Consider the following 72,089-nt stretch of genomic DNA (forward strand, 5'->3'; position numbering starts at 1 on the left):
GTGAAGAAAGAAGCCAGGCGGCTGCCGCCGAGGTTAAAAAACTACTTGATGTAGGGTTCATTCGGTAGTGTTATTTCCCTGACTGGGTTGCAAACGTTGTACTTGTGAAAAAGCCGAATGGTACCTAGCGCATGTGTGTAGACTACACAGACTTGAATAAGGCGTGCCCCAAAGATAGTTATCCATTTCCCAAGATCGATAATTTAGTCGACTCTACAGCCGGCCACGCCTTAATGAGTTTCATAGACGCCTACTCTGGTTTCCATCAGATTCCTCTATGGAAGAAAGACCAAGAGAAGACGACCTTTGTCACAGATCAGGGCCTATACTGTTACACGGTCATGCCGTTTGGTTTGAAGAACGCCCCGGCTACCTTCCAGAGAATGATAAACACAATCTTCTTTGACCAAATTGGGAGGAACGTCGAGGCGTACATAGACGATATGATTGTGAAGTCTAAACTCAAGACGGACCATCTGGCCGACCTCCGAGAAACATTAACCACACTCAGGCGGCACCAAGTCATGGTGAATCCCAAGAAGTGTGTTTTTGGAGTTGAGTCTGGGAAGTTTCTCGGATTTCTTATTAATCAAAGGGGCATAGAGGCGAACCCCGAGAAAGTGCAGGCGGTCATAGACATGCAGTCGCTCCGCACTCTCTGAGAGGTCTAGAAATTAACAAATTGTCTGGCGGCTCTAGGAAGATTTCTCAGCCGGGCAGGCAACAAATGCCTCTATTTCTTTCTTGCAATTATATAGAAAGCTATGTTTGAGTGGGGGTCGGATGTTGAAGCGGCCTTCCAAAAGCTGAAAGAACATTTGCACTCTTTACCAAGGCTGGTCAGCCCTTTGCCCAAAGAAGTGCTCTATATGTATCTAGAAGTGTCTGACCATGCTCTAAGTGCCGTCCTCCTTGCTGAGAGGGACGGCTGCCAGCTCCCGGTCTATTTTGTCAGTCACGTGTTGAAGAATGTCGAGTTGAGGTACCGCCTAGTGGAAAAATTTGGCCTTGCCCTCTTCATGGAAGTTATAAAATTGAAGCCTTACTTCTTGTAACATTCGGTCGTGGTATACACAGACCAGCCAATCAAGCGGCCACTGATAACCATGCAGCCGTCAGGCCGAATGATCAAATGGGCAATAGAAATTCAGAGCCTTGAAATTACGTTTGAGCCAAGAAAAGCAGTGAAGGGACAAGCATTTGCTGACTTTATAGTAGAGATGACTCGACCCTCTGATTCTCAAATTCCAGACCAAGTCTGGAAGGTTTGTGTGGACGGGAGCTCCACTGCGAATGATTGTGGTGCAGGCATCATATGTTAGTCGCCAGAAGGCGACAGGTACGAGTATGCTCTACGTTTTAATTTCCAAGCCTCAAACAACGAGGCGGAATATGAAGCTTTATTGGCCGGTATCCGCATGTGCAAGGCAGCTGGGCAAGAAAAATAGACGCTTGCTCTGACTCACAGTTGATAGTAAGCCAGTACAACGGTGAATACGAAGCTACCCATCCGGCCATGATTAAATATTTGCAGGCGGTACGTCAGGTGGTCGGGTCACTTGAAGAGTTTCATCTAACTCAAGTACCCAGGTCCGAGAACAACCAGGAGGATGCCCTCTCAAAACTGGCATCTTCAGCCTCTTGTGACACTCCAAGGACCGTCTTCTGCGAAGTTATGGAAAAGAGAAGCATTGAAGAAGAGCCTATTGGAATTCTAGATAGAAGTTGAACCTGGATGGACCCAATCAGGGCATATTTAACAGACGGCACCTTGCCAAGAGATCCATCCCAGGCGGCCGTGTTGAAAAGACGAGCGTTCAACTTCAAAATGCGCAAGGGAGAGCTCTTTAAAAAGGGTTATCTTCAGCCCCTCTTAAAATGTGTTAACCTAGAAAAAGGACGAGAGGTCTTAGAAGATCTACATTCAGGATAATGCGCTTCTCACGTAGGGGGGAGGTCTCTTGCTCAAAGAACCAGGCGGCAAGGTTACTTCTGGCCTACCTTAGAAGCTGATGCCATGGAAATGGTTAAAAAATGTGACAAGTGCCAAAGGTTTTGCAAGATAATCCATCGTCCGGCTACTGACCTCACGGCCATTCATAGCCCACTACAGTGTGCTAAGTGAGGCATGGATATCCTAGGTCCCTATACGCATGCTACAGGCGGCGGGAAGTACATACTCGTTACAGTCGACTACTTCACCAAGTGGGTAGAGGCAGAGGTTGTTAAAGGTATCAAGACGAAGGATGTGATCTCGTTCATCTGGAAAAATGTCATCACTCGGTTTGGGGTGCCGACCATGTCTATGGTTTTTGATAATGGTCCCCAATTTGAGATGCCTGTTCTCAAAAATTGGTTGGGAGACCAAGGCATCTCACACTGCTTTGCATTAGTCGGCCGACCACTTAAAGGAATAGTGTCCTTCCAACAAGTGTATTATTCCGATAGAGGGTTCAGAATTATTACAGAGCTAATTCTTCAGTAAGGTCAAGTGATCGGAATGCCTAGGTGGAGGCCGCTTCCGATCAGTAATATAAAGGTACAATTGATATTACAGCTTAATCTTAACTAAACCCTTCGGGTCGAACCCAATCGAATCTCCGATCCGAGACGTCGAATTAATCCGAAAGGATTTAATGAGTCGACAGAGTTTTACGAATACAGACGTCGGAAATCGAGCCTAGGGTGTCGATACCGAGCGTCGCAAAATCACAAGCAACAAGTATGAGCGTAGCCGTAGCTAGGCTACGCTAGCTCATAACATTCCTAGGTGCATCATGTGTGTGCTTGGCGCACCATGGTGTGCTAGGCACCATCGCAGCCTAGGCGCACCCTGGCAGCCCATCGCAAGCTAGCAGCATGCTAGCATGGGTGCCTAGGTGCGCATGGCAGCTATCGCAAGCCACACAGGCACCAGGCAGCCTATAGCAACTAGCAGCATGCTAGCGTGGTGCCTGGGTGCATGTGGTTCCCTATCGCAGCGCACAGGCCTTGCTAGGCACCATCGCAAGGCCTGGCACCACGCATAAGCACCATCGCAATGCCAGGGGCATGCGTGTATGTGCGTGTGTGCGTGCAATGGCTGGCTAGGTGCTAGGAAGCAAGACCACGCATGCATATGCGTGTGCGTGTGCGCATGCCTCGCACCTAAGCACAAGCAGTGCTAGGCACTGGCTAGTGCGAGTGTGTGCATGTGCGTGTGGGCTAGCAATGTGTGGGCTGGCAATGCGTGAGGTGCAGCGATAGACGCGAGCATGTGCGTGGTGCATGGCGCATGGCAAGTGCGTGATGCGAAGCAGTTGCGACCAGCCAGTGCGTAGCATGCTAGGCCAGCGCTAGTGATGCCCAGCTAGCTCTGGTTGTGCTAGCGATGCGATGCGAGAGGGAGATGAATGGTGCGATAGGCAGTGCTAGGCTGCCAGCAGCAGCAGCGCCTAGCACTGGCCAGCACCAGCGCCTAGCATGGCCTAGCACCAGGCATGTGAGGCAGCTGGGCAGCTCCATGCTAGCTGGCTGGGCTGGCCAGCGCCATGCTAGCTGGCAACAGCCCAGCATGCCCCTTGTATGTGGCGGTTTGAAGGGGTGGGGACCAATTGGTTTAGAGCATGCCTTGGGGATCAAGGCAATGGTCCCCCCCCCCAAGGTTCATGGTCCTCACCTAACCTTCTCTCCATATTTGACACTTGTTGCATTGTGATTAACTTTGCTTAATAATTTATTTTAGAAATAAATTAATTAGCAAAAATCCATTCTCCCACATTAGTGGAGGATGAAAGATCAAGGGATCATTTCCCTATAAATACCAAGCTTGGTATTGGGATTTGACACAACCTTGAGTGGAATTAAAAAGGCAACTATAAGAAAAGGGTAAACCTTTGATTCGTAAAACTCATAGTTATTTTGTCCGGGTCTTGACTAACCTTCAAGACTTAGGACGCTCGGGTCGGGTCGAGGGTACGATCCGTCGGAGATCTCGTCTTTTCGGGATTTTGAAGTAAGAGCTCTTTGGGAGCGAAGCACGCGTCAAAGGTATAATTCTTGTCCTTAATCTTGTTTGATTAAGTTTGTTATGCTTGTTTAATTGTTTTAATTAAGGGGCGGGTCTTGGTGGGTTTCCTTCCGCGTAGTATCGGGTCACGACGAAACCCTACAGCGGTATCGGAGCCACGTTCCTTTTAATTTTTTCAATTATTGTTTTATTAAGGTGTTTTAAAGAATTTATTTTTCTGGTTCATGTTCATCTAATTAGATTAGGTGCTCGTTTTAATTAATTTTAAAAAACTCGATTTTATCATCGATTTGGCTGTCGAACCCAGATTTTGGCTCAAAAATAGTGATTTTTGGGTGGAATCGACATTCTGGAACTGTTTCAGTCCTTTAGGGTTGTCCAGAAGCCAAATTCGAACCAGAGACCCAATTTTTCTGGGGTTTTTCGTTTTTCAACGAAAGTTTTAATTCTTTTTAAGCCTTGATTAATGCAAGCATTACAAGGTTAGATTAAATGCACATTTGCATCACTAATATACTGGTTTTAAAATATCCTTGAGCATAATAATGGAGTGTTTATTAGTGCTTAAGTTGATATACCAAGTTATCACATAAACTTGTTTTTCACAATTTTGCAAATAAATTGCAATAAGGTGTGAAAACTTGTTGTGATTTTGTATTTTAAGTTCCCAAGTAATGTTAAAGTTCTAATCTTTAAGTGTTTAAATGATTGGAACCCTAACCCTAAATTCCATGTTGAACAAAGTTTGGATTTTTCATTTTTTGGTTGATTAAAATCCATTAAGTTCAATTACTTGTGAGTAAAATTTGATTAATCTTCATATTGGAAGATGTAATCTTGGTATTTTACACAAGTATGCAAGTTGGAAAATTTTATCATTGGATGGTTAATTTATTTTTCCAACTCCCTTTTGTCAAATCCATGATTAATTTGCATATTGGCAAGATTAATTTTGGACATATCTCATTTTATTTTAAGCATAAAGTTTGACCTAATTTTGTTCAAAAATTGAAATTTTGGATAAATTTGGGCTTGTGCACCAATTAAAATAAATTGTTTAAGTTAGACTTAACATTTGTTTTATTTTATTTTTCCCTCAAAATTAATTCTAAAATTTGAATTAGAATTGATTATTGTCGCACACAAAATCGGAATTAAATTCCGAGTAAAATGCACGCAAAACGATGCAAAACCGCAAGCGTCACCAAGGCTAGCCGGGCTGCCTAGCAGCCCACATGTAGGCTGCCAAGCAGCCCACATGTAGGCTGCCTGTGGTGCGCATATGGCTGTGCATTGCTTGGTGCGTAGCTGTGTGGCGTGGAGGGGCTGCTGTGTGGTGCATGTGCTGGCGCGCAGGGGCGTTAGGCTGCTGGTACGCTTGTGGGGCTGCTGGGCAGCGAGGCAGCAAGCCCCAGCCAGCCAGCCCCTGATGCTAGTGCCAGCAAGCTGCTAGCATGCGTAGCGTGCGTAGCATGCTGCTGGTGCTAGCAAGCTAAGCAGGCTGTGCTAGGCGCACCTGCTAGCTCCCAGCACCACGCACCATGGCGCAGGGGCCATGGGCTGCCTAGCAGCCATGGTGCGCCAAGCATCATTGGATGATGCCCCTTTTTTTGCTTAAATGTTGAGCTATGATTTTGCGATTTTTTCCGTGTTAAAAATTTTAATTAATTATTTTAACGAGGCTAAAAACCTCGATTTTCGATTTTGCAAAATTTTGACAAATTATGGGTTATGCCGACTTAATTAATCGGATTAATTAAGTACGGATGCAGAATTTAGTGGGAGCTTAATTAAATGCGTTAGCGTTTTGCGTTTAGAAATAATGGATTAAACCACTTTAACTAGTTTTAATTAGGCGCGTTAATTGGATTAACGACCTAAGTTAGTTACTAGTTTTGCGTGTTTAATTATGTATTTCGTAAAATTGCATGGGCCGTTCACAAATAGTGAACGGGTGAATGAAAAATTGCTTTCAAAACAGGTTGTTTGAAAATGGCAACTAGCGGGGCTCGACTAGGATAGAAAATACGGACTGCGTTCCGTTATGTATTTTTATATATCTAAATGCGGTCTGCGAATCGTTAAGTATTTTTGTACTATTTAGATTAATTGTAGTTGTTCTAGCTAGCTTTTTTTATTTCATTTTGGCCAAGAAGTTTTAAGACGGCGTTTCGACGAAGATGAGCCAAAATGAAGACCCATGGAAATTGAAGATTTCAAGGGGTCATGCTAGTTGCCAAATGCATCTATTTTTATGCCTTATATATTGTTATTATATATATGTTCGCTAGATGCATGTCTAGGATTTCTATGATGTTGCGATGATTAGTTAAGTTCACTTAAATCAACCAACATAGAAACCCTAGGTCCCTTAATAATATTGAGCTAAAATTTGCCATTCCAAGAACAACACTTACCGAACTAATGCGCGTACGTGATGGATTACGCCAAAGCGAGGCGTCACTACTTCCCTAGGAACGTAAGGTATACTAGGTATACAAGTTGTCTTGGTTAAGCTCAACGATATCAGTAAGGAGTCCTTAGATGTCGTAGCAAAAGAGATAAAATGTCAAGTATGCATTAGATGCGACATTTTATCAAACCGAGAGTAGCTTGGAGCTATTAGCAATTAGATTGCTTACCTTAAGATATTTAATGGTTAAGACAAGCCAAAGCATGTTTGACCATTTCTTGATCTTTGGGATCTCGGAATCATTTTATTCTCACCCATAAGGGACAATCTTAAAATGCGTGGATAAAATGTTCAATAAGTGTGAATAAATGCATGAACGCTTTTAAATTTCAACTTATTGATGTATGAATGGTTTTTTACTTCAAATTCTTTCAATTGTAGAATCATCTCTGCAAGTAACTCGAACAACAACCATATGTGCCCGGAACTCCCCGAAAAGTTGGCCTTTCCCTTAAACTTGGTCAACTTCAAGGAATGGGAAGAGGAACTCAGGAGAACTCTCCGGAATTGTTCCTTGGAGTATACTCTTGATACTCCCATTCCAAGCTTCTTTGCTAAAGGGATCATTACTGACGAGGCTCATGAAGAATGGTCTTCCAATTGCAAAAGGGTCTCACGACTCATGGCAAATTCCATCCCGGAAGACTGGAAGGAAACTCTTTCCTCCTACCTTCCGGACATGTTCCTCAAAGCACTTGAGGACGTTGTCAATGTAAGAGTCACCAAGAGTGACAATGGCAACTTTGATGGACTCGTGTTTGACTTGACCAGGTCAATTTCAAACATGAGGATTAAGCCACCAAATGTTGGGTGTCTTGCTAAGGAAAGGCGACGCCTTTGGACCAAGGTCTACAATGCTAAATTGAGACCCGGGATGCCCCTCCGACCTCATGTGCTTGGTATGACTAGACTCTTCAAGCACATGCAGCTTCTTGGGATTCCATTGGAAGATGAGATGGCGGGGCATATCTTGCTTGCTTCACTCCACTCGGGCTATGATGCACTTAGAGTGCATATCGCTGCGGGAAAGGAGACACACTCCCTCAAGGAGGTGGTGCAACTACTTATCCAAGCCACTACCTATGGAATGACCAAAAGGCCCTTGAGAGCTAAGAAGAAGGAGTTCAAAAAGGTCAAGGCAAAGATGAGATGCTTCCATTGTGGCATGCAAGGCCATTATAAGAGGGAATGCATGCTGATCAAGGAAGAGGGGATCACTCCGACCACCTCAGGTATCTTCCTTAACACTTGTGGATTAAGCTTATCATAAGGTATTTGGATACCAAGTATGACTCACTTAATGTTGCCTTTTCAGGGACCAAGTGAGAAGCTTATCAAGTGTTGGTGCATGGACAAAAGACGACGAAGATGGTTTTTCGGTCGTGCTTGCATGCACTTTTTTGTCTATGACATGTAATTAAAACTATTTCTAGTTTTATCATGCTTTGAACATATTATGATCCAAGGTGTTGGACACCTAGGAATTTCAAATGTAAGACTTTTGAAAATAGTTGTTTCGAGTTTGTCTTACAAATTTATGTTCAATTAAATTGCATGCTTTACATATGACAAAAGTTGATACCAATAAGCTAGGACCATCGAGTCGAATCAAACCTACTTGTGGCATTGTCGTCTTGGCCACATTAACATCAAACGCATCAAGAAACTTCTTCAAGAAGGTGTTCTTGACTCATTTGACTTAGAGTCATTTGAAAATTGCGAAGGATGCTTATTAGGTAAGATGATCAAACAGCCATTCTCCAAGTTGGGAGAAAGGGAAAGTGACTTATTAGGTCTAATACACACGGATGTATGTGGACCTATGAGCACACCCGTAAGGCAAGGTTACCGATATTTCATCACCTTCACCGACGATTATAGTAGACATGGCTATATCTACTTAATGTCGAATAAATCTGAATCCTTTGAAAAGTTCAAAGAATTTCAGAAAGAGGTTAAAAATCAACTTGGCAAGAAAATTAAAGCACTTCGATCGGATCGAGGTGGCGAATATTTGAGCCTTGAATTCGACAATCACTTGAAAGAATGTGGCATTCTTTCAGAGTTAACACCTCCTGGAACTCCTTAATGGAACGGAGTGTCCGAACGGAGGAATCGGACCTTGTTAGACATGGTTCGGTCAATGATGGGTCTTAGTGAACTCCCTATCTCATTTTAGGGACATGCGCTAGAAACAGCAGCACTAACACTGAATAGAGCTCCGTCAAAACCTATTGAAAAGACTCCATATGAATTATGGACTAAGAAACCTCCTAGGTTGTCTTTTCTCAAGATTTAGGGATGCGAAGCATATGTCAAGCGATTAATTTCGGACAAACTTCACCCCAAATCGGATAAGTGTTTCTTTGTGGGATATCCAAAAGAAACCAAAGGGTATTACTTCTACAATAAATCCGAGAACAAAGTGTTTGTTGCTCGTGATGGTGTCTTTTTGGAGAAGGATCACCTTTCCAAAATGACAAGTGGGAGGAAAATCAAACTCGACGAAGTTCGAGAGGACGAGCAACAATGTCAACCTGACAAAACTGACAATCTAGATACTTTGGAAGCATCTGAGAAGATTGCTCAGAGTCAAACAGACAATGTAAATGCTCAACCGATTACCCTACGTAGGTCGCAACGGCAAAGATCTCAACCAGACAGATACCTCGGTATTGTCTTAACTGATGATCAGGACATCCTAGTTATGGATGGTGATGAGCCGGCGACAAACAAGCAAGCTATGACGAGCCCCGACTCTGCAAAATGGCAAGAGGCCATGAAATCCGAGATGGACTCCATGTCTGAAAATCAAGTCTGGGACTTGGTAAATTTGCCCGAGGGTTATACACCCATTGGTTGCAAATGGATCTTCAAAGTGAAGACAGACAAAGATGGAAATGTATCGATATACAAAGCTAGACTGGTGGAAAAAGGTTATAAACAAGTCCACGGGATTGACTATGATGAAACTTTTTCACTAGTTGCAATGCTAAAGTCCGTCCGGATCATCCTAGCGATTGCTGCATATTACGATTACGAAATATGGCAAATGGATGTCAAAACCGCCTTCCTTAATGGGATTTTGGAAGAAACTGTGTATATGACACAGCCAGAGGGTTTTGTCGGTCCAGGCAACGCTGGAAAGGTTTGCAAGCTGAAGAAGTCCATTTATGGACTAAAGCAAGCCAGCAGGAGTTGGAATCTGCGATTTGATGAAGCCATCAGCAAGTTTGGTTTTGTCAAGAATCCAGATGAGTCTTGTGTATGCAAGAAGGTCAGTGGGAGTGATATTGCATTCCTAGTCCTGCATGTCGATGACATACTGCTCATTGGAAACAGCACAAAATTATTGGAGTCCGTAAAGGGCTGGTTGGGAAAGTGCTTTTCAATGAAGGACTTAGGAGAGGCACAGTACATATTGGGCATCAAGATCTACAGGGATAGATCTAAGAGGATGATTGGATTAAGCCAGAGTACTTACATTGATAAGGTACTGGCTCGATTCAACATGGAAAATGCCAAAAGAGGGCATTTACCCATGTCCCATGGTATAACTCCCAGCACGAAACAGTGTCCATAGACACTTGTTGAGCGAGAAAGAATGGATCAGATCCCATATGCTTCGCTAATCGGATCGATCATGTATGCCATGATATGTACAAGGCCAGATGTATCGTATGCCCTGAGTGCAACAAGTCGATACCAATCGAACCTAGGAGAGGCGCATTGGACTGCGGCCAAAAACATCCTTAAGTACCTGAAAAGGAACAAGGATAAATTCCTGGTGTATGGAGGCCACAAAGAACTGGTTGTTGAAGGTTACACCGACGTTAGCTTCCAGACTGACAGAGACGACTTCAAGTCACAGTCGGGGTATATATTCTGCCTGAATGGAGGAGCGTTCAGCTGGAAGAGTGCCAAGCAGAGCACCACTGCAGACTCTACAACTGAAGCCGAGTACTTGGCCGCTTCGGAAGCTGCCAAGGAAGTTGTTTGGATTCGCAAGTTCATTAATGAACTTGGTGTTGTACTCTTAATCAAGGGACCGATAGACCTTTATTGTGATAATAATGGAGCTATCGCTCAGGCTAGGGAGCCGAGAGAACACCATAAGGTCAAACACGTGCAAAGGCGATTTCACATGATAAGGGAATGGAAATCCGAAGGTGAAATCAGAATTTGTAAGATCGGCACGGATGATAATGTAGCCGATCCTTTGACTAAACCTCTACCTCAAGTGAAACACAACAAACACGTTGAGGCAATGGGAATCAAGCATGTTGGAGACTGGCTTTGATATTCCCTATACAAGTGTTTTAATTAAACAGGGTTAATTTAATGTAAGACACTGTACTGAAACCATTTATTAATGGAGTAATTAATTTTTGTGCAAAATTATCATTCACTCCATTACTATTTAATTGTGGTTTAGAATTAAATAATGAGTCCATTCGATTTACACAAATATTCAAAACAGGGTATCAAGACCATGTCTTGGATAAAGAAACACCTGTTAAGTGAACATTGAATATTAAATCGAAAAGTATCCCTAATCGAGGTCATCTAACAGATGGTCGATTGATGACCGCCATAGATTAGTGTGTAGTATGATTTACAGCACCGTTTCTTGTGCTGCGAGGACGTGACAGTCATAAATCATTTGCACAGGTACAGTTTAGAACTGTACTGGATAAAACCTATGAGAGTACTTTAAGAAAATTTAAATTTTTTCATAAGTACATTTCTCATTATGGCTATCGAACTTATTTCCTCAAACCATGAGTACTGTGAAGTTTTCTTGTTTGAGTACTAGGTTCTTTGATGTTTCCAAACGTCTGCCGTAACTAGGGATCATAACGGGAACACTCGGGAGTTTATATCCTGTTAGTAAGAAGAACTTGCAATACAAGACTGGGATTGTCCCCCTAGTAACAATAGGGAAAATGTTTTGTTTTTTAAAAGACCACTCAAAGAGTGAGACTGTAAAATGTATGTCCATGCTCAGATGGATTTTAGAAATCATCTTCTTATTGACAGTCGAACTCGAAGATCGAGAAACACTTCTGAACGTAATAAGGATGACAAAGAATCTTACCTTATAGTTCACGAAGAAACATTAAGTGACAAAGGAAATGAGCTATACACAATAAGCACACTTGTCCTTCCGGACAAGTGGGAGATTGAAAGGAATGGTGTCCTTCCAACAAGTGTATTATTCCGATAGAGGGTTCAGAATTATTACAGAGCTAATTCTTCAGTAAGGTCAAGTGATCGGAATGCCTAGGTGGAGGCCGCTTCCGATCAGTAATATCACGGTACAATTGATATTACAGCTTAATCTTAACTGAACCCTTCGGGTCGAACCCAATTGAATCTCCGATCCGAGACGTCGAATTAATCCGAAAGGATTTAATGAGTCGACAGAGTTTTACGAATACAGACGTCGGAAATCGAGCCTAGGGCGTCGATACCGAGCGTCGCAAAATCACAAGCAACAAGTATGAGCGTAGCCGTAGCTAGGCTAGGCTAGCTCATAACATGCCTAGGTGCACCATGTGTGTGCTGGGGGCACCATGGTGTGCTAGGCACCATCGCAGCCTAGGCGCACCCTGGAAGCCCATCGCAAGCTAGCAGCATGCTAGCATGGGTGCCTAGGTGCGCATGGCAGCCATCGCAAGCCACACAGGCACCAGGCAGCCCATAGCAGCTAGCAGCATGCTAGCGTGGTGCCTGGGTGCATGTGGTGCCCTATCGCAGCGCACAGGCCTTTCTAGGCACCATCGCAAGGCCTAGCACCACGCATAAGCACCATCGCAATGCTAGGGGCATGCGTGTAGCGTGTGTGCGTGCAATGGCTGGCTAGGTGCTAGGCAGTAGGACCACGAATGCATATGCGTGTGCGTGTGCGCATGCCTCGCACCTAAGCAGTGCTAGGCACTGGCTAGTGCGAGTGTGTGCATGTGCGTGTGGGCTAGCAATGTGTGGGCTGGCAATGCGTGAGGTGTAGCGATGGACGCGAGCATGTGCGTGGTGCATGGCGCATGGCTGGTGCGTGATGCGAAGCAGTTGCGACCAGCCAGTGCGTAGCATGCGAGGCCAGCGCCAGTGATGCCCATTTAGCACTGGTTGTGCTAGCGATGCGATGCGAGAGGGAGATGCATGGTGCGATAGGCAGTGCTAGGCTACCAGCAGCAGCAGCGCCTAGCACTGGCCAACACCAGCGCCTAGCATGGCCTAGCACCAGGCATGCGAGGCAGCTGGGCAGCACCATGCTAGCTGGCTGGGCTGGCCAGCGCCATGCTAGCTGGCGTGCTAGCTGGCAACAGCCTAGCATGCCCCTTGTATGTGGCGGTTTGAAGGGGTGGGGACCAATTGGCTTAGAGCATGCCTTGGGGATCAAGGCAATGGTCCCCCCCCCTAAGGTTCATGGTCCTCACCTAATCTTTTCTCCCTATTTGACACTTGTTGCATTGTGATTAGCTTTGCTTAATAATTTATTTTAGAAATAAATTTATTAGAAAAAATCCATTCTCCCACATTGGTGGAGGATGAAAGATCAAGGGATCATTTCCCTATAAATACCAAGCTTGGTATTGGGATTTGACACAACCTTGAGTGGAATTAAAAAGGCAACTCTAAGAAAAGAGTAAACCTTTGATTCGTAAAACTCATAGTTATTTTGTCCAGGTCTTGACTAACCTTCAAGACTTAGGACGCTCGGGTCGGGTTGAGGGTACAATAAGTCGGAGATCTCGTCTTTTAGGAATTTTGAAGTAAGAGCTCTTGGAGCGAAGCACGCATCAAAGGTATAATTCTTGTCCTTAATCTTGTTTGATTAAGTTTGTTATGCTTGTTTAATTGCTTCCGCGTAGTGTCGGGTCACTACGAAACCCTACAACCACAAGCAAACGGCGAAGTAGAAGCTTTCAATAAAATCATCTCAGACGGTATTAAGAAGAAAATTGAGAGAGCAGGCGGCCTATGGGCAGACGAACTACCACATGTTCTCTGGGCCATTTAGGACGACTAAAAAAGGGGTGACTGGAGAGACTCCATTCTTCCTAACTTATGGTGCAGAAGTTGTTCTTCCAATTGAACACTATGAGCCGACTCTTCGTATAATGCTGTATGACGAAGAAGCAAATTGGGAAGCCATGCGCCTAGCATTGGATTCACTCCCAGAACGAAGGGGCAATGCAGCCTTGCGCCATGAAATCTACCGCCTGAGAATGACAAGGGCATATAACAAAAGGGTACACAGGCGTCCACTCAAAGTGGGGGACTTTATACTACGAAAGATGGACGCAGTCAGTAGAGCTAATGAGTTAAGCAAATTAACTCCCAACTGGGAAAGACCCTACCAAATATATGAAGAGGTTCGGGACGGCACCTATCACCTGGAAACACCAGACGGCCAACCCTTACCTCGAACCTGGAATGTAGATAATTTAAAGAAGTATTACTTTTGAATTATGTAATTGCTGAGAGAAGCTAATAAAACTTGCAAAATTTGCTTCATTTATGTTAAATAAACAGAGAGGCATGCCGCCTGTTCCATGGGCAGCCGGCTACTCTCCTTTTTCTTTACTTTGTACTATTTCAGAGGGGCATGCCGCTTGTAACTTTACAGTCGGCTACTCTCCTATACATGTTCACCATGAACTAAACAAGCCCTATGGCTAGATGATCAGCTCAGGCGCTTAGCTAATTGATCCTCTCTTTTAAACTAATACGACCTGTCCCAACATCATAGCAGGCGTCCGGCGACATCCCTTCGGATGAGATTCGTCGCAGAGAGCAGCTCCCTTTTTGGTGGAATAATGCTCTATAAACTAAATACACGGCACCGAGACGACTGTCCCCAAGGACAACCACGTAGCCGTTTTGAGACAAGGATAACTCTAACACTAAACCAAACAAGTGTTAGAAGTTGACATCCGAGTCGGATAACCGCCTGTATCACTTGGGATAAGTACAGAGGATGCCTCTTGAGTTAATAGCCAACAAAAATTGGCGAATCAAGGGGATCAGCCGGCCTCCGCCGCCTGGTACCTCTACTACTTAAGCAAGAGAACTGACGACTAGGTAATCTCAAAGATTACTCACAGTCACTCCCACATACTTAATGTTGATCCAAAAAGCTATGACGAGTCCGCCTGGCTAAAGGCAATCACAGACTCTATTTCTACTTAAACAAACAGGAGGTCCGATTACAAGCGACCTGTTCCTTCTAACTTGAAAAGTTAAACAGACCTAAGTTGGGAAACCGACTGGATATGTGGCCGACTGATCGTCAATCTGGAGCCAAGACAACAAGTCGTCCAAGGGCATAGGCAGTCGGTACTGGATAAACTTTGCTTGCAAAATTCTAAGCAAAATTCTAAATTCTAAACAACATACCAGCTGGAACAGTCGGTATGGCATGCAAGCGGATATTAAGGAGCCTAAATACTTGGCAAAAATAAAACAAAATTCAGTGATCATAGACAAGACGACCAAACAGTGGTCGTCAGCTTCATATATAAACAGCCGGCCATAAAGACCGACAAAATATTCATAAACCCCAGCCCCTTGGCCGAGTAAAGATACAAAGAAGCAAACGACACGCAGGCCGTTAGAAAGTCGAAAAAAATAAAAGCTTTACACATTGGGAGGGGCTTGGGTCTCAACTGCCGACTGATCGAGTTCTACGACGGGTGCTTGATTCTTCAAAGCATCCTCTTTTGTTGACTCGTCTTTAGGGGTAGGAGCTTTAGGTGCATCCTCCTCCATTGGCTGTAGGACCACCACCTCTTCTCCCTCCTCGGAGCTGGAGCTGGCCCCTTCCTCTTTCTTCTTGTCCTCATCAGCCGCCTACTACATGATTCTTCTGTTGTACTCTTCGGTACAAGCATTGAATTTCTTATCCCATGCAGCATAGCTAGCTTTTGGGAAGAGGGACGACTAAGTCATCTTCATGATATTAGCCGAGTCCTCCATCATGGCCTAGGCGAGAGCCAGCTTCTCGGTCTCGGCCTTTGCATTGAGATCTTTGGTGATGGCCGCCTCCTGCTCCTCCAGGCGCCCCTTGACTGCGTCCAAAGACTTCTGCAGACTATCAACCTTATGGGCAATCCTTTTGAGTGGTCACAGCTTGTCTCGAAGAGTCTTGACCGTCTTCCCAACTCCTCGCTCCGTTTTTTGGGCGCCTCCAACTCAGTCCTGATTGTTGAAGTGGCAAGCGCCTGATAATAAAGAATATCAGTTGTTAATATTTCATTTTGGGCAATTTGAAACATTGCCTTATCAATGTCAGAGGCGGTTATAGCTTTAGCAGCCTTTACCTATTTGTTCTTGGCGCTGATCGGCTTACGAAGGCCGTGTACGCGGAGCATGATCTGGAAAAGGAGCACCAGGCGTCAGATTTGCAAAAACAGGCGGCAAGCAAAGTCAATCAACATTTTACAAAAAATGCTAAGTATACCTCGGAGAGGAGACCCATGATGCCATCTAGGTCAAGGGTGCCGACTCCCTTGATCGCATCCCTCTCCTCTAGAGGGATGGCCTTAACCATAGACTTGGCCATTTAAACCAAGTCCGCTTCTTGAGGGTCGCTTGCATTCAGAAAAAAAAGCATCTGAGCATGAAGAGAGTATTGAAGAAAAGGTTAAGGCAAGTCTAGTAGAGTCGGATTATACCTCTTGGAGGCCGACTGTCCCTTGGGACTTGTACTTATTTTCCCCCACTCTTGGGGATTTGCGGATGCTTCTCATCCGCCTGTTTCCTGGAGGAGCCAGGCGTACTCCCAGTGGCCAGTTTACGCGCTTTCGTGGCCGACTGCTGGGAGGAAGAGGGTTTGGACGAGCCCATCTGCAAGACCATAAAAGATTGGTACTGGCAAAGAAAAGCTTTCAAAGAAAAAATCTTGAAGGTTCGAAACTTACTATGGGCGTCTCCTTGGCAGGAGAGTCAACAAAAGTCCACCTCTGGCTCATGATCGAGGCTCGCAGCAAAGCAGCCGCCTTCTTGGAAGCAGAAATTTGGTCCATAGCTTCGGCTGAAAGAAAACACCACAAAGAGTGAGTAAAATGCAAAAATAATTCAAGTAATACATGTAGAGGCACAAGAGGCCGGCTACCTCTGGAGGTCCGACTGCTAAGGCCACAGGCGACCAAAAAGTACTAATCATATAGCCACTGATATCTAGGAACACAGTTCAAAGGCAGCTGCTCCCGTACCCTAGTAGTAGAGTTTTCCCTTATCTCTACTTTGAAGAGTCCTTGGTCAAGGATCTCCTCCTTGGCCCAGCGAGGAACAGGCGGCATACTACGGCTGCCTGCAAGAAGAAGCGGATCCCTGTTCCACCTATTATACTACTTTTTCAAGAGTTTATCAAGGTTGGAGACTAGGAGGAAAGTGTTTCTCCAATCCTTCCACTTGTTCTTTGTGGCTCGATATCTAATACCAGCCGGTACCGCTTGCCTTGGGGGTTCGACTTAAATAATTCATATGGGCGAACGCCTCAAAATTCGGCTCCACCCCAAGCATTTCACATCCGGCTACATAGCTAAGGATGTTAAACCAGGAATTAGGGGCTAACTGCCATAACCCCACCTCGTACCCATCGAGGATTTGTTGAACGGCCGGATGCAAGGGAAATCGAAGGCCGGCCTTAATGGCCGCCTCGTAGCAGCCAAAACAGGCGTCCCCATAACTAAACCCCTCGGGCCAGACGACTGCATCTTCAGCATCCGGCACAAAAAATTGAAAATCTAGACCCATCACATGGTCCGACAAAAAAGTCTTTATTCGTTCTTTCATGGCCTTGATTCGGCCCTTTGGGACGTCACAGTAATAAGGAGTGTTTAACTCCCTTTGGGAGAAAGATGGCTCTGACCAGTCGACCCCTTTTTCGATTGAATGAGAAAGTCTCGCCTCATGAAGGCGAGAGTGCCTTTATTCAGAGCTAAGTGAGAGGCGGCTTGAAGAGCTGGCTTCAGATTCACTATCAGAAGAGTCCGACTCCCCTCTCCTTGAGGGGGCCGACCCCTTTTCTTCAGAAGGGGCCGGCTGTTAACCAGCTAAGTCAACTGTGAAATGGGAAGGGGCTACCTTGGCCCCCTCTTCAGAGCTCTCGGTCGCAGAGCCACCTCGGGTCTCGGCGTTGTCAGGCATCTGGTCCGTTAGCTCACTAACTTGAACCCGGAAAGAAGAGCCATTAGAGTTTTCAATCCTCTTTGTTCTTTTGGTTCTTGCCATACTGTCCAGCATAGATACAAAGACAATTGGATTCCAGGACTTGCGCAAAGTTAGAAGTACCGCAGGGCAGTCGACACCCCTAGTCCTAGACTAAGCCGTCCCTGGTGACCGGCTGATTGCTAACCTAGGCCGTGCCGGATGCTTTTAAGGTCTGATTTTCAAAAAGAAAGAAAAAATGTAAAAGCAAAGCAAAAAGGATAAAGGAACAGACGGTTACCTGAAACTTAAGTTATGAAAGGAAGCTTGATCGAACAGGCATCTAATTAAAGCAGGCGGTTGATAAAATCAGTCGTCTAAAAAATCACAGCTCAAGTTCAGGGGTCCGAGAGTTCTCTTGCAAAGTTCGCGAAATGTGAACAAAAGACTTGGTCAACATACCCTTATATAGGGTAAAATAAAAATACGAAGGGTCACCTCCAAATTTAAAAAATGAGCAGGAAAAACGCTCGGCCAATCGCAGGACGAAACCTGTAGCAGGCCGTCGCCTGTTACAAGCCAACACTTGTCACAGGTGACTTGTAACCAGTCACATGCCCCCTGTGAGGGGCAAATAATTACACTATAAGAAAAAGGGTAGATTCCGACGGACATCTTCCGACGGACACAACATTTCATCGGAAATCCTATATATTCCGTCGGATTTATATTCCGTCGGAATATATAGGCATTCCGACGGAGTATTCCGTCGGAAATTTAATGTTTCGACGGAAATAAAATCCGTCGGAAACTTCCTACGGATTATTCCGTCGATACATTAAATTTCTTTCTGGCGGAAATAAAATCCGTCGGAAAATATAATTAAATAATAAAAAAAAAACTAACCCTAAAAAGACCCGGATCCCCCCCCCCTTTTATTTCTCATTTCTCTCTCCTCTCCTCCTCTTCGCCTCTCTTCTCCTTCTCTCTCCTCTCTTCTCCTTCTCCTCTCATTCTCCTTCTTCGATCTCCTTCTTTTTCGATCTCCTCCTTTTCTCCTCTTATATGATAAGCCTCCTTCTCTCCTCTTATTCTCTTCACGGCGACAACAACAACAACCACACCATGGCCACCGCACAGCGACAACAAAAACAACCACACCATGGCCACCGCGCAACGAGAACAACAACACCAGCCCAATACCGCAGCAACGACAACAAAAACACCGCAGCAACGACAATAACAACAACTGTAGATCTAGTTTCTTTTTTATTTTATTTTTTTTAAAAAAAAACAACAATTCTGATTATAATTAAATTTTTAATATAATTGTAATGTTATTTTATTAATTTCAGAAGATAATTGTATATTTATTTATTTTGTTTGATTTCAATTTTTTTTTGTTTATTTTTTTCGATTTTTGGTTGTTTCGAATTTTGGTTGTTTTGAATTTTGGTTGTTTCGATTTTTGATTGTTTTGATTTTTGGTAAGGGAATTGGGGCTGGATCTAGGTTGATTTGGCGTTTTCCGATTTGTTTTTTTTTCGTATTTTCTTGGTGGGTTAGGGTGGGTGGGGTACGTTTGGTTATGGTGGGTGGGGGAAGTTGGTCGGGTCTGGGTTGGGGGGTGGAAGGTCTGGTTTGGGTTGGGGCTGGTGGTGTTGTGGGGCAGAAAAGAGGTTTTCGGTGGGTTGAGATGCAGGTTAGCGTGGGTAAGGGGTGGGGTGGTTAGGGTGGGTCTGGGTTAGGCTGGCGTGGTTAGGGTGGGTTGGGTGGGGTAGTCAGGGGGTGGGATGGTTGTGTGTGTGGAAAAACGATTAGACTTATCAACATGTATCCATGTCAGATAAGATTTTAAACAAATCGGACTAATATAGACATTACCTAAATTTTGATCTCAAGCACATTTGAGTTGGACTAAGAGCATAAATATTAACGAGAATTGTTTTGTCCTCTCAAACATTCTCTCTCCTTACCCTATTTTGACACCTCATACTCTCTTTCATCCACCTCATTTCCCACTATCTCTTTCCTCTCTTCCATCCTCTTCCATATATTTTTCCTAAATTAAGGGTATCCTCTTGATATATTTTATACTATAAATATGGCCCCACCATCAAATTTTATCTTTCTGAAAGATTATTTTTTTATTGATTTCTTTAATGATAAGGTCTAATAACAATAATAACAATAATAATAATAATAATAATTGATTAGGGGGTTTTCCCCGCCCGATCAGTGTACGCCACGTGGACCAATCAGGTCCTGCCAAGTGTCCTCCATTTGGACCTCTCAGGGCCTGCCACGTGGCACACAGCCATTTGTCCACCATGGACCAATCATGCAACGCCAAGTGGCCTGCTGTTTGCCACCTAGGAAAATGGCCACCTAGGCCTTGTTTTTGGGAAAAGCCCAATCAGCTCTAGGTTAACCTAAACCTAGGTTTGGGCACGCTTCCCAAGACTATAAATACCTTCATTAAACCTCATTAAAGGGGGATTCGGCAATTAATTACTCTTATCTAGAGAAGCCTAAACACATTGATCACACCTCACCTATAGGGACCAGATCTCCACCTTTACTTTTCCGCACTTATTTGCTCCTCAAACAAGTACTAACTTGACTGTCGGAGGCGGAGCTCCCACCACAAGGAGTCTCCGTTGTTTTGCAGGTACAGGTGCAAGGATACAAGTCCCGGAATTGTAACTCTCTCGCAGGACATCAGAAAACCCCGAAACATTTTGGCACCGTCTGTGGGGAGAGTACTTTCTAGATGGCATGACAGTCTGTACCGAATCAAAACGAGAAGCGTCCTATGGACGACCCTCAGGTCTATAGTGACCAAGATACTGACAATGAAGTCAAGGTCGAGACTCACACGGCCCCAGATGGGACCTTAAGAGCTCGAAAAACTCGTTCCGCCGAAAGGAAGGAACGACAGGATTGCCTGGCTGGATCTAGTAAACCTGCTGGCCAGCCGCTTGATCATCAATAGGAGGCCGAGGGATCTGCCCCCATCACTAAAAGTGAGCTCTTGACTTTCATGAATAATTTCAAAGGGGAGATCCAGGACCTCATCAATAAGAAGACGTCTGCTCCATCCAAGGAGCAGTCGGCAAGAAGACCCTCCCAGTCTAGGAGGAAGAAGCTTGTAAAAGATCGTGAGGCGACACCTTATCCAAAGTCTGGGGCAAGGCAGCCGCCAGTGATCCACTTAACGAAGTATCACTTTCCCTCACCAGGAAAAGAAAGCACATCTATTATATTCAACCGGACGGGTCAAAGAGAACATACTCTGATGCTCGAACGTTGTTAGAGTAGAAGAAGTGATCGAATGTCAGAGTCGGCCTCAACGTCTGATTTTCAAGACAGTTTACACAATACCTCCTTGAGATATTCGAGCTCAAATTATGAGAGCCAGACAGGCAGTACCTCCCACCGGTCCGGCTCCCAGAAAAACCAGGCGGCACCGCATGTGCCACCCCAGCCATACGTGCCGCAACCTCAATATTTCATACAGCCTACTCTGTTTGGAAAACAGGTGCACTACTAGAAAAAGGTTAAATTCTGACGGAATGCCCATCAATGATTGGTGAGCCGGCGCATCCATTTGCAACGACGGACTTCAATCCCCTCGATAATTTCAACTTTTCGGTGGAATTTGGATGTGTAGGAAAAATCCGTCGAAATCGGAACCTTCCGACAGAAAAAACCCGTAGGTATCATTACGACGGATTTTAATTTTTCTCGGAAATAACCTGTTCCGACAAAATATTCCGCCGGAAAAGTATTTCTGACGGAATATTCCATCGGAACAGGTTTATTCTGACGAAACTAATTCCGTCGGAAGCCTTCAGCAAATTAAAAAAAAAAAACCCTTGTATTTTCTGCCCTTTTTGCGACAGAAACCTAGCAAGAAAATACAAGAGAAAGAAAGGGAGAAAGAGAAAGAGAGAAGGAGAAAAGGAGGAGGGGAATTCGCCTTCGGCTCCACCACCAGCCGCCCCTGGTCGCCGCCGGTGCAGGTAAGGCTTTGGTTTATTTTATAATTTTTTTTTTAAATCTTGCAAACCCTAACAACCACAACCACCACCGTAGGGTTCACCAAAATTCACCACAGCTGCGCCGAATATCACCACAAAAACTAAGTGTTGACCGGAATTAACCCAAACCGCCGCCTTGGTAAGTGGTTAGCCAATTCTTTTTTTTTAATTTACTGCTTTGGTGTTTTTGGGGGTTTTTATATAATTTTTTTTTGTTAATTAAACAGCCACCACCGCGACAGCAGGCCGCCGCCAGTCTGTAACCACCGCGACGCCCAACCACCGCTGGCAGCAGGTTGTGTGTTTGGTTTTTTTTTTTTTTTTTTTTTGGTTTTTTTCATTATATGTTTATAGCATTTAAATATTATTAATATACATAGGCAGCACAAACTTAGTTCCAAATTGTTTAATTTGCATTTTTTTGTAGGATTTGTAAATTTTCTTGGTTGTTTGGCACTAATTAGTGCAGATCTACAGGTTAGAGACTATATAAAACCAAAAATTATAAGTTTATTTTATACTCGACATGTTAGTTGATAAAAGTATTTAGTTATATGTTAGTTTATTATTTTTTTCTGTGTAGTGTATACAATCAGTTCTATTTATATTTTAATATGTTGAAATATTTGAAATGAATGTGTTTATGTTATGATATGTTAGTTTAATTTAGTTTATTTAAGTTTAGTTTTTAATTGTTGTATTATAACATGTTAACATATTTTTGTTTAGTTCATTATGGTAATGTGTGTTAGTTTAGTTTATTTTATTTTAGTTATGTTTATTTCACCATTACTTTAGTTTAATGTAGTGTTTATTAGTTTATTTAGTTTAATGTAGTGTTTTTTAGTGTATGCTTAGTTTAATTATAATAAATCTCTATTTAGTATAATGCATGTGACCTTCACTTTACATATATATAATAAATGAATCATTTGCATAATCATTTTCCTAGATACCAGTTCTAGGCATACACAATAGGAGTATGTCTTGAATAGTCCCCGGTTGGGACTGTCCTTGTACGCTTATTCTCACTTAGGTGGTGAATGTAAGCCTTGTTTTTTATTCTACAAAAAATCATGTCTTTTCATTTCTCTACAGTGTTCTTTGGGTACATATGTAAGTGTGTTTAATTGCCTACATCATGTACTTGGAGAACTGTAGAGAAATGCTGATGGATTTTCCGTAGAATTGAAAACCTGGCTTACATTCACTAGTGGGATTAAACGTACAAGGATGGGTTAGGTTGGAGTGATAAGGACCCTTTGGAAGAATTTTATATCTCATTTGCATTTTCATGAATGATTGATGGATAATGGTTAGGAAGTACGCTTTGTGACTAATATGCGTGAGTTGTGTAGAAGTTGTAATCATGAAACGAACAGAACGTAGCTGGATGTATGAAAGGAAGGTCGGGCCATATGTTAATCCAGAGTTCGAGAAAGGGGTTGATGAATTCATGCAATACGTCAAAGATAATCCCGAAAGTAGTAACCCGAATGAAGTTAGGTGTCCATGTGCTAAATGTAAGAACAAACGGCTTTGGGACCCAGATACGGTTAAACTTCATTTGTTTCGCGCGGGTTTTGTACCTAATTACTATGAGTGGATGTGTCACGGGGAAAGGTTTCCGACAGTTCCTGCAAGAGGGTCCAACGAATATCGTGAAATGGTTTTCGATACGTTTAGTCAAAGTCAGGATCATGTGCATTCCGAAGAGGCTATTGTTTCATTAGAAGAGGAGCCTAATGCCCAAGCTAAGCATTTTCTCGATTTGTTGAAGGCTTCTGAAAGGCCATTATACGAAGGTAGTTCGTTGTCTGTGTTGGAGATTGCCGGTAGAATCACAAGTCTAAAGTGCGAGTATAATCTTCCGCACAGATGTGTCGATGGGTTTGTTTCACTTCTCAGTGAAGCAATTCCTAAAAACAATCAAATGGTAGACACATTCTATGAGGTGAAAAATATTGTGTAGGGCTTGGAAATGCCTCATGAAAGGATTCACGCTTGTCCTAAAGGATGTATGTTGTTTTGGAAGGATGATGCCCAGCTGTCTACATGTTGGGCGTGTGGCAGCGATCGCTACAAGCAGACTTCCAAGGGTAGCCTAGTGCCTTTAAATGTTTTATTTTATTTCCCTATCACACCCAGGCTGCAAAGGCTGTTTACAACCAAGACTATTTCGGAGGAAATGACATGGCATTCGAAAAATCCTCGAGTGGAAGGCACTATGGCACACCCTAGTGATAGTGAAGCTTGGAAACACCTGGACAACTGCTTTCCAGAGTTTGCCTCCGAGCCTCGTAATGTTCAGCTTAGTTTGTGTACAGATGGTTTCGCTCCTTATGGCAAGTTTGGGGGACAATATTCTTGTTGGCTGTCATTTTGACCCCTTACAACCTTCCCCCCTCAATGTGTATGAAAAGACAATTTATGTTCCTTTCGTTGCTCATTCCTAGTCCTAAAAATCCTAAGGGCAACTTGGATGTGTACATGCAACCGTTGATTGAGGAGTTGAAACATTTGTGGGAAGTTGGTGCACATACGTACGATATTTCCATGAAACAGAATTTCAATCTTCGAGCAGCCATCCTATGGACCGTTAGTGACTTCCCGGCTTACGGTATGTTGTCCGGTTGGGCCACATCTGGTAAGAAAGCTTGTCCATATTGCATGGACAAAAGCAAAGCATTTTGGCTAGAAAATGGTTGTAAGGTGTCTTGGTTTGAATGCCACCTCCAGTTCCTTTCGACGAATCACCCTTTTCGGAATAGTAGAACTGCGTTTTGCAGAAACAAAGTCGAAAAGGGTGCCCCTCCACACATTATGTCAGGAGAGGAGCTGTGGGAATGTGTGAAAGACCTTCAAAAGGCTACAGATGGGCCCGAGTCACTTCAACGCCTCAAAAAAGAAAAGAAGGGGTGGTTCAAGCAAAGCATACCGTGGGAGCTTCCATATTGGAAGCATCTGCTTGTTCGTCACAACCTAGATGTCATGCACATTGAAAAGAACTTCTTTGATCAGTTATTTCACACTGTAATTGATTAGGGGAATTTTCCCACCCAATCACAGCTTGCCACGTGGCATAGTCAAGCGATGACAAGTGCCCTCCATTTGGGCGACCTAGGGCATGCCACGTGGCCTACTCCTGCTGGTCCACCATGGACCCTTCATGCCACGCCATGTAGCCCTTCTCGTTTGCCTAACCAAATGGCATCTTGGGCCCACATCCCAAGAAAGCCCAGTCAGCCCAAGGGTTAGCCAAAAACCCTAGGATCTGGCACGCTTCCCAATGCTATAAATACTTACGTTCAATGCTCATTAATGACAGAGACTGTTCACCAGAAACACACGAATTGCCTAAATCCCAAGATAATCACACACCACTCGGTACCGCCTGCTAGACCCGTCCTAGCATCCGGCACCTATTTACATTCCGCATTACAACTCCTTCAGTGACTAACTTGACCGTTGGAGGCGGAGCTCCCTACCCAAGGAGTCTTCGTTATCTTCCAGGTACAGGCGCGTGGTTCCAGCCTTGAAGTTGTAACTCTCCCAAGGGACACCAGAAAACCCCGGAACATTTTGGCGCAGTCTGTGGGGAGAGTACCTTTGAGATGGTATCACAATCTGTACCGACTAATAGTGACAAGCGTCCTGAGGGCGACTGCCTAGAGGACGACCCTCATGTTTACTCTGATGAAGACACTGAGCCTGAAGTTGAGACTCACATGGCCCCAGACGGGTCTTTGAGGGCTCGACGCACTACCCCTCGTGAAAGGCAGGAACGGCAAGACCAGGCTGGTCCAGGCAAAACAGTCGGACCTTCGGCCGACTCTCATCAAGCGGTCGTCTGGACTGCTCCTGTCTCAAGGAATGATCTTATGACCATCATGAGAAGTTTCAAGGGTAAGATTCAAGATCTCATCAACAAAAAAACGGCTGTCTCCCAAAAAGGGCAGTCTAGCAAAAAGCCTTCTTATTCAGGAAAGAAGAAGTCATTGAAGGACCGTGAGGCAACCCCCCACCCTCGCTAAGAGGAGAGGCGGATACCTCTAGTCAATTTGTCCAAGTACCGTATTTCTGCCTCATTAGGAAGGAAACCAATCCGCCTGGTTCAACCAGACGGCTCAAAGAAATCCTACTCAGACGCCTAGCTGCTGATTCAGCAGAAAAGGAGCCAACAACAGTCTGAGTCGGCCTCCACTTCTGATTTTCCTGACAGTGTCCAAAATAAATCCTTGACGTGTTCAAAATCAAACTATAAGATCCGAACGGGCAGCACTCCCTTCGGTTCTAGCTCTCGTCAACAACAGTCGGTACCATATGTTCCTCAGCCGCCCTATGTGCCACAAGCTCACAACTCTTTACCGCCTCCTCCTTTCGGAGGTCAGACAGCAAAGCATGTCCAGCCTTTGGACTGGCAAGTACAATTGCTTCAACTCGGAGAATAGCCAACCGCCTTCTCCAAGGATATCTTACAAGCCGCCCAGCCGGCTAAAGTAAAAAATGTGTTAGTGAGCGCCTATGACGGCACCACTAACCCAGAGGATCATCTGATGGAATTCACCAATTTAATGTACCTTCAAGGATTGGACGATGCCACATGATGCAGATGTTTCCCGACCACTCTTAAAGGAGTTGCCCAACAGTGGTTCGGCAACCTGTCGGCCGGTTGTGTCAACAACTTCAGGACACTGGCCTATTTGTTTGCCTCCAACTTTTCCATGAACATACCTGCCAGGAAGACGACTCTTGATCTGGGAGCCGTATAGCAGGGAGAAAAGGAAGGATTGCGCTCCTATATAAAAAGATTCAATTTGATGAGGATACAGATACCCAACCTGTCGGATGAGGTAGCCTACACTGATTTCTTCAAAGGATTGAAGGACGAGTCGAACTTTAAATTCGACTTAGTCAGAAAGAGAGTGGCTACCCTCCAAGAGGCGATGGTGGAGGCTGAGACCTACATACAGGCGGTAGACCTCTGTCACATGGGAAAGCAAGGGGACCAGAAAAGGTCCGAGAAAAAGGAGAGTCGTACACAGAATGCGGCCCCCAAGGAAGAGAAGAAGAGGAAAGATGTATGGATGGCCGACACCACTAGTCAGTCGTCAAGCAAAAAGAGAAAGGAATTGAATCCATACTCCCCCAAGTATGAGTTAAATAAATATAATCATGCCATCTTCACAGAGATTAAGGGCCGATTCTCCCTCGAGAAGCCGACACCTATGAGGGGCGACCGTAGCAAGCGCAACCAAGGCAAACACTGCCACTTTCATGAAGACGTTGGGCATGAGACCAACGAATGTATCAGTCTTAAGCGTCTGCTAGATCAGTTGGCTGAAAAAGGTGATCTGGACTCTTATGTCAAAAAACGTAAAGGAAAACAGCCCCCCAAACAGAAACAGTCGGCCAGGCAAAAGAGGCAGAAATTGGCCGACAGCTCTGACACTAATGAAGCTGCCATCTATATAATAGCAGGCGGCTATGCAGGAGGAGGCCTGACTGTTCGGGGAAACAAGGATAAAATCAGACAACTGGATGTTAACTCTGTTAATCAGGGTGAGACCTCTGGTAACTCGTTTCCTGAGGTTATTATTTCTGAGAAAGACTCGGGTGGTGTCCGACGACCACATGACGATCCAATTGTCATCGAGTGTAAAGTGGCCAATCAAAGAGTCGGCAGGATACTTATTGATACAGGGAGTTTGTCGGACCTCATCAGCCATAAGTGCTTGACCAAACTCAAGTACAGGCTTGAGAGTATACATCCTATCTCCCATCCTCTCGTAGGATTTGGAGGGGGAGTCGTCCATCCGATTGGTCAAGTTGACTTGCCCGTCCGTCTGGGTGAGAAAGGCGAGGGCCGCCACATGGTCATTCGTTTCCTGGTTGTGGAAGAGCTTACTGCCTATAACATGATCCTTGGGCGCCCCACCCTTAATGACTCTAAAGCAGTTATCATTCCATCCCTTATGTTACTCAAGTTTGAGAAGGATGACAAAATAGTCGGTTCCATAAGGGGGGACCAGAGAATGGCCAGGGAATATTACCTCACTGACATCAAAACAATGGTAACTTCAGACGGCCCAACTGGCAAAGCCATAGAAGAAGCGTCTGCCCAAGAGGCAGGAGGCAGGAAGAGAAAAGCTTCCGAAACGGAGGTCAAGAAAAAGCATAAAAAATAGCAATCACTGGTTGAGGAGCGGCCGGATGAATTCCGCCCTCAGCCAGCTGGGGAGCACGTAGATGTCGCCCTTGATGACAGTCGTCCTGACCAAACTGTTAAGGTGGGGACGACTGCTCTGACTGAGCTTGGTGATGATCTTCGCCAACTATTGAAAGGTTTCCAGGACATTTTCGCATTTGAAGTACATGAGATGCCAGGAATTAGTCTAGACCTGGCGGTACACAAACTAGCTGTCGACCCTAAAAAGAAGCTGGTACGACAGAAGAAAAGGCATCATGGTGAAGAAAGAAACAAGGCGGCCGCCGCCGAAGTAAAAAAGTTACTTGATGCAGGATACATTCGGCAGTGTTTCTACCCAGAATGGGTTGCAAATGTGGTACTAGTCAAAAAGCCGAATGGTACATGGCGCATGTGTGTGGACTACACGATTTGAACAAGGCATGTCTGAAAGACAGCTATCCTCTGCCTAAGATCGACAGCCTGGTCGACGCAACAGCCGGCCATGCCTTGATGAGCTTCATGGACGCCTACTCAGACTTTCACCAGATCCCTCTCTGGAAAAAAGACCAAGAGAAAACTGCCTTTGTCACAGAGCAGGGACTCTATTGTTACACGGTCATGCGGTTTGGTCTGAAGAACGCCCCGACGACCTTTCAACGAATGATAAACACTGTGTTTTTTTAACAGATTGGAAGGAATGTGGAGGCGTATATTGATGATATGATTGTAAAGTCAAAACTCCAAACAGACCATCTGGTTGACCTCCGAGAAACATTCGCCACACTCAGGCGGCACAGAGTCATGCTTAATCCAAAAAAGTGTGTCTTTGGAGTTGAGTCTGGGAAATTTCTCGGATTCCTGATAAATCAAAGGGGAATAGAGGCAAATCACGACAAGGTGCAAGCGGTCATAGACATGCAGTCGCCTCGCACCGTCCGAGAGGTACAAAGGCTAACAGGCTGCCTCGCAGCTCTCGGAAGGTTTCTCAGTCGGGCAGGCGACAAGTGCCTCTACTTTTTCCAAGCAATTAGAAAGAAAGCAAAGTTTAAATGGGGACCGGATGCTGAGTCATCCTTCTAAAAGCTGAAAGAACATCTGCATTCCCTGCCGAGACTCGTCAGTCCTTTGCCAAAAAAAGTGCTTTACATGTATCTCGCAGTGTCAGATCATGCTTTAAGTGCCGTCCTCTTAGCTGAAACAGACGGCTGCCAACTCCCAGTCTACTTTGTCAGCCATGTTTTGAAGAATGCAGAATTGAGATACCCACTGGTGGAGAAATTTGGACTCGCCCTGTACATGGCAGTGAAGGAATTGAAGCCTTATTTCCTGCCACATCCGGTGGTCGTTTACATAGACCAGCCAATCAAATGGCCCCTGACGACCATGGAGTCGTCAGGACCAATGATAAAGTGGGAAATTGAGATCTAAAGCCTTGAGGTCACGTTCGAGCTCAGAAAAGCTGTGAAGGGGCAAGCCTTTACAGACTTTATAGTTGAGATAACCCGGCCACCAGAATATGAAGAAATTGATCAACTCTGGAAAGTCTATGTTGATGGGAGTTCCACAGCAAATGGTTGTGGGGCAGGTATTGTATGTCAGTCGCCAGAGGGTAAAAGGTATGAATATGCGCTTCGTTTCAAGTTTCAGGCGTCTAACAACGAAGGTGAGTATGAAGCCCTTCTGGCTAGTATCCGCATGTGCAAAGCAGCCGGGGCAAGAAAGATAGCCGCTTGTTCTGATTCACAACTCATAGTCAGCCAGTACAATGGGGATTATGAAGCTACTCATCCGGCTATGGTCAAGTACCTAGAGGTAGTGAAACAGGCGGCAAGCTCACTTGAAAATTTCCAATTGACCCAGGTTCCAAGGTCGGAGAATAACCAGGCGGACGCCTTGTCCAAACTGGCATCCTCGGCCTCATGCGACACCCCAAGAACTGTATTCTGGGAGGTAATGGAAAAACGGAGTATTGAGGAAGACAACATTGTAATCCTCGATAGAAGTTCAACCTGGATGGATGCCGTTCGAGCCTACTTAACAGACGGCATATTACCGGCTGATCACTATCGGGCGGTCCTAGTAAAGAAGCGGGCAGCTAGTTTTGAAATGCACAAAGGAGAACTTTTCAAGAAGGGCAATTTGCAACCTTAACTAAAATGTGTTACCCCTGAAAAAGGACGAGAGGTCCTAGAAGACCTGCACTTTGGATACTTCGCCTCTCATGTAGGCGGTAGGTCACTTGCTCAAAGAACAAGGCGGCAAGGGTACTTCTGGCCGACTCTGGAGGCAGACGCCATGGATCTGGTTAAAAAGTGTGACAAGTGCCAGAGGTTTGGCAAGTTGATTCATCGTCCAGCTACAGATCTAACGGCTATCCACAGCCCAATTCCATTTGCTAAGTGGGGCATGGATATTCTAGGACCCTATACGCCTGCATCAGGCAGCAGGAGATACATCCTAGTAGCAGTCGACTACTTCACCAAATGGGTGGACGCCAAGGCAGTCAGGGGCATCAAGACTAAGGATGTAATCTCCTTCACTTGGAGGAATGTGATCACTCGTTTTGGGGTTCCTATGTCTATGGTTTTTGACAACGGTCCCCAGTTTAAGACGTCTGTTCTCAAAACTTGGTTGAGAGATCAAGGTATTGCCTACTGCTTTAAATCAGTCGGACGGCCGCAAGCAAACGGCCAGGTTGAAGCATTTAACAAAATCATCTCAGACGGTATAAAGAAGAAGATTGAAAAAGCAGGCAGCCTATGCGTAGACGAACTACCACATGTTCTCTGGGCCATAAGGACAACTGAAAAAGGAGCGACTGGAGAGACACCTTTCCTCCTAACATATGGGGCAGAAGCTGTCCTACCCATTGAGCACTATGAGCCGACTCTCCGAGTTATGCTGTATGATGAAGATGCAAATTGGGAAGCAATGCGCCTGGCATTGGATTCCCTCCTAGAACGTAGGGGCAATGCTGCCCTACGCCATGAAATATAACGCCTGAGAATGACTCGAATCTACAACAGAAGAGTACACAAGCGCCTACTCAAAGTAGGGGACTTTGTACTAAGGAAGATGGAATCAATCGGCAGGGCCAACAAGTTGGGAAAGCTAACTCCTAACTGGGAAGGACCCTACCAAATCTATGAGGAGGTCAAGGACGGAACCTACCGTCTAGAAACTCTAGAGGGCCGACCCCTGCCTAGAACTTGGAATGTAGACAGTCTGAAAAAATATTACTTTTGATGTATTTATTTAAAAGTTTATTAATGAAAGTTCCAAGTTTACCTTCTTTTCATATGTTTCAAAAAGAAGTACACTCTGCCTGTCCCAAGACATACGGATACCCTCCACACATATTTAATAAAGGGCATGCCTGTTTGCCCACCATACGGCTAATCAACCCAGGCACCAAGCCGCTTGATTACGCTTAATTTTTAAATTAATACGACCTGTCCCAATAAATATCAAGCGCACGATGACATGCCATTTGGATGAGATTCGTCGCAGAGAGCAGCTCCCATTTGGGTGGAATAATGCTCTATAAACTACTTACACGGCCCCTATATGGTTGTCCCCAAGGACAACGTATCCGTTTTGAGACAAGGATAACTCAACACTTTCATAAGTGTCAACAGTTGACATCTGCGTCGGATAGCCGCCTGTATCACTTGGGATAAGTACAGGAGGCGCCCTCTGGGTTAATAGTCAACAAAAATTGACGAATCAAGGGGATTAGTCGGCCATTGACGACTGGTACCTCTACTACTCATGATTAGGAGCAGCCACGATTGGTTAACACCATAGTTAAACCATAGTTGTTCTTCCATACTTGGTCCGGAATCCTAAAAGTTTGAGCAGTTCGCCTGGTCTTTGGCAACAAGGCACTCAAACAAACATTCCCACTAAGAAATACTAAATGAATCTGAAAAATCTAGAAGGACCTCTTGGTGTCCGACTGGATGTGACAATGACTAATACACCCATCTGAATTGACAATCGTCCAAACAACAGGTATCCTACTATGTTTCTCGTAAACATATCAAGGAACATAATACAATTAATAAAACAGCGACTAGCCGACTGTTCTCTAAGAACTAGGCGACCCCTGTGACTTGAAATTCACTCTAAGTTGGTTAATTCAGTCAGTACCTTAACACTGTGACTAAGTGCATTTCAGTGAAGACTGGTTATGTTTGCTACTGGGATCCGACTGTCTATGGTCGACTAGTTACTCTCTTTTCAAGAAGTAACCTAGTTGTCTAGGGGCAAGGGAAGTCGGCATCAGGATCCAACAGTTTAGCTAAAAAGTTTAACATGGATACGCCATACAAGCGGCTGTTAAGTCACGACATGCAAAATGTTTGGTAAATTTAACAAAAACAAAAGTCAAAAGACAACAGCATATGTAACAGCAAAAGACGACTCAACAGTCGCCAAATCATATCAAATTAAAGCCAGACAAGCTGGCAAAGTTAAGTTAAAACCAGACAAGCTGGCAAAATATTCAGAAGCCCCGGCCCCTTGGCCGGGTAAAGATGCACAAATACACGGCACGTAGGCCGGATGAAATTCTTCGGCACACAGGCCGAATCAAGTTTAAAGACAGAAAAGCTTAAACAGTTGGAGGGACCTCGCCTTCAGCAGCCGCCTTCTCTTGCTGGGGAGGGGACACTTGATTGCTCTGAACAGTTTCCTGCTACTATTCAGGCGCCTTTTTTGAAGATTCCCCTTCAGCCTCAGCAACCGCCACCTCCTCTTCAGAAGAAGAAGAAGACTCGGACTCCTCCTGGCTGTCTCCTCCTCCCATGACCGCCTCGTCATGCTCTCGAGTGTAGGCGGAAAACTGGCTCCCCCATGTTGAGTAGTCGGTGTTTGGGTAGAGGCGGTCCCAGGTCATTTTCATGATGGTGCTACAGTCTTCCATCATGTCAGCGACTAGGGCTTTCTTCTCCTCTTCAAACCTCCACTTATACTTTTGGGCCAGCTGCCTTTCTTGGTTGGCCAGGCGCTGCTTCAGGTGGGCGTTGCTGGTTTTCAGACCCTCCGCCGCCTTCACAGCCTCGTCATGGGCGTCGGCCTTCCCCTGGTTCTTGGAAACTTTGAGCTTGAGCTCCTTTATCTTTTCTTTGGCCGCCTCCAAGTCGTCCTTGACTTGCTGATTCGCAGCCGCCTGTGCAAGTAATATGTCATTCGTCAAAACTTCATTTTGAAAAATAAAAAACATGGCCTTGTCCATGGTGGAGGCGGCGTGCTCTTTGGCAAATTTTAGCTCTTTTTTCTTCTCTTGGATGGGCCGACGAAGACCATGTACTCGTAACATCAACTGATTAAAGACAAACAGATACAGTCGGTGAGCAAAACAGTCGACTTTCAAAGAAAAAGAAGTTGTAAAAATTGAGGGATACCTCGGCTAGCAGGGCGAGGATGCCCTCCAAATTGAGGGTGCCGAACCCCCTCACCGTCTCCTTGTCTTGGGAAAAGACGGCCTGCAGCATGCTCTTGGACATCGCAGAAATATCTAGCCGGGTAGGAGGACCGCCTGATTAAAAGGTGGGTGATTAGTTAACGACTGATCCAGGAAGACAGGCCTTGAAAGAAGTAAGGAAAGCAAGTTACTGTCAGACGCCTTCTCCTTGTTCTTCTCTGTAGGTCGCCTGTCCTTTTCTTGTTGCAGCTTGGCCTTCTCCTTATTCTTTTCTAAGGGGAGGTTGGCGGCAGGGAACGACCCAGGCTTAGCCGCCACATGTTTCTTGGAGCGGGAGGGAGTGGTGGCGTCCCTAGACGACTACTTCCTGACCTTGTCAGGAGGCGGCTGAGGGGTCGATGGGTCCTGCAAACAAACAACATAGACGATCAAAATGATTCACTGAGAAACAAAAGACAAGGAGATTGGATTCAATCATGAAGTCTTACCCCAGTCAACTGATTGGCTGGCGACTCCTCGGTTTTGCGCTTGCCCAAAACCGCCGAGCGGTATTGTGTTGCCGCCCTTTTTAAAGCAGAAACCTTCTCCATTGCTTCAGCTGCATCAAGAAATCAAGAGTTAGAAAAATCAACAAGTGACAAAGTCAATACGAAAAACAGGCGGACAACTACCTTTAGGCATTTCGGTACTTAGCCCACAGGCGGCCAAGTACGTCTCATCATACAACCAATTGTATTTGGGAACATATTGTTGGGGAACAAAAACCTTCTTTCCAAATTCAGGGTCCGCCTGAATATCAACCTTAAACAAGCCGGCGTCTAAAATCTCGCGCTTGGCCTTAGAAGGAATAGGCGGCAGGTCTTTGCCGGCTAGGAAGGGTGGATCCCTATTCCACCTATTGTATTTGGCATTTTTTGCCTTGTTAAGGCAAGTGATAATGTAGAAGGTGGTCCGCCAGTCCTTCCACTTGTTCTCCTTACCTTGTGCCATGGCATATCCCCTATGGGATTTCAGCTGATACCAGCCGGACCCCATTGCCTTTGGAGTCTGACTAAGATAGTTCATTTGAGCAAACGCCTCGAAACTGACGTCTACTTCATGCATCTTGCACCCGGCCACATAGCCGAGTATGTTAAACCAAGAATTAGGGGCCAGTTGCCACAGCCCAATTTGGTACCCGTCTAAAATGGCCTCGACGGCCGAGTGAAGAGGGAACCGAAGGCCGGCCATAATAGCCGCCTCATAACAACCAAAGCACTGGTCCCCATAGCTGGAACCAGTCAGCCAAACTACAGTGTCCTTTCTATCGGGGACCGACACTAAGTAGTCGTCCCCCATTACATGTTTGGAGATGAACTCTCCAAATCTCTCCATCTTAACCTTCCGCCTCCCTTCAGGCACATGATGGAAATAAGGGGCGTAGAAGTCTCGGTAGGAAGCCATGGGCTCGGCCCAGTCCTCCCCCATTTTCGCACTCAAAGACTCTCTAGCTGTGTGAATTATAGAGTACATCTCTTTAGAGTCCAAAGAGTTCTGGCTCTCATTACTTATGTACGACTTGTCACTAGAGTCGTACGAAACTTTTGGCTCAGAATGTTCAGCAGGAGTCGCCTCCGCCTCAGAGGACGACTCCCTAGAAACATTTATAGAAGGAGCCGCCTCTTCCTCGGAAGACGACTCCCTGGACTCATTTACAGAAGGAGCCGTCTCTCCTTTAGAGGACGACTCCCCATGGTCATTTAAATTTGGGACTCCAGGAGTGCTTGGGGTACCAGATCTATGTTTAGGAAGGTCATAATGTGTATAAGATCCGTCTGAATTAGTTACTTGGGCAGTTCTCTTGACTCTTGCCATGGTGTCCTGCACAGACATAGAAATAGTCGGACGCTGTGCAAAGGATAGGGGTGGTTCTAGAAAGGTGGAGTCGGCACTCCTAGTCCTAGATTCAGCCGTCCCTGGTGACCGACTGATCAACAACCTAGGTCGTGCCGAGTGCCTTTGAGACACCACACTTTGTAAAATAAAAGAGGAAAAAGATTCAAAAAATGGATGTTTACCTGAAGCTGAAAGTTGAAGTAGACCGAAAGTAGGTGTCCGAGAAGAAAGTAAGCGGCGGGGTACGACTGCTCCGTGAAATCGCAAAATAGCTGGGGTCCGAGAAATCTCTTTTCAGAAGCAATGTGAACAGCTGACTTGCTGACCAACCCTATTTATAGGGGAAGATAAGGATAGAGGGGGTATCCAAATTCAAAAAAGAGCGGGAAAATGCTCGGTCAACCCTCCGACGACACCTGTCGACTCTCATCTGGGCGACGCCTTTCACAGGTCACAGGTGCCAAGTCACGTGCCACCTGTGAGGGGCAAATGATTAGGGGAATTTTCCCACCCAATCACAGCTTGCCACGTGGCATAGTCAAGCGATGACAAGTGCCCTCCATTTGGGTGACCTAGGGCATGCCACGTGCCCTACTCCTGCTTGTCCACCATGGACACTTCATACCACGCCATGTGGCCCTTCTGGTTTGCCTAACCAAATGGCATCTTGGGCCCAAATCCCAAGAAAGCCCAGTCAGCCCTATGGTTAGCCAAAAATCCTAGGATCTGGCACGCTTCCCAATGCTATAAATACTGACATTCAATGCTCATTAATGACAGGGATTGTTCACCAGAAACACACGGATTGCCTAAATCCCAAGATAATCACACACCACTCGGTACTGCCTGCTAGACCCGTCCTAGCATCCGGCACCTATTTACATTCCCATTACTTCTCCTTCAGTGACTAACTTGACCGTTGGAGGCGGAGCTCCCTACCCAAGGAGTCTCCGTTATCTTGCAGGTACAGGCGCGTGGTTCCAGCCTTGAAGTTGTAACTCTCCTAAGGGACACTAGTAAACCCCGGAACAGTAATGGCAGTGAAAAAGTAGACGTATGACACGCCATCTGCTCGAAATGACATTTCCAAATATTGTAAACGTCCGCAGCTTCATCTTCATCAAGATAATAGGGGAAAAGAGGTCATGCCAATGGCTCCATTTGCTCTTGACAAGGCCTAGAGAAAATTTTTGTGTGAGTGGGTTAAACAGCTGCGGTTTCCTGATTGTTACGCCTCCAATTTGAGCAGGTGCCTCGATTTACAAGCATGTAAGCTCCACGGAATGAAAAGTCATGATTGTCACGTGTTCATGGAGAGGTTGTTGCCTACTGCTTTGCGAGAATTGCTCCCTATATATGTTTGGAATGCAATAAAAGAGATCAGCCAATTCTTTCGCGATTTGTGTTGCTACACAACAACGGTTAGTGACATGGACCGATTGGAGAATAACATAGCTGAGATACTCTGCAAACTTGAGAAGGTTTTTCCCCCAGCATTCTTCAACTCCATGGAGCATTTACACATTCATTTGCCTTATGAAGTTATGTGGTCCTGTGCAATATAGATGGATGTATCCGTTCGAAAGGTAAATCAAAGACCCATGCACATCCTATTTCTTACATTAAATTCGCTGTAATGTCGTGTTTATATATTTACATAAATATGATTACAGGTTCCTCAACCATTTGAAAAGAAAAATTAGAAACAAGGCTCGAGTTGAAGGATCCATTTGCAATGCTTATCTTACCAAAGAGATAGAAAACTTCTGCAGTAACTACTTCCAGGCGACGGTTGACACTAAACACGAGATCTCGGTCGAAATGTGAATGCCGTTGTGGACTCCACAGTGGACGACGCTGAAATTCCAGAGTTGTTCAAGGAGGATAGCGGTCGTGTGTCAACTGAGGGTAAAACTCGATATTTGGATGAAAAAGAACTGAATTGTGCTCATCTTTTTATGTTACACAACACCGGCATTGTTGGTGAATACGAAAGGTATAACATAGTTTAGTGAGTGAAGTGTAGTTGGATGATAGGATCATCTGAAATGATTTCAATGTTTACTTACATTAATTTTGGCCTTGTAGGAAGTTTGAGGACTATGTCCTTAGTACTCGACCTGATTTGCGTAGAGAAAAAGTAATGGAGAAATGCGAAGCTGAATTTCCTGATTGGTTTCATCGCAAGGTGATGTCCACTGTCTAAACGTAGGATAATTATGATTTACTATTTGTTGTTATTTAATTAACTCATTTAGGGAAGTGTGACTGTTATATTTAAAACGTTTATAGGTTATTGAGGAGGAACAAAACTCGCATGTGCTACGAGCGTTGTGCATGCGCCCTTTCAAGCGTGTTCGAACTTGGAAGCAGATTTTTGTCGGTGGCTTTAATTTCCATACATATGCCCATGGCAAGCACAAATCTACCATGAATTACGGGGTGTGTGTAGCAAGTGCGGATGGTGGAGAGTACTACGGCATTTTAGACGACATTATAGAACTGGTCTACACTGGTCCCAAAAAACAGTACAAGACTATTTTGTTTAAGTGTAGTTGGATGAATTGTGGTATGGGAATGAACATATGAACAGTACAAGCTTGTCGAAGTGAATCATACTAAGAAATATCCCAAGTACGATCCCTTTGTTTTGTCTTACCAAGTGACTCAAGTGTACTACACATCATACCCAAGCCTGAAACGGGATCGAATACAATGGTGGGCTGTGTTTAAAACATAAGCAAGATCAGTGGTTGATGCTCCGGGGTCTATTTGTTGGATTTTGGTCGTATTCGCTCCCAAACCTATGAGACTTGGTTTTTTTTTGTGATTTCAAGGCATACACAATCCCAAATACCTATAATAGACATGTTATGACAAATAAATGGATCATTTAGTTAGAAATGTAGATAATAGGCAAAGGATAGGTCATTTATGGGTCCATTGGTTGGATTTTGGTCGTATTTGCTCCCAAACTTATGAGACTTGGTTTTTTTTGTGATTTCAAGGCATACACAATCCCAAATACCTATAATAGACATGTTATGACAAATAAATGGATCATTTAGTTAGAAATGTAGATAATAGGCAAAGGATAGGTCATTTAGGGGTCTATTGGTTGGATTTTGGTCGTATTCGCTCCCAAACCTATGAGACTTTGTTTTTTTTCTGATTTCAAGGCATACACAATCCCAAATACCTATAATAGACATGTTATGACAAATAAATGGATCATTTAGTTAAAAATGTAGATAATAGGCAAAGGATAGGTCATTTAGGGGTCTATTGGTTGGATTTTGGTCGTATTCGCTCCCAAACCTTTGAGACTTGGTTTTTTTTGTGATTTCAAGGCATATACATCTAAATTTATCTATAATAAACATGGTATGACAAAGAAATGATTCATTTATTAACAAATGTAGAAAATAGGCAAAGGATTTTGATTTTAGCTTACATATTTAATTTGTGCAACTTTTCATATGTCTATCTTGTAGGAGGCCTACCAGAAGAAAGTTGAAGAACCAAGCACCCAAGGGATTCAAAAGAGTCCAAATGAGTTGTACTGGGAAACTGTAGGTGGTCGAAACAAGAAGGGTCGTCTGAAGGGACTTGGCCAAGGTGCGGAGCTGTTTTACGGCAGCCGGAAGAGTTCCAAGTCTTCCCAGCAGTACACGCCTTCCTTTCTTTCCCAGATGCAAGATCAGATGGACCAGAGGGTGGAGCAGAGGTTGGAGGAGGGGGTGCAAGCGATGCGGAGTGAAATGGAAGTCAAGATGGAGACTCAATTGGCCGAAATAGAAAGGAGAAACCAAGAGAGGTATGAAGAGATGATGCGTCGATTCTCCAGCAACGACTCATATTCCAACGTTCCACATCAGCGTCGAGACCCAACGAACGACGACCCAGATAGTGGCGGTGCAGGGATAGGTACTCTAGTAGCATAGAATTTGTGTACATAATTGGAAATGTATTTAGTTTTAAATTATGTTGTATAGTTGCACAAATTAAAATATATACATTAATATTATTGTTAATATATATATGAAAATTTTTTCATATTTAATTCGTCAATTCAAAATTAACACAAATTAGGTGCAGGATATAGGTGACCAAAATCAAATTAATAAATTAAATTATTGCTTATTAAACAGGAACCTTCCGACGAACTTTTTTGTCGGAAATAAATAGCTTCCGACGGAATTATTCGTCGGAACATAAGAGGTTCCGACGGAAATGTCCGTCGGAATTTTTTATGTTCCGACGAATATTTCCGTCGGAAGAAATTCATTTCCGACAAAAAGGTTCCGTCGGAAGACCCACATTTCCGATGAACAAAATCCGTCGGAAGGTATGATATTCCGAGGGAAAATTCCGTCGGAAGCATTCCATTTACGACAGAAATAATTTCGTCGGAATGTTGCGACGGACTTTCAATTTAAGTCAAAATCAGCTCCGACAGACGTAAATCCGTCGGAAGATTTGTCGCATCGGAAAACGTTCATTTTCCGACAAGGGTTGTTACGACAGACCTCTTCCGACGAATTTCCTTCGGAAAGGCCTATTCCGACGGATTTTTCAATGTTTCTAACGGATTATTTCCGTCGGAATTGAGCTGTTTTCTTGTAGTGGCGGCAAGAAACGTCCAGCCTTTGGACTGGCAACTTAGGTTGCTTAAACTTGGAGAATAGTCGTCCGCCTTCTCCAAGGAAATAATTGAGGCCGCCCAGCCGGCCAAAGTGAAGAATGTGTTGGTAGGAGCCTATGATAGCACTACAAACCCAGAGGATCATCAGATGGCGTTCACCAAACTTATGTACCTTCAAGGGTTGGATGATCCCACATGGTGTAAGTGCTTCCCAGCCACATTAAAGGGCATTTCTCAACAATGGTTCGGCAACCTGCTGACTAATTGCGTAAACAATTTCAAGACCCTGGCCTACCTGTTTACCTTCAATTTTGCGATAAACATTCCTGCTAAGAAGACGACCCTTGACTTGGGGACAATACAGCAGGGAGAGAAGGAGGGACTCTGTTCCTACATTAGGCGGTTTAACCTGATGAGGATTCAGATACAAGGGCTGCCGGATGAGGTAGCCTATACTGATTTTTTCAGAGGACTTAAGGACGGGTCGAACATTAAAATTGAACTTGTCAGGAAGAGGGCTACCACCCTCCAAGAGGCCATGATGGAGGCGGATGCCTATATTCAGACAACCGACCTTTGTACTACTGGGAAACAGTCGGATAGCAAGAGGCCTAACAAAAAAGAAAACTGACAAAAGCAGTCGGCCCATAAAGAAGAGAAAAAGAGAAAAGAAATATGGGTGGCCGATTCCTCTGAACAGCCGTCCCAGAAAAAGAAGAAAGAATATAAACCATACTCTCCCAAGTATGAGTTCAACAAGGATAGCCACGATATCCTCAATGAAATCAAGGGCCGGATCTCAATTAAGAAGCCGGCCGCCATGAAAGGTTCGGTAAGCAATCGGAACCAAAGCAAATTATGTCATTTTCATGAAGACATTGGTCATGAAACCACTGAGTGTATAAGCCTCAAGAACTTTCTGGACCGCCTGGCAGAAAAAGGCGATCTTGACTCTTATGTCAAGAAGTCCAAGGGGAATGTTCCTCCCAAAAATAAACAGGCGGCCAAGAAGAAGCACCGGTCAGCTTACAGTTCTGACACTGACGACGCCGTCGTCTTTACTATAGCAGGCGGCTTCGCAGGAGGCGGCCCCACTATCAGGGGCAACAAAGACAACATCAGGAGGTTAAATGTTAATTTCGTCAACCAAGGACGGACCTCCAAGAGTTCATTCCCAAATTGACATCATAGAGGAAGATTTGGGAGGCGTTAGGGGGCCGCATGACGACCCCATTGTTATTGAATGTAAAGTAGCCAACTAGAGAGTTGGCCGGATCCTCATAGACACCGGCAGTTCTTCTTATCTAATCAACAACAAGTTCATGGAAAAGCTCAAGTACAAACCTGACTGCATAAATCCAATATCTCACCCTTTAGTAGGGTTTGGAGGAAGTGTCGTACACCCAGTGGGACGGGTGGATCTACCCATCCGGCTGGGTGAGAAAGGGGAGGGCCGTCACATGGTTGTACGGTTCTTAGTTGTTGAAGAGCTCTCGGCCTATAACATGATCTTAGGGCGACCGACCCTGAACAATTTCAAAGCTGTCATCATTCAATCCCTCATGCTGCTCAAGTTCAAGAAGGATGATGGAACAGTCGGCTCCCTAAGGGGAGACCAGAAAATGGCACGAGAGTGTTACCTCTCGGATATTAAACCCACTGTGGCGACTGCTGGCCCAAGTGGAGAGACAAAGAACCTTGAACAAATCAAGGAGGATACGCCTGCCCAAGCAACAGGCGGCAAAAAAAGAAAGGCTGCCCAACTGGGGGCCGCCAGAAAGGAAAAGCAATAGCAATATTTGGCCGAGGAGCGGTCAAACGAGTTCCGCCCTCAGCCGGCTGGTGAGCATGTGGATGTCGTCCTGGACGACTCACGCCCTGACCGAACAGTTAAGGTTGGGAAGACTGCTCTTGCGGCACTTGGTGATGATTTTCACCAACTCTTGAAGGAATTCAAGGATATTTTTGCATTTGAAGTACATGAGATGCCAGGTATAAGTCAAGATTTGGCAGTTCATAAGTTAGTTGTGGATCCAAAAAAGAAGCCGGTCAGGCAAAAGAAACGGCACCATGGTGAAGAAAGAAGCCAGGCGGCTGCCACCGAGGTTAAAAAACTACTTGATGCAGGGTTTATTCGGCAGTGTTATTTCCCTGACTGGGTTGCAAACGTTGTACTTGTCAAAAAGCCGAATGGTACCTTGCGCATGTGTGTAGACTACACAGACTTGAATAAGGCATGCCCCAAAGATAGTTATCCATTGCCCAAGATCGACAGTTTAGTCGACTCTACAGCCGACCACGCCTTAATGAGTTACATGGACGCCTACTCTAGTTTCCATCAGATTCCTCTATAGAAGAAAGACCAAGAGAAGACGACCTTTGTCACAGATCAGGGCCTATACTGTTACACAGTCATGCCGTTTGGTTTGAAGAACGCCCCGGCTACCTTCCAGAGAATGATAAACACGGTCTTCTTTGACCAAATTGGGAGGAACGTCGAGGCGTACATAGACGATATGATTGTGAAGTCTAAACTCAAGACGGACCATCTGGCCGACCTCCGAGAAACATTCACCACGCTCAGGCGGCACCAAGTCATGCTCAATCCCAAGAAGTGTGTTTTTGGAGTTGAGTCTGGGAAGTTTCTCGGATTTCTTATTAATCAAAGGGGCATATAGGCGAACCCCGAGAAAGTGCAGGCGGTCATAGACATGCAGTCGCCCCGCTTTGTCCGAGAGGTCTAGAAATTAACAGGTTTTCTGGTGGCCCTGGGAAGATTTCTCAGCCGGGCAGGCGAAAAATGCCTATATTTCTTTCAGGCAATTAAAAAGAAAGCTATGTTTGAGTGGGGGCTGGATGCTGAAGCGGCCTTCCAAAAGCTGAAAGAACATTTGCACTCTTTACCAAGGTTGGTCAGCCCTTTGCTCAAAGAAATGCACTATATGTATCTAGCAGTGTCTGACCATGCTCTAAGTGCCGTCCTCCTTGCTGAGAGGGACGGCTGCCAGCTCCCGGTCTATTTTGTCAGTCACGTGTTAAAGAATGCTGAGTTGAGGTACCCCGTAGTGGAAAAATTTGGCCTTTCCCTCTTCATGGCAGTAAGAAAATTGAATCCTTACTTCTTGGCACATTCGGTCGTGGTATACACAGACCAGCCAATCAAGCGGCCACTAACAACCATGCACTCTTCAGGCCGGATGATCAAATGGGCAATAGAAATTCAGAGCCTTGAAATTACGTTTGAGCCAAGAAAAGCAGTGAAGGGACAAGTATTTGCTGACTTTATAGTAGAGATGACTCGGCCCTCTGATTCTCAAATTCCAGACCATGTCTGGAAGGTTTGTGTGGACGGGAGCTCCACTGCGAATGGTTGTGGTGCATGCATCATATGTTAGTCGCCAGAAGGCAACAGGTACGAGTATGCTCTACGTTTTAATTTCCAAGCCTCAAACAACGAGGCGGAATATGAAGCTTTATTGGCCGGTATCCGCATGTGCAAGGCGGTTGGGGCAAGAAAAATAGACACCTGCTCTGACTCACAGTTGATAGTAAGCCAATACAACGGTGAATACGAAGCTACCCATCCGGCCATGATTAAATATTTGCAGGCGGTACGTTAGGCGGTCGGGCCACTTGAAGAGTTTCATCTAACTCAAGTACCCAGGTCCGGGAACAACCAGGCAGATGCCCTCTCAAAACTGGCATCTTCAGCCTCCTGTGACACTCCAAGGACCGTCTTTTGCGAAGTTATGGAAAAGAGAAGCATTGAAGAAGAGCCTATTGGAATTCTAGATAGAAGTTCAACCTATATGGACCCAATCAGGGCATATTTAACAGACGACACCTTGCCGAGAGATCCATCCCAGGCGGCTGTGTTGAAAAGACGAGCGTCCAACTTCGAAATGCGCAAGGGAGAGCTCTGTAAAAAGGGTTATCTTCAGCCCCTCTTAAAATGTGTTAACCTAGAAAAAGGACGAGAGGTGTTAGAAGATCTACGTTAAGGATAATGCGCTTCTCACGTAGGCGGGAGGTTGCTTGCTCAAAGAACGAGGCGGCAAGGTTACTTCTGGCCTACCTTAAAAGCTGATGCCATGGAAATGGTTAAAAATGTGACAAGTGCCAAAGGTTTAACAAGGTAATCCATCGTCCGGCCACTGACCTCACGACTATTCATAGCCCACTACCGTTTTCTAAGTGGGGCATGGATATCCTAAGTCCCTATACGCCTGCTACAGGCGGCGAGAAGTACATACTCGTTACAGTCGACTACTTTACCAAGTGGGTAGAGGCGAAGCCTGTTAAGGGTATCAAGACGAAGGATGTGATCTCGTTCATCTGGAAAAATGTCATCACTTGGTTTGGGGTACCGGCCATGTCTATGGTTTTTGATAATGGTCCCCAATTTGAGACGCCTTTACTCAAAAATTGGTTGGGAGACCAAGGCATCTCACACTGCTTTGCATCAGTCGGCCGACCACAAGTAAACGGCCAAGTAGAAGCTTTCAATAAAATCATCTCAAACGGTATTAAGAAGAAAATTGAGAGAGCAGGCGGCCTATGGGCAGACGAACTACCACATGTTCTCTAGGCCATTAGGAAGACTGAAAAAGGGGCGACTGGAGAGACTCCATTCCTCCTAACTTATGGTGCAGAAGTTGTTCTTCCAATTGAACACTATGAGCCGACTCTTCGTATAATGCTGTATGACGAAGAAGCAAATTGGGAAGCCATGCGCCTAGCATTGGATCCACTCCCAGAACGAAGGGGCAATGTAGCCTTGCGCCATGAAATCGACTGCCTGAGAATGACAAGGGCATATAACAAAAGGGTACACATGCGTCCACTCAAAGTGGGGGACTTTGTACTACGAAAGATGGAAGCAGTAGGTAGGGCTAATGAGTTAAGCAAATTAACTCCCAACTAGGAAGGACCCTACCGAATCTATGAAGAGGTTCGGGACGGCACCTATCACCTGGAAACACCAGACGGCCAACCCTTACCTCGAACCTGGAATGTAGATAATTTAAAGAAGTATTACTTTTGAATTATGTAATTGCTGAGAGAAGCTAATAAAACTTGTAAAATTTGCTTCATTTATGTTAAATAAACAGAGAGGCATGCCGCCTGTTCCATGGGCAGCCAGCTACTCTCTATTTTCTTTACTTTGTACTATTTCAGTGGGGCATGCCGCTTGTAACTTTACAGTCGGCTACTCTCCTATACTTGTTCACCATGAACTAAACAAGGCCTATGGATGGATGATCAGCTCAGGCGCCTAGCCAACTGATCCTCTCTTTTAAACTAATACGACCTATCCCAACATCATAGCAGGCGTCCGGCGACATCCCTCCGGATGAGATTCGTCGCAGAGAGCAGCTCCCTTTTGGGTGGAATAATGCTCTATAAACTAAATACACGGCACCGAGACGACTGTCCCCAAGGACAACCACGTAGCCGTTTTGAGACAAGGATAACTCTAACACTAAACCAAACAAGTGTTAGCAGTTGACATCCGAGTCGGATAACCGCCTGTATCACTTGGGATAAGTACAGGGGGTGCCTCTTGAGTTAATAGTCCAACAAAAATTGGCGAATCAAGGGGATCAGCCGGCCTCCGCCGCCTGGTACCTCTACTACTCAAGCAAGAGAACTGACGACTGGGTAATCTCAAAGATTACTCATAGTCACTCCCACATACTTAGTGTGGATCCAAAAATCTATGACGAGTCCGCCTGGCTAAAGGCAATCACGGACTCTATTTCTACTTAAACAAACAGGCGGCCCGATTACAAGCGGCCTGTTCCTTCTAACTTGAAAAAGTTAAACAGACCTAAGTTGGGAAACCGGTTGGATACGTGGCCGACTGGTCGTCAATCTGGAGCCAAGACAACAAGTCGTCTAGGGGCATAGGCAGTCGGTACTGGATAAACTTTGCTTGCAAAATTCTAAATTCTAAACAACATACCAGCTGGAACAGTCGGTATGGCATGCAAGAGGATATTAAGGAGCCTTTATACTTGGCAAAAATAAAACAAAATTCAGTGATCATAGACAAGACGACCAAACAGTGGTCGTCAGTTTCATATATAAACAGCCGGCCATAAAGACCGACAAAATATTCATAAACCCCAGGAGCTTTAGGCACATCCTCCTCTATTGGCTGTAGGACTTAGTAAAGATACAAAGAAGCAAACGACACACATGCCGTTGGAAAGTCGAAAAAAATAAAAGCTTTACACATTGGGAGGGGCCTGGGTCTCAACTGCCGGCTGATCGAGTTCAACGACGGGCGCTTGATTCTTCAAAGCATCCTCTTTTGTTGACTCATCTTTAGGGGCAGGAGCTTTAGGCACATCCTCCTCTATTGGTGTAGGACCACCACCTCTTCTCCCTCCACGGAGCTGGATTTGGCCCCTTCCTCTTTCCTCTCGTCTTCATCAGTCGCCTACTGCATGATTCTTCTGTTGTACTCTTCGGTACAAGCGTTGAATTTCTTATCGCATGCAGTATAGCTAGCTTTTGGGAAGAGGGACGACTAGGTCATCTTCATGATATTGGCCGAGTCCTCCATCATGGCCTGGGCGAGAGCCAGCTTCTCGGTCTCGGCCTTTGCATTGAGATCTTTGGTGATGGCCACCTCCTGCTCCTCCAGGCGCCCCTTGACTGCGTCCAACGACTTCTGCAGACCATCAACCTTATGGGCATGTTTTTGAGTGTTCGCAGCTCCTCTCGAAGAGTCTTGACCATCTTCTCCAGCTCCTCGCTCCGTTTTTTGGCCGCCTCCAACTCAGTCCTGATTGTTGAAGTGGCAAGCGCCTGATAATAAAGAATATCAGTTGTCAATATTTTATTTTGGGCAATTTAAAACATTGCCTTATCAATGTCAGAGGCGGCCATAGCTTTAGCAGCCTTTACCTCTTTGTTCTTGGCGCTGATCGGCTTACGAAGGTCGTGTACGCGGAGCATGGTCTGGAAAAGGAGCACCTGGCGTCAGATTTGCAAAAACAAGCGGCAGGCAAAGTCAATCAACATTTTACAAAAAATGCTAAGTATACCTCGGAGAGGAGACCCATGATGCCATCTAGGTCAAGGGTGCCGACTCCCTTGACCGCATCCCTCTCCTCTAGAGGGATGGCCTTAACCATAGACTTGGCCATTTGAACCAAGTCCGCTTCTTGAGGGCCGCCTGCATTCAGAAAAGAAAGCATCAGAGCATGAAGAGAGTATTGAAGAAAAGGTTAAGGCAAGTCTAGTAGAGTCGGATTGTACCTCTTGGAGGCCGACTGTCCCTTGGGACTTGTACTTCTTTTCCCCCACTCTTGGGGATTTGCGGATGCTTCTCATCCGCCTGTTTCCTGGAGGAGCCAGGCGTACTCCCAGTGGCCAGTTTACGCGCTTTCGTTGCCGACTGCAGGGAGGAAGAGGGTTTGGACGAGCCCATCTGCAAAACCATAAAAGATTGGTACTGGCAAAGAAAAGCTTTCAAAGAAAAAATCTTGAAGGTTCAAAACTTACTATGGGCGTCTCCTTGGCAGGAGAGTCAACAAAAGTCCACCTCTGGCTCATGATCGAGGCTCGCAGCAAAGCAGCCGCCTTCTTGGAAGCAGAAATTTGGTCCATAGCTTCGGCTGAAAGAAAACACCATAAAGAGTGAGTAAAATGCAAAAATAAATCAAGTAATACATGTAGAGGCACAAGAGGCCGGCTACCTCTGGAGGTCCGACTGCTAAGGCCACAGGCGACCAAAAAGTACTCATCATATAGCCACTAAAATCTGGGAACACAGTTCAAAGGCACCTGCTCCCGTACCACAGTAGTAGAGTTTGCCCTTATCTCTACTTTGAAGAGTCCTTGATCAAGGATCTCCTCCTTGGCCCGGCGAGGAACAGGCAGCATACTACGGTTCCATGTTGAAAGGAATGGTGTCCTTCTAACAAGTGTATTCTTCTAATAAAGGGTTCATAATTATTACAGAGTTAATTCTTCAGTAAGATCAAGTGATCGGAATGCCTAGGTGGAGACCGCTTCTGATAAGTAATATCAAGGTACAATTGATATTACAGCTTAATCTTAACTGAACCCTTCGGGTCGAACCCAATCGAATCACCAATCTGAGACGACGAATTAATCCGAAAGGATTTAATGAGTCGACAGAGTTTTACGAATACAGACGTCAGATATCGAGCCTAGGGCGTCGAGGTCGAGCGTCACAAAATCACAAGCGACAAGTACGAGCGTAGTCGTAGCACCACAATGGTCTAACCATGTGGATGCTAGGCTAGTTCGAGCTAGCATGCACCTTGCATGGCTAGGCGCAAGCCTAAGCACACTAGGTGTGCTAGGCGCACTATCGCAGCACATCACAGCCCACCGCAACTCAAAGAGCATCTCTAGGTGCACCATGTGTGCCCTAGGATGGCTGGGCACCATCGCAGCCCAGGCAGCATCTCTAGGTGCACCATGCGTGCCCTAGGATGGCTAGGTGTTGTCGCAGCCCTAGCACAATGCTGGGCGCGCATGGTAGGACCACACGCACCAAGCACAGATAGTGCTATGCACTGGCGCATGCGTAGTGCGTGGTGCATGCATAGTGCGTGGTGCATGGCCGAGGCTGATGCATGTGGCTGTGCGAGTGTATGCGAGGAAGAGCTAGCAAGTAGCACCAAGCCCAGCATGCGTGGCTCGCTAGCAGCACGCATGGTAGGCCTTGCGTGCATGAGGCTGGATGCGTGGGTGCGCGTAGTGTGGGAGTGTGTGTGTGCGAGGCAGTGCGTGGGAGTGCTAGGGCCAGCACCAGCACGCACCAGCGCATAGCACCAGCACGTACCAGCGCATGGCACTAGCACGCACCAGCGTCAAGCATCGCCTAGCACCAAGCAAGCACTGCCTGGCTGGGGATGCAAGGCTGCTGGCTGGTGCTAGCTGGCACGCTAGCTGGCAACCAGCCAGCCCCCCTAATGCCGGTTTTGTTCTTGCTTGTGGGGACCAAATCAAGGGCCTTGGGGAGCAAGGCAAATGGTCCCCCCTCTCCTAGCCTTGGCCATCACTCAAGCATGTGATTGTGCAACTTGTCGCAATGTGATTAAGTTGATTATTTATTTAATTTAGAATTAAATAAATTGTTGATTTTTACCAACTCTCCCACATTGATGGGAGATTGGAAATCAAGGGTGCATTTCCCTATAAATACCAAAGGCATGGTATTGGGAAATGCACAACCTTGAGTGGAATTAAAATGCAACTCTTGTAATTAGAGTAAACCTTTGATTCATAAAACTCATAGTTTTGTTTTGTCCGGTCTTGACTAACCTTCAAGACTTGGGACGCTCGGGTCGGGTCGAGGGTACGATCCGTCAGAGATCTCGTAGTTTCAAGATTTTGAAGTAAGAGCTCTTCGGGAGCGAAGCACGCAACAAAGGTATAATTCTTGTTCTTAATCTTGTTTGATTAAGTTATTATGCTTGTTAATTGCTTTAATTAAGGGGCGGGTCTTGGGGGGTTTCCTTCCGCGTAGTGTCGGGTCACTACGAAACCCTACACATGTCTGATAAGATTTTAAACAAATCGGACTAATATAGACATTACCTAAACTTTGATCTCAAGCACATTTGAGTTGGACTAAGAGCATAAATATTAACGAGAATTGTTTTGTCCTCTCAAACATTCTCTCTCCTTACCCTATTTTGACACCTCATACTCTCTTTCATCCACCTCATTTCCCACTATCTCTTTCCTCTCTTCCATCCTCTTCCATATATTTTTCCTAAATTAAGGGTATCCTCTTGATATATTTTATACTATAAATATGGCCCCACCATCAAATTTTATCTTTCTGAAAGATTATTTTTTTATTGATTTCTTTAATGATAAGGTCTAATAATAATAATAACAATAATAATAATAATAATAATTGATTAGGGGGTTTTCTCCGCCCGATCAGTGTACGCCACGTGGACCAATCAGATCCTGCCAAGTGTCCTCCATTTGGACCTCTCAAGGCCTGCCACGTGGCACACAGGCATTTGTCCACCATGGAACAATTATGCCACGCCAAGTGGCCTGCTGTTTGCCACCTAGGAAAATGGCCACCTAGGCCCTGTTTCTGGGAAAAGCCCAATCAGCTCTAGGTTAACCTTCATTAATCCTCATTAAAGGGGGATTCGGCAATTAATTACTCTTACCTAGAGAAGCCTAAACACATTGATCACTCCTCACCTTGAGGGACCAGATCTCCACCTTTACTTTTCCACACTTATTTGCTCCTCAAACAAGTACTAACTTTACCGTCGGAGGCGGAGCTCCCACCACAAGGAGTCTCAATAGTTTTGCAGGTACGGAATTGTAACTCTCCCGCAGGACATCAGAAAACCCGAAACAACAACAACAACAACAACAACAACAACAACAACAACAACAACAACAACAACAACAACAACAACAACAACAACAACAATAATAATAATAATAATAATAATATAATAATAATAATAATAATAATAATAATAATAATAATAATTAGGATTCGATAATTAGCATACATAATAAAAATTACCATAGTTTACCAATATTTTGATACAATAACACATGAAATTTAGGAATAAAAACACTAATTGATACACTAAAGTACAACCAATACAAGAAATTAAAGACCAATAACTAATTATCCTTACCGATTACTAGTATGCTTAAATCTTGCCCACAAATGTTCTGCCAAATTCACATTTCTTTCATAATTATGATTATTTTCATCCATTACAAAAGAAAATTATAAAAAGAGAGGAAAGAGAGGAAGGAGTGAAAAAGATGAAAAATTTAAGTGCATAAAAAATGGTCAAAATTAGGTTCATTTTATAGAGAAAAAAAAAATACAACCGTTGGTAAAATTAGTTTTTTAAAATATGTTACCGTTTGTAATTAATTACCTTATAATTTTTTTGAGCTAGTAAAATTATGTAACAAAAAAACAAATAAAAGGTTGACACTTCATCCTTTTGGCACAAAAGATGAGGTGCTCAATCCTTCACCAGAGGAGAATTGTTGAGAATCCTTTTCCCCTTGAGGATCCTCTGCATTACTCAACATCAAAGAGGACTACTCCAAATCAGCAAAAACCCCACCCAAGAGGACATATATCCTCTTTGATATATACCCCTTGATTTTGAGTCAGCATATAAATCTGTTATTACCCTGCTAAAAGAAGTACAAAACTTACAGCTTGGTCCTGCAGCGAGTAACCACTACTACAAACTCTACAAATACACCTCTCAACTCATCACACTCCACACCATTTCCCCTCTCTTTCTCTCTCAACTAACACTCTCCATTAACAACCATGAACATAGTCGAGTCTCATCGACCACCACCGCAACAACACGAAGAAGACGCTGCCATCGAATGAATGGAGCGAGCATTACATCTCTACGGCAGAGAAATCACTGCAGAAACGGAGCGCTTCCTCCGCAAAATATGGTACTGCGCAAACTTAATCCTCTTCATCTCAATCATCTTCCAATCTCAAATCCTCTTCATCACTAAGACCACTCTTCCTTCCCAGACTGCAAAGTGTTTCTGCTCTACCTTTAACTCCATTTCTCCTTTCACTGCACCATTGATGTTGCTTGGCCTCTTCGTTGATGCTTACCATTATCTTCGTGACTCGGTTTTGCCTACGCTTCGTGATTACATCTCAGACTACGTCTTTCCGCCGCTGTTGCCGCGTTTGGATTTACCTTCTTCTGATTTGCTCGTAATTTACATGATTTTGTTTATGTTTGTGTCGCTTTTTGTTTATTGGGTATGATGTATGTCTGCTCAGATATTTGATTCTGGGTTTAATCGTCTGGGTTTTGTAGAGTTTAATTAATTGAAGAACTTCATTATTATGGAGTACTTGATGACGTTTTTATTGTGTTTGTTTCGTATAAATTGCTTAATTATTGTTGGACTGATTTCTACTACCGATATACGTATTGGATTCTGGATTGAATAATGTTTGTATTTGTTTTATTTTTTGAATTTGTATTATTTTTTTTATTTTTTTTTGAAAGATTTTGAATTTGACTTGGTTTAATATAATAGATGTCCAATATGAAAAATAATTTTTAAATGGAGTTGTATGATGACATGTATCTAATTTTTCCAGATGTTTATTACGTCATACGAGTATTGATTTTGGTTGCTGAAATAGGAATTGTAGTTTTGTGAATTTAAAGTTAATTAAATGGTACATCACTAGCAAAAGTAGGTCTCTAGGAGTCTAAGTTAGGTCAATAAAATGAGTATGCAATTGTAGAGTTTGCACACTATTACAATGGTCAATAATGGTACGTGGTAAACAAAAGGTTAGATAGTTGAATTTGTTTTAAAAATGAGCAAATTGGGTGCACCTCATATTAAGATAGAGTACGCCCTAGTGTGCTTTAACAACAAATTTGGTCGTCGTATCATGTTGCCATACTAGCAAATTTAACACGGTATATTCAAATTATATGTATAAATGTCTAATGAATAAAGATTTTGATAATCAAAGTTATGATAAATTCTGGGTGTGTCCGACATTAAGGGAATAATGAAGTAAAATAAAGTGAAAAGATGTTTTATTTTTTATTTTTTTTTACAATAACAAAAATCATCAATTTACAAAAGAGTTTCACTTGATAAAAAAATGGAAAGAGTTTATGAATTATGATAGACATAATTAGTGGCTCAGAGGTGTCAAAACCTAACCCAACCCACCTAATTCATAATTGACTTGAAAAATATCCGATTTAGATTTCAAATCGTATAAACACAATGTTTTAACATAACCTAAATTTTAAGTAGACCCAAATTGACTTAACCGAACCCAACCAGAATACCTAAATTATTAACACCTCATTGACTACTCCTTGTATAAGGTAGTTTTGTATACTTTATGCCTTTTGAAACACATTCTATTATGCGTCTTGAATTTGGAATATCGTTACATCAAATTATAGTCATCTTTGTATAATGTTTTATTTTCATTTTACTACGTATTTAGTATGGAGTGAATTTGAGTCAACCTAACGTGAGTTAATTACAGTAAAAGAAAAATTCAGGGTTTAGCAAACCACCTATTAACATTTTGCACTTGTTACATGCTAAAGCCAAAGTAGGGGTGATAATGAGTAATGTTTATATGTAAATGATTCGAGCTTAATTCGGTCAAAGCTCGATATATGTTTGAATAAACTGAATATACACAAGATTAGATGACCACAGTTTGGGCAAGAGCTTAGCTCGATCGATAAACGACCCTATACCAAAGTAACTCCGATACTCCCTCTCTCCAAACATAATTGACACATCTGCCTTTTTTCACAAAATTTTAGTAATGTAATAAAAATAATTTTATCATGATTTTAACAAAGTATTAATATTATAGAATGTTAACCGGATAAGTCTAGTTTTTTTTTCCATTAGAGTAACCTTGTTAATAATTAGAGTGACCCAACATAACCTCCACGGCACTACTCAACTTTTTATGTGAACTAATCAAACCATTATAATTTTGGACTAGATATAAGAAATTTTGAAAAACTAATAAAGTCCAATTAAAAAAAAAATACTACTCTGCTTAAATCATTTTTTAGATGAAAAAATCAAAACCAAATTTATTAATTAAAAGTTTAAAACAAATTAGTGAAATTACTACTGTACTAATTTATGGGGTACACACACTTGGTATAATGGAAAAACTTACCCAAACGTTATTCATAAAATAGAAAAATAAAATTTACAAAAACAAAAAGGTGAAATAGATAAATAAATTTTTTTTAAAAAATACAGTTGTACGTCGATAGACAGCCCAGTGCAGCTACCCCCACACCCTCCACGCTATTAAAACTCGTACGGAGTACATACGACTAAGCCTTCCTCTCAATCCTCTGTTCCTCATTCTCTTCTCCAAGCTTCTCCAATGGAGGTAGAAACTCCAAAACAAAGAATGGAAAAAGGTATTACCAAAATAATCAACCTAACAAATTACTACTCCCACCAAATGCTCAAAATGCTAGCACGCCTAAGCTTTATTACACTCTTCTTCATAACCTCTTCTCTAATCCAGAAACTCATCGTCATCCTCGTCCTTCGGTACATCCAAGAACACTCACAACTCACTTGCATTTGCAAGTATCACTGGAATTCTTACTCCGCTGATATCGCCTTTTACTTGGCCTACTACGTCGTCATCGTTCTATTCCTCTTGCACCACCTTAAGCTTCGTCGTTCTGTTTTTATGCTTCATGCTCACCTCCCTCGTCGTCTCCCGCCTCATGTTTCAATTAATTGGTTGCCGTTCAATGACTTGGTTATCTACATCATGTCAACCATTGTTTCCTTTATGATTATTTCTATGGTGCTTCTCTTTTTGTTGGCTTACCTCTGTGACACTGCGACATTTCATGTTTCTGGTCCGTGAAAAATTATTCAATCAAATGGGTTTACTGGGTTTATTTTCTGCAATTAAATTACAAGTCGTCGTGTGATTATCAAGCTTTTTTTTTTTTTTTTATATAAACTGGAAATTCGTTCATTCTCTCATGTTCTAATCATTTTATGATTTTGTTGTTGTCATTATTATTGGGCGATTTTCGGTGTAATCGTCGTTTGTGACTTTGTTTTTACTTGATCAAAGGTAATGGTACTCTTTTGGTTTTTTTTTTTTATTATTACTTGTTTAGTGAAATTGGCATGATTTGATTAATTTTGTTGATGAACAGTATATATTTCAATATTTGGTATTCCTCGTCTAGTCGTCTCTTCCGATAATTTTTTAGTACTTACAGCGTTACCATTACTGTAAAATGACTAACTCATTCTGTTCACTAATAACAATCAATTTTCGTCTAAAATGTTTTATGGTTATTAGTAAATAATTCTAGAACAAGAAATCATCTAAAGGCTAATTTTTGGTCTATAATCAAGAACAAGTCGGCCTTTATTCATTTGCTAACCACGGAATAATTTTTGGGCTTAAACAATATCTAGCCGTATTATTATTGAAATAGCAATTCATAAAAAAGCACCAATAATATGAGACATGTTGAAAACGAGAACCAAAATGAATTACTGAAAAAACTTAGTAAAGTTTGGGCGACTAAGACGCGCGATGTATACAATTATACATCATAATAAGGCATGTTCGGAGAACTCTTTTAATTTGGCTTAATGTTACAAATTTAGCCCAATGTACGGGTCATATTCCGCTATTATTGACTTGAAATAATGGATTTGGACACAAGTTTTTTTTAGCTTGTATTTAAGTCTGTCCTAACACAAATGCTTCACCCAATATGAAATACTATTTCTTTTGGGCCAAAATGTTAAAAATATATGATAAGATTGACAACATATCCAATTCACCTGCCTTTTTAACACTTGAACGGCTGAACACGATTTTCCTATTGACCCAACATTTATATACTTTTAAATGTCAAGCAAATTACAAATTTATTTAAATCAAATAAACCTATTCGGATAATGTCCAAAATAAAATAAAAAAAAAATAAATGTTTGGAGAATAATACAAAAGTTACAGCTGGGTCCGGTTAGTTAGAGAATGGACCCACTACCCATCTGCAACTACAAACTCTACAAATACACCCACAACGTATCATCACTCCACTTCACACACCATTCTCACTCTCTCTTAACTACACTTCCGATACAACCACCATGAACGTCATCGAAGCGCAACCACAAGGAAGTACTAATGCAGTATTGTTATGCATAACAAATACTAAAATATTAAAAATTACATGGAAAAGAGAGAAAGGAGGAGAGAGGAACGTACGTGGACCACTTTTAATTGTACCACTGAAAGCTTATATAATACCATTGATTATTTAGTGATACTATATATGCACATAGTTAGTATTACTAAATGTATATATAGTACCATTACATACATATATAGTACCACTAAATATTCAATGATAATATTTAATTACCCAATAGTATTATTAATCACTCAATGGTACTATTTTAAAATCAGAATATACATTAAGTGTAATTACGCCTGTTTAGGTTTAAAATACCCTAGTCCAAGTGGCCCAATAGCATGCTGACATGTGTCAGCATTAGATAGGTTATGGAAGAACCAACCCTCTGGTGACATGTGGCACTCCAGCCCATGAAAGGGAAACTGATCCCTAAACACTATAAATAGAGGGAAAATCCTCATTTGTTGCAGATGCAGAAATATACACACAAAACCTAAGCAATATTAATTGCGGAATTCTCTCAGAATCTGAGAGAAAAACCTTTACATTCCGCACTTTTATACATCCGGACACGTTCTAATTTGATCGTCGGAGGCTGAACTCCACCCAACTGGAGTTTCCGTGGTTTTGCAGGTACAGACAATCGACGCACATTCTTGGAATTGTAACTCTCTTGAGGGACTCCAAAAACCACGAAATATTTGGCGCCGTCTGTGGGGAGAGTACTTCTAAGATGGCTTCACAACAGTCTGTACCGCCTGCTAATGAGAACCGGCCTTTGGCCAGAGTAGAGGTCTATACAGACCAAGAGAGTGGTAACGACTTCGATGTCGACACCTATGTGGCCCCAGACGGGTTACTCAGAACGACGCACCCGTTCCAGGGAAACAAGGGAACGGGGCGAAGACAAGGCTAGTCCAAGCAACCCAATCGTCAAGCCGGCTGGGCAACCCCAGGCGGCGGAGTGTGCTTCTCTCGTTACTAGAGACGAACTCATGAAATTCATGACAAGTTTCAAAGGGGAAATCAAGGACCTGATAAACAAGTCGACTGGCACCAACCGAGGTCAGTCGGCCAAGAAGCCTTCTCCCTCAGGGAAGAAGCACGTGAAGGATCGTGTGCCTGCCCTTCACCCTAAGCCAAAGGGGACGGATGAGCCCATGATCGATCTATCAAAGCTCCCTTTCCCTTAATCAGGGAAAAGGAAGGCCATCCGGGAAGTTCAACCGGATGGATAAAAAAGAACTTACTCAGATGCCCGGATGTTAATCCAGCAGAAAAGAAGTCAACAGTTGTCTGAGTCGGCTTCAACGTCGACTTATACAGACAATTTCCAGAATACTTCGATGAAGTATTCGGAGACAAACCGAGAGAGTCAGTCACGCGGCTTGTCCGCACGTACTGGCCCTCAGATCATCCAGCCGGCTCCGTATGTGCCTCAACCGCCATACATGCCATATGGATCACCCTACATGCAGCCGGCCCTCTTTAGGGGTCAGGCGACACAAAATGTCCAGCCAATGGACTGGCTGCTCTGGCTGCTAAACCTTGGGGAACATCCGTCGGCGTCTCTAGGGAGATAACCGAGGCGGCTCAGCAGCCAAGGTTAAGAATGTGTTGGTTGGAACCTATGATGGTACCACCAACCCAAAAGACCACCTAATGGCTTTCACCAACCTCATGTACTTACAGGGGTTGGATGACGCCGCCTGGTGACGATGCTTCCCAGCGACATTGAAGGGTATAGCCCACCGATGGTTTGGCAATCTGCCAGCCGGATGCATCAACAACTTCAAGAGGCTCGCTTACTTGTTCACGTCCAACATCTCTATGAACATCCAAGCCAAAAAGACAAGTCTTGATTTGGGGGCTATTCAACAGGGAGATAGAGAGGGGCTATGGTCCTATGTCAGGCGGTTCAATCTGATGAGAATTCAGATTCAAGGGCTGTTTGATGAAGTCCCCTACATAGACTTCTTCAAGGGTCTGAAAGACGGGTCGACTTTCGAATTCGACTTGGTTAGAAAGAGGGTGGCAACCCTCCAAGAAGCTTTGATGGAAGCCGAAGCCTATATACAGGCGACGGAACTCTGTGCCATCAAGAAGCCGTCAAACCCTAAAAATTCCGACAAAAAAGAAAACTGGTCAGCTCAGCCAGTTAAAAAAGAAGAGAGCAAGAAAAGAAAATAAGTCTGGGTGGCGGACAATTCTGGTCAGCTGTCCTAGAAGAAAAAGAAAGAGTTGAAGCCGTACGTCCCCAAGTACGAGTTCAACAAGGACTGCTCCTCCATCCTCATGGAGATTAAAGACCGGTTGACCATTGAGAAACCGGCTGCAATGAAAAGTCCCATCAAAAATCGAGACAAGAGCAAGTACTGCCATTTCCATGAGGATACACCAATGGCTGCTATAGCCTCAGGAGGTTATTGGATCGTCTGGCTGGCGAAGGGGCTTTGAAGTCCTACATTCTGAAGTCCAAGGGTAACCCCATAACAAACAGTGGACAACCATCCAAGAACCTGACCACCTTGCTATAAGCTCTGACACTGATGAAGAGCAAATCTTTACTATAGCAGGCGGTTTCGTGGGAGGGGGTCCTACCATCCGGGGCACCAACGACAACATCCGAAAGCTGGAGGTCAACTTAGTGGATGAGGGCCAGGCGTCAAAAGACACCTTCCCTGAGGTCAATCATCTCTGAGAAGGACCGGGGCAAGGTTAGGCGGCCTCATGATGACCCCGTAGTCATCGAATGCAAGGTTGCCAACCAACGAGTGGGCCGGATCCTTATTGATACCAGGAGCTCGTCTGACCTTATCAGCTATTGGTGCTTAGCGAAGCTCAAGTACAAGCCTAGCAGCATGCACTAAGTCTCTCACCCCTTAGTTGGTTTTGGGGGAGGAGTAGTGCATGCATCCGATGGGGAGGATTAACCTACCCATCCAGCTAGGAGAAAAGGGGGAGGGACGACACATGGTCGTCAAGTTTTTGGTGGTTGAGGAATTGACCGCCAACAATCTGATTTTGGGTTGTCCAACCCTCAACGAGTCTAAGGCAGTCATCATCCCATCCCTCATGCTGCTGAAATTCGAGAGGGATGATGGGACATTGGGTTCCCTGAATGGGGATCATAAGACGGCAAGGGAGTGCTATCTCTTAGACGTCAAGCCTACAGTGGCCGTAGCCGGCCAAGGCGAGGAACCCATTCACCTTGATGACTTCAAGGAAGTCGCGCCTGCTCACAAAGCAGCCGGCAAAAAGAGAAAGGCAGATCACATTGGTGGCCGTAAAAAAAGAAAAGCAATAGCAATCACTGATCGGGGAACGGTTAGATGATCTCCGTCCCAGCCGGCTGGTGAAAATATCGACATTAATCTTGACGACATACGTCCGGAACGAACCATTAAGGTGGGGACGGTTTCTTTTGCCAAGTTGGGTGCAGATTTGGACCAACTACTAAAAGAATTCAAATACATTTTTGCCTTTAAAGTGGAAGAGATGCCAGGCGTCAACCCAAATCTTGCTGTCCACAAACTCGTCGTGGATCCAAAAAAGAAGCCGGTAAGGCAAAAGAAGTGAAATCAGGGCGAGGAAAGATCTCAGGCGGCTGCCGCCGAGGTCAAGAACCTGATGGATGTCGAGTTCATTCGGCAATGTTACTACCCGGATTGGGTAGCAAATGTTGTCCTTGTTAAAAAGCCAAATGGTACCTGGCGGATGTGTGTTGATTACACAGATCTGAACAAGGCATGTCCGAAGGATAGCTATCCACTTCCAAAGATCGACAGTCTGGTCGACTCTACAGCCGGTCATGCCATGATGAACTTCATGGACGCCTACTCAGGCTTTCACTAGATACCCTTGTGGAAAAAAGATCAAGAGAAGACGATATTCGTCATTGATCAAGGGTTATTCTGTTATACGCTTATGTCATTTAGGCTGAAGAATGCGCTTGCTACTTTCCAACGAATGGTTAATACATTCTTCATTAATCAAATTGGGAGGAATGTAGAGGCGTACAATTATGACATGATAGTCAAATCTAAGCTACAGACGGATCACCTTGCTGACCTCCAAGAAACATTCACCACCCTCAGGCGGCACAAGGTCATGCTTAATCCCTAGAAGTGTGTCTTTGGTGTTGAGTCTAGGAAGTTTCTTGGATTTTTTATTGATCAAAGGGGGATAGAGGCCAACCCGAAAAAGGTGTAGGCGGTAATTGACATGAAGTCACCTCGCACTGTCAAAGAAGTTCAAAAATTAACTGGTTGCCTGGCGGCATTAGGGAGATTCCTCAGCCGGTCAGGTGACAAGTGCCTCTACTTCTTCCAGGCAATAAAAAAGAAGACTAGATTCGAATGGGGGGAAAATGCTGAGGCGGCATTCCAGAAATTGAAAGAGCACCTTCATTCATTGCCACGGTTGGTTCGCCCCCTACCAGGAGAGGTTTCTAAATTTATTTGACTGTCTCATATCATGCCCTCATGCCGTTCTCCTAGTTGAAAGAGATGGCAATCAGCTCCCGGTATATTTCATTAGCCATGTGCTTCGGAATGCTGAGCTACGGTACCCCTTGGTTGAAAAATTTGGCCTTGTTCTCTTCATGGCAATCAAGAAGTTGAAACCTTACTTCTTGGCACATCCGGTGGTGGTCTACACAGACCAACCCCTCAAGCGGCCAATGACAACCTTGGAGTCATCCGACAGAATGCTCAAATGGGCTATTGAATTGCACATTCTGGAAATAACTTTCGAACCAAGGAAGGCAATGAAAGGTCAGGCGTTCACCAACTTCATTGTCGAAATGACAAGGCCGGCTCAACCGGAAAATGTTGATCAGGTTTGGAAGGTATATGTAGACGAGAGCTCTACTATGAACGGCTGTGGTGCAGGCGTAATTTGCAAGTCTCCGGAAGGGGACAAGTACGAATATGCACTACGTTTTAAGTTCTAAGCCTCAATAATGAGACGGAATATGAGGCCCTGCTAGCTGGTATCCTTATGTGTAAGGCGGCAGGGGCAAGAAAGATCGACGCCTGCTCAGATTCCCAATTGATCGTTAGCCAATACAATGATGACTACGAGGCCACCCATCCGGCTATGATCAAATATCTGCAGGCGGTTAAAGACGAGGCCGGGACACTTGACGAATTTCACCTAAGTTAAGTGACCAGGTCAGAAAACAATCAGGTGGGTGCCCTCTCCAAGCTGGCATCATCTGGCTCCTGTGATACGCCTAGGTCTGTCTTTTGGGAAGTCATGGAAAAAAGAAGTATTGAGCATGATCCCATTGGAGTCCTTGACCGAAGCTCGACCTGGATGGATGCCATCCGGGCTTATCTGGCAGACGACACTCTTCCGGATGCCCATTTAGAAGCGGTTGTGCTGAAGAAGCGGGCCGCAAGTTTTGAGATCCATAATGGAGAACTCTTCAGGAAGGGTTACCTCCAGCCACTACTGAAATGTGTTACCCCTGAAAGGGGCAAAGAATTTCTAGAGGATTTGCACTCGGGCTTTTGTGCATCACATATAGGCAGCAGAACTCTAGCAAAAAGGGACAAGCGGCAAGGCTACTTTTGGCCCACTCTTGAGGAAAACGCCATGGAAATGGTGAAGAAGTGTGATAAATGTCAAACATTCGGCAAACTTATACACCGTCCTGCTACTGATTTAATGGCTATCTACAGCCCGGTTCCATTTGAAAAATGAGGCATGGACATTCTGGGTCCATATACGCCTGCTACAGCCGGACGGAGGTACATCCTAGTTGCTGTAGATTACTTCACCAAATGGGTTGAGGCAGAGGCGGTCAAGGGCATAAAGACAAAGGATGTCATCTCCTTCATTTGGAGGAACATTATCACCCGGTTTGGGGTACCTATGTCTATAGTCTTTGATAATGGCCCTTAGTTTGAGACGCCTACTTTCAAGAGTTGGTTGGGAGATCAAGGGATCTTACATTTTTTTGCATCAATCGGTTGTCCCCAAGCAAACGGCCAAGTTGAAGCCTTCACAAGCTCATCTCAGACGGCATCAAAAAGAAAATTGAGAGGGCTGGCGGTCTATGGGCAGAAGAGTTGCCTCATGTCCTACGGGCCATCAGGACAACTGAAAAGGGGGCAACCTGTGAAACCCTATTTCTCATGACATACGACACATAAGTTGTCCTGCCTATTGAACATTATGAGCCAACACTTCGAATCATGCTCTATGATGAAGAGGTTGATTGGGCGGCCATGCGTCTAGCATTGGATTCACCCCCGGAGCGCAGGGGCAATGCCGCATTGCGTCATGAAATATACCGTCTGAGAATGATGAGTGCCTAGAACAGAAGAGTGCACAAACGACCCTTAAATGTGGAGGACGTTGTGTTACGGAAAAATGGAGGCAATCGGTAGGGCCAATGAGCAAGGAAAGCTGACCCCTAATTGAGAAGGCCCCTACTGGATTTTTGAAGAAGTTAAAGGCGGCACCTACCGCTTGGAAACTCCAGACGGCAGGCAGCTAGCCAAAACTTGGAATGTAGACAACTTGAAAAAGTACTACTTCTAAAGACTTGTAAATATTTGTAAATAGAGTATGTTAATGTAAAGATGCTTTATTTAAGTTTTCTTGTACAAAGTCCCATCTGTGCAATGCACAACCGGGCATAAGTTTGCTCTAACTTGAGTAGATACAAGCTAAGTCCCAAACTTAGCAGCTATGTATAAGGCCAATGGCCGGATAGCCTTCAAACCGCCCGCTCCAACATGAGCAGGCAACCGGCAATGCCCATTTGGGTGAATTCGTCGAAGAGAGCATCTCCCATTCGAATGCTACATTGTTCTATAAATCACAACTCAAGCGGCTTTAACCGACTACCTAGGTTAAAGATAACTCACGTCTGTTTGACTAATTCAAAACCTAGATACAACCGATCGTTGCTTCAAAGCAACACAAAAGGTAACCGATATCTTGGTCAAATATAACCGGTCTTTGCCTTTAGGCACTACAGCCGGTTACAAATCCAAATTAAGCAAGGTCAAAACCTTAGCCGCTAATTCATAACCTGGTTATGATGCATGCACCTAGCCAATGGCCGCCTGCTTCCTAACAAACGGCGATGACAGATTAACCAAAGGGTGACTCGCAGCCGGTTAAACGAATAATCTAGGTTAGACCTAGCCGGCACTGTCTACTAATCCAACTTAGAGAATAATTCTACTTCTTTAAATATGGTCAATGATTGTTTGTTACCTCTCCGGATGCTTGATTGGACGACTGCCCGCTTAGGGTGCGGCAACTACCAAGCAAACAACCGTCCAGGGGCATACCGCATGTACTGAGTCACTTGGCCAAAAAGAAAAAGATTTGTACGAGCATACTAGAAAATTGCATAAATTGAAGCAAATTATATCAAAGGCAAATATGGGCAAAACCGACTCAGTCGGCAAATTCTATATATAAATAATAATTGTCAGCCGGAACTACGTCCGGGGAGAAAGAGTAAAAGAGATACTCGGCACGGAGGCTGGAAATAAAAAATTATAGCTCACTGCTGCTGTTGGGGAGGCAGAGACGTCTGGCCCTGGCCGGATGGGGGAGCGTCTTGAATTTGCTGGGGTAAAGCCTGATTAGCATCAACCAGTGCTTCATCTTCCGCATGCTCCTCCCGCTCGTCCTCCGAGCCCGGGAGACCGGCCCACTCCTTGAAGGGAGCCGGCTTTTCAGTACCGAGCACCTGAGCATCAAACACCTCCATGGCATACTTGTACCGCAAGTCAAAGAATGTCGAGTCGGTGTCCGGGTGGACAAGGGACCAGGCCATCTGCATACGTTCCCTGCAGTCACGCTCGTTCTCGATGATCAGCCGGTCCTGCTTGGCCGCAGCTCGGCCTTGTGGTCTGCTTGTGGCTGGGCTAGCTCGTTCTTCAGCCGGGAGACGTCTGCCCTTAGTTTGGTGTTCTCCTTATCGGAATCCCCTAACGCCTTGACATCGGCCTGAAGGTCTTTCACTTGCAGCTCAAAGTCAGCCGCCTTCTTGTTGGGCGTGTCTGCAGCCGTAGTGAGCTCCTTGATAAGCTCCTCCTGTTTCATCTCCTGGTTTTTAGTTTGTATTTCATACATTAAAGTGTTGTATTGAGTAACATCAATGAGGTCAGCCACTCTCCAATTGGTGTCTCTTACCTCCTATTGCTTCTTCCTCAAGGGAACCTTGAGGCCGTCTACCCTTAGAATCACCTGCAAAATCAGCTGGAAAAGGGTTAGTCTCTCAATAATGATACATCTGGAAAAAAAGAGTAGATTATGCAAAAGTACCCTAACCGGCAAATTACCTCAGCAAGCAGCGAGTTGATGCGGTCAATGTTGACCTGGTGCACGCCTGACACCGCCTCCTTCTCGGACCGGGTGAGGGTCCTCTGCATCCTATTTTCATATTGTTGGAGGTCAGGCCAACGAGAAGAGGCATCTGCACCAATAGAGTCATTTGTTAAGTATTGAGCATAGGTGGCACCTATATTCTTCCGGCTGCTTGAAGAATCCCCTGATTGGGTAGCTTGGGACTTGACTTGCATAGGCCCAAGCGGCCAAGGGGGATCACAGGTGAAGGCCATACCTTGATTTTCAGGCTGAGGGGTCACCTCACCCCCAGCCGCATTGGAGCTGGTTGCTACAGCAAGATGCCGTCCCGAGGGTGTCTCAGGCGCCCTCCTCTCAACCTCAGCCGGCGCGGTGTTTAGACCGAGGTCCTTCAGGCTCTTGCCTGTTGAGGTTGGCCTGTCAGGCTCAGGCGGCCTTCTAGAAGAGGTAGGGTAGCCGGAACCCTCCTTGTCTTGGAAGGAGGTTGAGAAGGCTCCTCAACCGGCCTCTTCAGCATTTTAGCAAGGGAGCAAGGAACATTCTTGCTCCCCATCTGAAAAAGAAACAAAACAACCGGTTAACATCAAAATTGACATCAAACTATACAGACGGTGAAAGAGCTTAGACGGAGATTACCCCATCGTCCTTGGCCGCCAGTTGGGCCCTCTTTTTCTCTAACTGATCCATCCAGATCTGAGGAGCAGATTTAGCAGTCGTCTTCTGACGAGGGTTAAAATGGTCGCTACAATCTAACTCTCAATCAAACAATACTTATACGAACACCCTATAACCAAGTACAATGGCAAATAAAGGTTCGGTCCACGAGGAACGAGAGTAATTGCAAATCAATCTTAAACCTAAGCTAGTTCGAAATCAATGGAAAATGGTGTTCTAAAATACTACTAATAAGATGGAATAAATCAATAAACTAAGACACTAGGGAGAACGGGAATCCGCCTAACCATTGGTAACTAAGCAACAAGGAATCACAGAGACAAACGGGATATGCAAAGACTATAAGTCTGATCAATATCATGTGATAGGAAGACAACGGGCAATACTAAGCTTGGATTTCTCATGCACTTAACATTACTCGATACATAATCAAACCACATTCAATAATGAAATACTCAATTCACAATCTCTTGTTCAAATCAAGAATATCATGCAATCAAATTCAAGATTCTAGGTTAGCTACTCCTATTATAATGAATTAACATGCAATCGCATATAATCAATTTAATCACAATCCGTTTATCAAAATCAATCCTCAATTACATAGATTACCTAGGCCGGGTTTCATCCCGAAACCCTAGCTAGGAGACTACTCACACATATTCATAATCAAAGCAATAATGAATTCCAAAAGCATAATAGATATAAACATGAATTCTGATTAAGGAATAATAAAGCTTGATTAATAAACAAGAATGAATAATACCAATTGTGTTGATGCGAATCAATGGAAAAGTTCAGAACTTTGATATCCGTCGTCAATGAATAATACAAAGAATCTTCGCAAATCTTGCTTCAAATCAATCCAAGAAAACTAAAATCTCTAGAAATATCTCTAAGAAAACTAATGAATCTCTAATACTAAGAACGTTCTCCAATAACTCTCTACAAAGGCTCTCAAAAATATCTCTAAAACTGTCTGAGGAATCCTTTTAAAGTTGGGCCTTATATACGTCTTCTAATGCGGAGAAGTCAAGCGCGCAGTTAACCCTGGATCAGCACGGCCGTGCTGTATTTGGCACGGCCGTGCTAGCTTGTCAGTAAGTAAACCGGATTTCTTCTTCAAATTGGCACGGTCGTGCTATATATGGCACGACCGTGCAGCTTCCTGGCACGGCCGTGCTAAAAATGACACGGCCGTGCTGAATATGCTCTAGCACGGGGCTCATACTGAAGCTGACACGGGCACGGGCAACATCTGGCACGGCCGTGCTAATGGCCTGCACGGCCGTGCGGGTGCGTGGATACTGACACGGCCGTGCTATTGGCTTGCACGGCCGTGCTGCCTTGCCTGGGGTTGCTTGCTTATAGGCCAGCACGGGTGTGCCTATGGTAACACGACTTTGCTGCCTGTGCTATGTAATCAATGCACGACACTTGAACTTCCTTAACTCCTCGGACTCTGGTCAAGGCTAGCTCGGTTACGCATCAAGGGCTCGGGATCCGATTAAACTCGGTTGATATTACCTGAAAACACATCAAAAACAAACCGAAAACCCGTGAAGCACGTAATATGGGGAACGTAAGCATAACGAGGTAATAATCGGCCAAAGCGGCCCCAAATACATCCAAAATCATCCTAAAATATGCTCTAAAGCGCGCCCTAAAGTGCGCTTGTTAAAACCCCCCAAGCTACACTTTTGCTAGTCCTCGAGCAAAAACCAAGGGAAACACACACAAGATCAAATAAACTATGCCATTGCGAACAAATCAAATTAAGCACGGAATGAAATCAATGGATCCTACTTAGAACAACCATGCACGGAAGGAAAACTCACTCAAACAAGCAACGAGACACACAATCCAAGATATCGTTGATCAAATGCGAACAAGACCTAAACCAAGCATAGAGAACAAAGAAATCATGCTTCCCTCTAAACCCGACCAAACCGGCCACGTCCTCCCCTTTTGCTTCAAATCACCACCCTAATTGGCCCCTCGTGATTCCTCGAAGGAACCGGAAGAAGTGATGTTTTGAGGAAATAACAAAAGTATCCCGACATCTCGATTACGCATAATCTTTCCATAGGGTTGAAAGGTATCTCCCTCCACCGTTTGAGAACCGAACACCTCTAAAGTCTAAGGGTCTTAAATGGGTTGTAATGTATTGGCAATGGGTAAGGTAGGTGAAAACAATTTAAAAAAAGTGGGGTTAATTCCTAAATGAAGCGCAAGAATCACAATTCTCAAAAACAATAGTTCAAAAGATGTAATTCACTTTCCACAATCTCATTGATTCACATTCTTACACATCCCAAATTATCCATATAATACACACTCAAATGACCTCTTTCAAACTTCTAAACTTTATTTATGTGTCCTTGCCTTTTTCACAATTCGGACGGCTTTTCTCTTCTTCTTTTTTTTTCTTTTTTTTTATTGATGGCAAAATGACTTTCACATTACATATTTACAATTAGGCTCACTTTCACACCTGCTCAAACCAACTATCAAACTTTATTTCTTGATTAGTAAACAATAAACTCAACAAACCTATCTAGGTAAACGCTTCACAACTAAGGGTTGGTAAAACATTGGCCATCGGGTTTGTAACACGGTTAACCAAGAATGGAATTAAAGCTCAACATGGTTAGCAAGTAAGCTGATGTAAAAAGAAAATCAATTTGTAACAAAACAAAAGGAACAAAATAAGAAAAATGAAAAAGGTGCCCTCTTCCTCCCTTAAAAGTGTCAAGTCGGTCTCGGGAGCTACTAGTCAACACAAAGATCGAAAAATGCGTAATCAAGGATCCAAATATGCCACTCAACTAGAATGATGAAGGCTAGAACAAATAAACCTCACGGGATCTAACAAATAAAGCAACTACCAATCAAGGGGATCAAATCCACAACCGGGAAGCGACTCCATCTTACCACAGTCCAAAGGCCTAGAGTTTCACATGACAAAAGTGTTCTATCCACCTACCCTTCACCTAGACTCGTCTACATTCAACTTCTTCCTAAACTAAACTATCCTAAGCACACAAAAAAAGAAAAGATCTCACCAAATTTGCTTCCCGGGAGCTTCAATTAACGGCCATAGCATCGTTCTTCAAACTCATGCCGCGTCTCGAATGTTCCCAATCTGCAAAAAGGAAAGACATACTAGCAAACAAGTTAAGGTTAGTCTTGGAAAGCAGTAAATCTTTTTTTTTTTTTTAGAATGAATACAAGTAAGACCCCCCCCCCCAAGCTAGAATCAAACATTGTCCTCAATGTTTATACATCAAGGACTTACAATAGTAAGGAGAGGGAGGTAACTAAAGGGAAAGGGAAAGGGATCACGAGCTAGGCCCGCCCGGGCCATAAGGGAAACGGGAGGCCATATCATCAATACTCCTCTTCAGGTCTCTGAAGGCGGAGGTCATATCCTCGTTCGACCGGCGCAAATCCTCTACCTTGAGCTTCAAATCTTCCATTCCTTGGCGGAGCCAGGCGAAGTCTTGCGCCGGGATCTGTTGGGCCGCATCCGGGCCACCCTCCTCGTCATCATCATCATCATCAGCATCGTCACCTCCTTGGCCCCCGTGGGCCTGCTCATCCCCCTGGTGAGGCTGGGGATTGCGGTCTACATACTCCGTGCCTCCGTTCTTGTGCCAGGCGAAGTCGGGATCGAAGATCCAGTTGTCTTTGTTATAAACCACTGTCCTCTCCGGATCGGGCAAGTAGGCGTATGGCTTGCCTGCTACGAGCCACAAATAGCAATCCGGCTGGGATGTCCCTTCAAGCCACTGCATGGCTCTCAAGGTGCGCATATCAAGCCTCGTAGTGCCTGGGATAGCCTGCAATTCAGAAAAATCAATCCCATTATATTGCGCAAGAATGGTGATCATGCCACCGATAGTAATATCACCCCTACCCCGGGCTACACCGTCGAGGTGGTCTAGTAACCACGCTCCCATGTCTAGACGCCCCTCCCCACGGGTGAGGTGCCAAATAAACTGTAACTCCCTAATGGAGACAACACCCGAACTATCTCCTCTAGCAAAGATAGTAGAGGAGAAGGTCCTGTGGGACAACCGAAAGGCGGGATTGACGATGGAAGTCGCCTTATCCCTGCGGGGATCTCTATCCATTTTCCCCGTGATTTGCCGCCAAAACAACCCGGAGTTGTAGTGTTTTGAGTGGCCATCCTTAGGACCATATTTCAGGTCGGATGTCCACCCAAAGGCGGCATTAACTTGGGCCACCGACATTTGAATGGTGCCCGAGTTCATTAGTTGAAAGGACAAGTACCGGGGTGAGTTATTCTCATCCCGATGCACGTACAAAGAAGACAAAAATTCGAGGGTAAGCCTCTTGTAAGTGAGAGCATGCATGGTAAGGAAAGAATCAAAGTTGGTAAATGAAAATAGTTGAACCATGTCGCTTTCGATTCCTAAAGCCCTAGCGGCTAAAGGGTCGTAGAACTTGGTAGGCCGGATCGGTCGGTGGGATAATCCTACAAATTTGTCCAAAAAGGACGGGTTATTAAAAACAATACCCATGGTGTCCACCGTGGGTGGAACCATGGATGAGGATGCATCGTCCCGACCCGGTCTCCTAGTCGATGTCTTTGTTCTAGGCATGTTTGATTCAAGAAATTAAGCACAATATACCAATTAACAAGCAAGAAACTATCCTAGCATGCAATGTACTACCCTAACACTACTAGTTCACCCAAACTTGCAACAATAAAGCACAATTCAACAACAAATATTCAATAAAAGGAATGAAATTAAACAAAAATTGCGAAAAATCAATGAGTTTAAGAACGAATTCACCGAGGACTCCACGAAGTGGAGTTGTGGCGAGCTCAAAGAGGGCCGAATTTTGCGTCCAATCACTTGAAAAATGCTCCAATGCAAGGAGGGTGCCGAGATCTTGAAAGAAGAATATGGGGAATTAGGGTTTGATTTGAGGAATTGAGGGAGGAGGTTGGGGGTTTGGGTTAGTTTAGAGAGAAAAAGGGTAGGAAAGAGTGTTAGAGAGTTGGGGAATAATGAGAGAGTTTGAGTGAAATCGTGCTATAACTGGCATGGCCGTGCTGAGGTTTGGCACGGCCGTGCCGAATTTGGCTAGGAACTCTTTCTCTGTAGTGGTGTAGTTCCTTTGTGCTTCATTTAAGGTCTTGGACATGTAATAGATCACGTGAACCCTCTTCTCAACTCGTTGCCCAAGAACACCTCCAATAGCCGTATCACTAGCATCGCACATCAACTCAAAAGGTAGATCCCACCGTGGTCCTTGCACAATCGGTGCCGAAATCAAAGCTTTCTTAAGTGTGTTAAAAGCTTGTAGGCACTCTTTGTCGAACTTGAAGTCGACTTCCTTTTGCAATAAGGCAGTCAAAGGCTTGGCTATAAGAGAGAAATCTTTTATGAATCGCCGGTAGAACCCCGCATGCCCTAGGAATTGTCTTACCCCTTTTGCATTGACCGGTGGTGGTAGCTTTGCTATAACTTCAACCTTTGCTTTGTCCACCTCTATGCCTGCATTTGAGATCTTGTGACCGAGGACAATACCTTCTTCAACCATGAAGTGACACTTCTCCCAGTTCAGGACTAAATTCACTCTCTCACACCGTTGTAGCCACTTCCCCAAGTTCACTAGGCAATCATCAAAGGAGGCTCCCCCAACAGAAAAATCGTCCATGAAAACCTCCATCTCGGCCTCCAACATGTCCCCAAAAATGCTCATCATACACCGTTGAAAGGTGCCCGGTGCATTGCAAAGTCCAAAAGGCATTCTCCTGTAGGCAAAAGTACCATATGGACAAGTAAAAGTCGTCTTCTCTTGGTCATCCGGGTTTATAGGTATTTGGAAAAACCCCGAATAACCGTCAAGAAAGCAATAATACTTGTGCCTAGTTAGTCTTTCGAGCATTTGATCAATAAAAGGGAGGGGAAAATGGTCCTTTTTGGTAGATGCGTTTAGAAGTCTATAGTCTATGCACATCCGCCAACCGGTCACCGTTCTAGTTGAGATGAGCTCACCATTCTCATTCTCAACTACAGTCATTCCCCCCTTCTTAGGGACAACATGCACAGGGGAAACCCATCTAGAGCTTGAAATGGGGAAGATGATACCTGCATCAAGAAGTTTGGTGATCTCTTTCTTCACCACCTCCCCCATTTGAGGATTGAGTTTCCTCTGCCTCTCAATAGAAGGCCTCGCACCATCCTCGAGAGTTATGTGATGTATACATATAGCGGGGCTAATACCCTTGAGGTTATCAATGGTATATAGCCTATGGCACTTTGATGCTCTCTCAATACATCACACAACTTCCGAGTTTGATCCGCATCTAAAGAAGAATTCACAATGACAGGATAAGTTGAATCAGGGCCAAGAAATTCGTACCTTAGATGTGATGGTAGAGGTTTCAATTCTACCTTAGGGGCCTCGTTTACCTCTTTTGTGGTGGCCTTAGCAAGTGCATACATGAGTGTAATTTCCTTGAAACCGTTATCACCATCATCTTCCTCTAGCATTTTCTCCTCTATGTACCTGCTCTCATCGGCATCACTTGGCTCAAGATCATGGTTAGTAGAAAGCAATAGTGTATGCATACTAGAGACAATCGAATCAATAGTGTCAATCATCATGCAGTTTTCGGAAGTAGACAAAGGATATTGCATGCTTTTGTTCAGATCAAATTCAAGGACCTCCTCTCCTACCTTTAAAGAATTCTTGGCACTCTTCACATCAATGAGAGCACTAGAGGTAGCTAGGAAAGGTCGCCCAAGAATAATAGGTATATGATTATCTTCATCCATTTCCAAAACTACAAAATCCACAGGTATCACAAATTTCCCAACTTGTAGGGGAACATCTTCTACCTTACCCTTAGGAAATTTGATCGAACGATCAGCTAACTGTAGGGTAATGTTGGTAGGAAGAAGTTCTCCTACCCCTAATCTTTGATATACAGAATATGGCATAAGACTAACACTAGCCCCAAGATCACATAATGCATTATCAATTTTCATTTTATTAATAGCACAAGGGATTGAGAAATTACCTGGGTCTCCCAATTTGGGAGGCATCTTGTTCATGATGATTGCACTACAATTCGCGGTGAGGTTAACAGTTTCCACGCCATCACAATTTCTCCTGCCACTCAAAATATCTTTCAAAAACCTAGCATAGTTAGGCATTTGTTTTATAGCGTCGGTGAATGGTATGGAAAGGTGAATTTGCTTCAAAGTATCTAAAAACTTACCGAATTGAACATCCAACTTATGTCTCACAAACTTATGGGGGTAAGGAAGTTTTTGCAATAGATTGGGTTCTTTGACTTGTGTTACTTCCTTTTCATTTAGGACCTCTACAGTTTTATCATTCTCTCCGGTCCTCTCCTCCTCACTCTCTATAACAGTATCAGTGGTAGGTGTAGTCACATATTGACTCCTAGGGGGTACTACTTCATCGCTCCCCCTCAATGTCTTTCCACTCCTAGTGGTGATAGC

General features: G+C 44.3%; 2 protein-coding genes across 2 annotated transcripts; both read left to right on the forward strand.

The window, feature by feature from the left end:
• The first annotated feature begins 23,051 nt into the window (after positions 1-23,051).
• LOC110702989 lies at positions 23,052-24,727 on the forward strand. The gene is made up of 3 exons (XM_021880747.1): positions 23,052-23,650; positions 23,831-24,031; positions 24,139-24,727. Exons 1-3 carry the CDS (start codon positions 23,052-23,054, stop codon positions 24,725-24,727), a joined length of 1,389 nt encoding a protein of 462 aa, XP_021736439.1.
• Positions 24,728-26,628: 1,901 nt separating this feature from the next.
• Positions 26,629-27,870, forward strand: LOC110702990. Its single transcript, XM_021880749.1, has one exon. It carries the CDS (start codon positions 26,629-26,631, stop codon positions 27,868-27,870), a length of 1,242 nt encoding a protein of 413 aa, XP_021736441.1.
• The last annotated feature ends 44,219 nt before the right edge of the window (positions 27,871-72,089 follow it).

Source organism: Chenopodium quinoa, unplaced genomic scaffold (genome assembly GCF_001683475.1).
Source record: "Chenopodium quinoa cultivar QQ74 unplaced genomic scaffold, ASM168347v1, whole genome shotgun sequence".
Taxonomy (NCBI): domain Eukaryota; kingdom Viridiplantae; phylum Streptophyta; class Magnoliopsida; order Caryophyllales; family Amaranthaceae; genus Chenopodium; species Chenopodium quinoa.

What these genes read in the sequence shown, in the direction of transcription:
- LOC110702989 (XM_021880747.1), top strand. Translation starts at nt 23,052, where the DNA reads ATGAAACGAACAGAACGTAGCTGGATGTATGAAAGGAAGGTCGGGCCA. An exon ending in TATGAGGTGAAAAATATTGT is followed by an intron (nt 23,651 to 23,830) that starts GTAGGGCTTGGA and finishes TATCACACCCAG; the next exon opens with GCTGCAAAGGCTGTTTACAA. An exon ending in GGTTTCGCTCCTTATGGCAA is followed by an intron (nt 24,032 to 24,138) that starts GTTTGGGGGACA and finishes GCTCATTCCTAG; the next exon opens with TCCTAAAAATCCTAAGGGCA.
- LOC110702990 (XM_021880749.1), top strand. Translation starts at nt 26,629, where the DNA reads ATGGTGGAGGCTGAGACCTACATACAGGCGGTAGACCTCTGTCACATG.